Source organism: Panthera pardus, unplaced genomic scaffold (genome assembly GCF_024362965.1).
Source record: "Panthera pardus isolate Hobbes unplaced genomic scaffold, ASM2436296v1 HiC_scaffold_25, whole genome shotgun sequence".
In the NCBI taxonomy this organism is placed as follows: Eukaryota; Metazoa; Chordata; class Mammalia; order Carnivora; family Felidae; genus Panthera; species Panthera pardus.
Window position 1 is genome coordinate 55,353,229 of NW_026526821.1, and position 72,089 is coordinate 55,425,317.

The window sequence follows — 72,089 nt, forward strand, 5'->3', positions numbered from 1 at the left end:
CCTGTGACTCAATCCCCGTGTCGTCACAGGGGACACGTTGAGTGCGGGGTGGGGAGTTGAGTGTTTTGTACCGAGGTCTGAAATAGGGATCTGAAAGCCCCTTAACCACACCGGCCTTCTCAATGTACATTCCTGGGCCGACCTGCCCTACCGGCTTTTCATGCTCCGCTTTGAAGTTTGGGGGCCACGCTTGCTGAATTAACTTCTGCCGGGGAAGGCCTGGGAATCTGCATTTTGACAAGCCTTCCCAGGTGACCCTTGCAGGTTCTCAGAGGTTTGAGGGTCACTGAGCCACACTTCGTGGCGTGGCACAGAGGGGAGCTCGGGACGAAGCCGCCTTCGTGTGTGTGTCCCCTCCGTCCTGCGTCACGAACCGCGAGGGAGAGACGGCCGGTAAAGTCATCGTCATTTTTATCCAGGAGGATTTGAGTAGGGGGATGGGAAGGGAGGTGAGAGGCAAAGGGGACCCAAAGAAGGAGCAAAGGAGAAAAAAGAAAAATCTATGCGACGAGAAAGGCAAATGAAGCAAAGAGATGATATGAATGGGCCATTGAAGGGGCAGGAGAGGAAACGTGACAGGGCCCTCTTCTCAAGAAAAAGGGAGAGAAGATCAAATATTTCCACTCCGTGGGCTCTCCTTTGTTCCCCCCACCAGTTCCCCACTTTCTACCTCCCTGCCTTCAGCAGAGATGGTGAGAGGGTAGAAAACTTCACAGGCCAAAGCGAGAGAGGGTGGCCCAGCGTTGTCCTGCCTGGCAGAGGGCCACGAGGATAAAAAGAGCCTCCTCTCCCTGTCCACCCAGACAGGGATGATGGCAAAACGCCGAATCAACAGGCAACGTTTTCATTCCTTTACAATTCAGCTCACGTTAGAGAATCAGGTTCCCTGGTTGCCTTGGGGAACCTCTTCAGGGTTTTGATGAGTGGCACCCCTTTGATACACACCCCTATTTAATAATCCCTGGGCTACATCATCTCGAGGGCCCTTTTTCTTTTTACTCTGACAATCGATCTTTGCCAAGTATTCTTAGGACAAGTGTCATAGGTGTGCGGGGAGGAATTTCATTCTGCTCTGGGATCGAAAATAGAAAGCCCCCCGCATGTTTCTTATATGTAGGCCAGTGTCGTCCTCCCACGCTGTCTGTGCCGCTGTTTGTTTTAAGCGCGGCCTAATTTCATGTCGGGAGTGGGTCTGGGAAGGCAGTCGTTCTCCCTGAAGACGATGGGATTGGACGTATTGAAATCCGCTCTGGGGATGAGAAGAAACCTTTAAATGCTGTGTTCCCCAGGGGCACCTGGGTGGCTCAGTCCATTAAGCGTCCGACTTCGGCTCAGGTCACGATCTCTCGGTCCATGAGTTCGAGCCCCACGTCGGGCTCTGTGCTAACAGCTCAGAGCCTGGAGCCTGTTTCAGATTCTGTGTCTCCCTCTCTCTGACCCTTCCCTGTTCATGCTCTATCTCTCCCTGTCTCAAAAATAAATAAAACGTTAAAAAAAAATTAAAAGAACTGCTGTGTTCCCCAGAGGCCTTCGGCTCTGGTGAAACCGAGAATTTGCGCTCCGGTGAAAAATAGGTTTCAAAAAGAAAGCGCCGGGTGGGTGGGGGGAGGGGGAAGCATGAGCCATTTAGTTTTTGATCAGTGGGATGAACTGATACACTTTAGGCCGGGGAGATGTCAGTCAGCCCAGCTTGTGCCGAAAGGACCACACCGCAAGCAGCAAGCGGCAGAGGAAAAGTGGACGGCAGGAAGGAAGGGCTCCCAGCAGGTGCCGCTGGAAGCTGCTGGGGGCTTCTAGGGGCCTTGCTATCTCATGCTGTGGGAGTGTGAGGCTGACGGCCACCACGAGGGGTGGGGTGGGGAAGTTCTGCTTTGTTGAAGGCTGCTATGGTCTGAATGTCAGTGTTCCCCTAAAATTCGTATGTTGAGACCTAATCCCCAATGTGGCGGTAGGGCCTTGGGCACGTGATTAGGTCATGAGGGCGGCGCCATCATGAATGGGATTAGCGTCCTTATAAAAGGGACCCCAGAGAGCTAGGGGGAGTCCTCCCATCATGTGAGGACTCAGGGAGAAGAGGGCTGTCGGTGACCTAGGAAGCTGGCTCTCACCAGACACTGAGTCTAACGGCACCATGATCTTGGATGTCCGAGCCTCCAGAAATCTCGGCAATAGGTTGGCAATAAGACCCTCAGTTTTTGATGTTTCTGTTGCAGCAGCTGGAGCAAACTAAGACAGGGACTCTGAGGAACCACTCCTCCTCACCCTTGACCCAATTCTTTCTCTCTCTGAGACCCTGCTTGAAGGCCTTTTTCCCCTGGCCTGATGTGTGTGGACAAAGGAAGTGGTTTTTGGCAAAGGCGGCCTCAAAACGGCCTCTCAGACTTTTTTGTGCCGGCACGAGCTTGGAAGGTGGTGCGTGTGCAAAGGTATATACCCACGTGCAAATACTGCGTGTATGTATCGGGCCAGGCTGCCTGGGCGGGGTGCCCACCGTGTGCCTACTCCCCCTGTAGACCCCCCTCTGTCTTAGTCTGCTCAGTCTGGCATAACAGAGTGCGCACGTTGGGGGGCTTAAACAGCAGGCATTCGCTTCTGGAAGTTCTGGAAGCTTCAAGTGCAGGATCAAGGTGCCAGCTGACTCGGCTCCTGCCTGAGGAGGGCTCTCTTCCCGAGTCGCAGGTGGCTGACTTCTCGGTAGGTCTTCATATGGCCTCCCCTCAATGTGTGAACATGGAGAGAGAGAGAGAGAGGGAGCGGGGAGAAAAGGGGAGAAGGAGAGGAGAGGGGGAAAGGGAGGGAGAGGGGTCCTCTTCTATAAGAAGCCCACTTATAAAGGCCAGTAATCCCATCACGAGGGCTCCGCTTTTATGACCTTATATCTCCCAAAGGCCCCATCTCTAAATACCATCCTGCTGGGGGTTGCAGTTTCCACATATCAATTTTGAGGAGACACAACATTCAGTCCATTATCCTAACCACAACCTGAGAGGCTGACAGGAGTCCGCCAACATACCCCTGAGTCAGTGGGGCTCTGAGGGTGACAGAGCAGAACTGGAATTGGAGCCTACTTGGTCTTTAAAGCCGCACGTTTTCTGCTAACCCATTTCAGTTCTCCAGTGTGGGGCCTCTGAACTGGTTGTTTAGGAAGCGCACAAATGACACAAGTATTTCTTCTCTGTGTTGGTGTCTATCAGAAATAGCTCAAAACTAGGCATTCGGGCTCTGAACCAAGTTGCATCCCATTCACTTCTTGTCTGAGTGTCCCAGGCTTGCTTTCCTTCCTTCCTTCCTTCCTTCCTTCCTTCCTTCCTTCCTTCCTTCCTTTTTTTCCTCCCTCCCTCCCTTCTTTCCTCCCTTCCTCCCTCCATTCTTTCCATCCTCCTTCCCTTCCTCCCTCCCTTCCTTCCTTCCTTCCTTCCTTCCTTCCTTCCTTCCTTCCTTTTTTTCCTCCCTCCCTTCTTTTCTCCCTTCCTCCCTCCATTCTTTCCATCCTCCTTTCCTTCCTTCCTTCCTTCCTTCCTTCCTTCCTTCCTTCCTTTTCTTCCTCCCTCCCTCCCTCCCTCCCTCCCTTCTTTTCTCCCTTCCTCCCTCCATTCTTTCCATCCTCCTTTCCTTCCTTCCTTCCTTCCTTCCTTCCTTCCTTCCTTCCTTCCTTTTCTTCCTCCCTCCCTCCCTTCCTCCCTCCCTTCTTTTCTCCCTTCCTCCCTCCATTCTTTCCATCCTCCTTCCCTTCCTTCCTTCCTTCCTTCCTTCCTTCCTTCCTTCCTTCCATCTCACCCACTCACTGCCTTGTCAGTTGGGTCTCCTTTCCTGATCCTCATCTCCTGACTTGGTGAGGTTATCTGGCACATAGCCTTGTACGTGCCCCGCTTGACTCCTGTCACACTGCCTTCCAGGCACCCAGATGATTCATGTCACTCTTGAACTTTGCTGCATGTTAGGGTCTCTGGGGACCCTTTGAAAGATCCCCATGCCCAGGCCCAACCCGACACAGATTAATTCAGAATCTGTTGATGATGGACTGTAGGAGAGGGAAGGGTTTTCCTCCACCCTCTTAGGGTTCCTGGTTGTGTCTACCACTGGCATTGACAGAAACAGAAGAATGCGAGAAAAGCACACACATTTATTTAGTGTAAGTTTTACATGATGTGAGAGGCTTCCCAAGGAAAGGAAGACACGAAAAACAGTTCAACCTAAGCATTTTTATGGTAGGTTTCATAAAGAGTCAACCGTTGTGGAAAACTGTTCACATGTCGAGGTGCCATATTTTGGGGGTGGTGTTTCCTGGACCCCATCAGGATCCAGGCCTCAGCATTTCTCAGTGCTCCCCAGCTGATTGCGACACGCAATCAACTTTGAAAACCAGGGCAGAATGTGATAGGTGACTGGGGCTTTCCAAATACCTTTTGTTGAGCATCTACTTCATGCCAGGCACTTGGAAGACAAGGATGAACACCCTCACTACCACACACGCTGAAGGTGGAGGAGAGCTATAAAATGCAAATCACAGTGTTTCTCACCTCCTCACCTTGCTGGGGTACCTTGAATTAAAGTGGTTTTAATCTTCGTAAGTGTATGGCCAGGTTTTTGCTCATCCGCGATGATGGGGATGGGGTGCCATAAATAGATGAGCTCCACAGATCATTTGTTTTTCTTATTACACCATTACTTTTGACCTCTTTCCTCATCAAGCCTCCAACAAAAGCTGCCGATGTGCCACAAAATTGACTCATTTGAGCCTCATTTCTATTTTTCTTGCACACCCTTTCGTGGAGGCGCTCATGAGGATTAAGTCACCCCAAAGGTAGGCAGCAGCAGGGGGCATGCAGAGATTTCAAGAGCCTGCACCATCTGCCCGGATATGCTCAAGATATCTCCCAAGTTTTATTTACTTTCAAGGAGTTAATCACAATAATATTCAAGGAGGGGGGTGCTGCTGGTGTGAGTGTTTATGTTATATCATCATAGAGTTTTATTTGATTGCCTTTCACTGTTGCAGTCCAACCACCGAGCTCAAAGTAGGGCACTCATGGTTGATGGCACCTGACCATCCTGTCAAGTTCAGAGTCCCACCAGAGCCCCTGCACACAGATTTGACTGTTGGTGGCCACTCGGCTTCAAGCTTTTGGTAATACTCCAACTCAGGCTTTTCCAGGCCCATACCCGGGGTCTCACCATTTTCTGGGTTGGCGAAACTTGCTCTGACTCACATTAGCTCTGCAAGCCTCTATTTCCCCGTTTCTAAACTGGGAAGGTTTCCCCGGTACTCAGGAAGGTGTGTGGATTGAATGGGATGAAGCACGTAAAGGTGTGGAGCCTAACACCCGCCCTGACACCTGAGCCCACAGCCAGTGCGAAGAGGGATCCCATCTCTTTTCCTTGTGTCATCTCCCTTTTGACTTCTAGAACTGAGAAAACATAGGCTGCCAATTGCTTCCAATGGCAAAAGCTCCACAACTTGTTCCGTTTCTTTATCACTTCTGAGGGCATTTGTAGAAGAAAACAAAAGGCCGACCTGAAATTAATTAGCTTTGTGCAGCTCCTGACACTCAAGAACTTCAACCAGTTCAACCAGTTCAGGGGGCTCAACTCTTCTGTTCAAGACTTTTTCAGCCGAAGGGCTTCAATCATCATTGTTTATTCGATGATGTGAGCACTCCTGGGAGAGAGTCATAAAATGGCACCTGAACAAAAAAGGGAAAAGTCCAGGATAATGGATTTTGCAAATAGAAGCAATATTTGAGCAGGATTTCTAGCCAGAAGGCAAATATCTAGAGGTTCAGGCTTCTGGAGAAGAAACGGGAAGACAAGCCAAGAAAATGGCAGCAGAACTTTTATTAATAAGCTGCAAGACTGGCACAAAACCCAGGTGCAGCTCTCGGTCCCACCTGTCGTGCCCACTGGCTGATGGCTGGGAGAACCCGGCAAGAGCAGGTGGGTGGTGCCCGTGACATTGGTCCTGGCTTTGTACTGGGCCACTAGCTGGGGTGCCCGTGGTCTCAGCAGGACAAATGAGAGAGATCTTTCTGCTAATGTCTCGACCACGAGTCCACTCTACAGAGAAGTGCCTCTTTCCGCTTTCCAGATCTACCTGAGTGCCTGTACATGTCAATAGAATGGCTATTTTTGTTAAACAGAGCTTAACTATTTCTGAAACAGCCATTTATTTGTGAAGACTATTTTATGTTAATTTAATTATAAGAAAATTGAAAAGTGTAATACATAGCTAAGCCCTTAAGGCCGGTTAATCTATTTGGATTGTAACAAATATAATTTTTATTAGCTCAGCCTATTTGGATGGTAACGAGTATAACCTTTCCATAGACATTACAGACTCTGAGTTATGGTCTATTTTTATGTAAAACCAGCCTTGAGTAGAATAAAAAGAAAGTTCTTTTATCTGTCATTGTGTTATGGAATCATTATATTAATGAGAGTAGAATCTGAGCCATTCCTATTATCTTAGAGTGGAGCTCGTGTCTTCTCTAGGTGTGATTGAAAAAAAAAACAAAAAAACCCAGGTAGTTACGAGAAAAACGATCAGCCTTATAGAGAGGTAAGATATTCTGAAACCTCCCTTGGGTAAAATATGCTGATTTTCAAGAGGGTGAATTACTCATTTTTTCCAGCCAATCAGACTATCTCTCCAGAACCTCGACTATCTTGGAACATAGGTGAGTGCTTGAAAAGAAGTAAAAAAAAAAAAAAAAAGGACTCTGAGAGGTCACAATGGTGTCAGATAGAGGGCCACAAAAGCTCTTTTCTTTCTTTTTTTTTTTTTAATTTTTAAATGTTTATTTATTCTTGAGAGAGAGAGAGAGAGAGAGAGAGAGAGAGAATGAGTGGGGGAGGGTCAGAGAGAGAGAATGGAAGACACAGAATCCGAAGCAGGCTCCAGACTCTGAGCTGTCAGCACAGAGCCCCACGCGGGGCTGGAACTCATGAACCGTGAGATCACGGCCTGAGCCGCCCTTGGATGCTTAACCGACTGAGCCACCCAGGCGCCCCAAAAGCTCTTTTATATAGAAAAGTCTCCTATTTTATGTTTCCCCAATCTTGGACACAACAACCGGTACGGTAAGATTTACATGGTGAATGGACTCAGGAGGGTCAAAGCACAGACTCTGGAGGCGGACTGGCTGTGTTCGAAGCCTAGCTTTGCCGCTTACTTCCTGGGTGACCTTCTGTGCCTCAGTTTCCCCACCCATAAAGTGGGGGTGACAGTGGAAGTGCCTTTGTGTGAGGATGTGGAGAAGTCAATACATGTAAAACACCTTAAACAGCTCCTGGCACATAGATGGTCCCATGTGACGATTAATAGCGTGTTATGCCCATAGCAACGGAGGTGGCCATTACCGTTGTTTCCCTTTTCCCAAAGCGCCGTTTTAGTTTTCCGGCTCTGGTGCCCGCACGACACGGCGATGTCGCACAATTTCGAACTTTTCTTTCATATCCTTTTGTCTTCGCTATGCTAAAAATAGCTTTGAGAGGTGTACACATTTAGAAGTTCATGCAAAGTTTGGGAAAATTTTAGTACATTGAACCACGGTGCCTAATGGAGCACTCACTGGGTGTCGAGCTGAGTACTTCCAGTATTAGGTGAGCGAGCAGATAGCATCCCGTGCAAACTCGGTAACTTCTGGGAGCAAAAGTAGGGCTACGGATAATTGTTTCTGGACTCTCCTCAGGCTCACTGGAATATCCTGGAATGTTCTGGACGATCCTCAGGCATCATGCTGAATTGTCACTACAGCTCCAAACGACGGGGAAGTGCCAAGTTCATTTGTAAGTGAGCAAACAAGGGCTTAGGGAAGTCAGATGCTATGCCCAAGGTCCCACGGCCAGAATGTGGCAAAGCCAGAGTTCAATGACAATTTTCTCTACTTCAGGATGCTTGCTTTTTACTACTGGATTATACTGCCTGTCTCAGTCGGCTCAGGCTGCCAAAGAATACCATACAGTGGGTGGTGTAAACAACAGAAACTTATTTCTCACAGTTCTGGAGGCTAAGAAGTCCAAGGTCAAGGTGCCAGACTATTTAGCTGCTAATGGGAGTCCTCCTCTTGGTTGGCAGACAGCCACCTTCTTGCTGTCTCCTCAAATAGGGGAGAGGAGATTATCTCTCTCTATCTCTTCTCTCTCTATCTCTTCTATCTCTCTCTATCTCTTCACTAACGTTGTTAATGGCACTAATTCCATTTTTGAGGGCCCCACTCTGGGGACCTAGTCACCTCCCAAATCCCTGCCTCCTGATACCATTGTATTGGAGATTTGAGCTTCCATAGATGAATTGAGGGGGCGCAAACATTCAGTCCATAGCCCTTCCCTTCCCCTCCAGCTAAGAATCTCTTTGGCTTCTTCATAGCTTTAACTGAGACTAAAATAGCTGCTCACTGATGAAGTATTTCCCTGAAGTGTAAAAATTCACAAAGTTTAAGTTAAGGTGGTTCCATTGTACAAACCATGATTTTTCTGGGTTCATAAAAGTGTTGGCTGAGAATTTCGCTAAATAGAAGTTCAAGAGGACTTTAAGTGATTCTAATAAACTTTGTTTATTTGAATGAGACTTGAATTACTTGAATCAACTAGTCACTTTGTCCAGTCCTCCTTGTTTTAGAAGGAACCGGATGTAAAGTTTCTTTGGTGCACATTCTGGGGCAAATGCTGTGTCAAGTTCCTGGGTTTCCATGGTGTCACCCATGCTCTTGGGTAGTAGGAAGCAGGGGCTACCTCCTCTGAGCTAGAATCATGTAATCACACATTTACATGCTCATATATTCAACAGGTAGTTTTTTTTTAATGATTATTTATTTTTGAGAGAGAGAGAGAGAGAGAGAGAGAGAACACGAGCTGGGTAGAGGCAGGGAGAGAGGGAGACAGAGGATCCAAAGCAGGCTCCGTACTGACAACAGAGAGCCCGACGTGGGGCTTGATCTCTCGAACCTCGAGATCATAACCTGAACAGAAGTAGTACGCTTAACCGACTGAGCCAACCAGGCGCCCTTCACCAGGTAGTTTTTGAGCCCTTATTTGATGCCAAATGCTATGTACTCGGCTCTGAAGATAGAGTGAACAAAAATCAATCAAGGAGATCTTTGCGATGCCTGGGTGGCTCAGTCGGTTGGGCGTCCGACTTCGGCTCAGGTCACGATCTCACAGTCTGTGAATTCGAGCTCCGCATCGGGCTCTGTGCTGACAGCTGGGAACCTGGAGCCTGCTTCAGATTCTGTCTTTCCCCCTCTCTGACCCTCTCTGGCTCACTCTCTCTCTGTCTATCTCTCGCAAAAATAAATACACATTAAAATTTTTTTTTAAAAAATCACGGAGATCTTTTATCATTCCATCACTTGTTCAGCCAGGGACCGGATGTTTTCTGAGATTCCTAAGCAGAGAGAAGACTAGTCCAGTAACCATGGTGACCAACCATCCTGATTTGCCCAGGACAAGGCATTCCCCGGGGAGACTTCCTAGGGCTTTGTGGACCCTCCCAAACGGGGAAAGTCCAGAGCAAATAGAGACTAGTGGTAACTGGTATTGGGCCTGGAGTGGTCCCATTCTCTGAGAGGAAACTAGATTGGAGTTAATTTCCAATTAAAATTTTTTTTTAATTTATTGTTGTTATTATTATTTAAAAAAAATTTTAATGTTTATTATTTATTTCTGAGAAGAGAGACAGAGTGTGAGCAGGGGAGGGGCAGAGAGAGAGGGAGACACAGAACCTGAAGTAGGCTCCAGGCTCCGAGCTGTCAGCACAGAGCCTGACGCGGGGCTCGAACTCACGAACCATCAGATCATGACCTGAGCTGAAGTCAGACGCTTAACCGACTGAGCCACCCAGGTGCCCCTAAATTTATTATATTTGAGAGAGTGAGCAGGGAAGGAGCAGAGAGACAGAGAGAGAGAGAGAGAGAGAGGGATAGAGGATCTGAGCAGACTGTGCTGACAGCACCGAACCGGATGTGCGTGGGACTCAAACTCATGAACCGTGCAATCATGACCCGGGCCGTTCCCAGACACTTAACCGACTGAGCCATGGAGCCACCCAGGCGCCCCTGGTTCATTTCCAATTTCGTGCATACCCATGAGACCCTTCTCCGAAGACTTTGGCATCCTGTGAGTGCCGGCAAGAAAAGTAAGTCCCAGGCTGTTGAGTGGCCTAGTTGTGGTCCTGACAGGCAGAGGGGGGAAGGTGGCCTGGCTTTGTGCTGAGTTCCCTTCGGGCCAGCACACTCACCACCGTCCTGGATTCCAGGGCTTTGCCACCAGCACTGCTGCGTGGCCAATGCTTTCCCAGGCAAAGAAGCGAATGCCAAACTCACTCGGACTCCGTTGGCCATAACTCACTGCGGAGGCTGCGGTAGGGGTAGGATGGGCACTGGAGCATGGCCGCTGGGTTTGACGTCCTTCTCCACCCTCTCTTGGCCACCACCCTGGGCAGGTTAATGAGCTTTCCTACAAAGCTGAAAGAGGAGGATCGTTAACAGTCCAGTAGTCACACCCATTCATAGGGTGGGGCACAGGAGAACATTCCTGCGCTGGAAAAGGCTGCCTTCGAGAGGCAGGGGCGAGGTGGCTTCCGCAGTGCCTCGGTGCTTGGCCAGGTGGCTTGTTTGGGACATTGGCCGATGTGGAGCACGTAGAAACTTGGTGAATGCATGCCCAGAGTCTGCCCTGAAGCAGCTGCAGGACGAAGCCCGGGATGGGGCCACCGTGAGGAGAGGCCTGGCTCTCCCACTGACACAGCCCTTGGCTCCCTGCAGTTGGCCAAGGAGGCCTGCGCCAACTCAGGCGAGCCCGGTAAAACTACCCAGAAAATCGCACGAAACAAGTTAATTTTCTTGGTAGTCAACTGGTTAAGATCAGGGGAAGCACGAACTGTTCCACACAAGTTGATAGGGTGTCTTAAAAAGAAAATCACCGCGGAATGCACATGGGCTGTCTTTATAAGGGTCTGCCACAAAGGCCATGGCAGAGGGTGTGGAACTTGTCCATGAAGATGGGCACCCTTAGTGTGTTGGCTTTGCATTAGCCAGGGGCTGGAAGACCTTTCTGTCAAAAGCCATATGGTAGGTACCTAGGCTTTAAGAGTTACATGACCTCCGTGATAACCACTCAGCTATGTGGTTGTAGGGGAAACCGCCGTAGACAGAACATGAGTGAATGGGCATGGCTGTATTCCAATAAAACTTTATTTACAAAGATGAGCGGCGAGCCAGGTTTGACTTCCGGCCCTAGTTGTGGAACCCTGCTCTTGAGAATTTAACTTGGCAGAGATGCCCTTGACCTTGGAGTTTCTCACCTAGTGTCCTCAGCATTAGGGGGCTTTGCTACTCTTCTCCTCTTGTCCTTTTCCTCACCATCAGTTTCTCTTGTTTTTCTTCTGGCCCTCCCAGCTCCTGCCATGAAAACTCTAGGCATTGCTTTACCCCTGGTGACCCTCCAGGCTAAAGGGTGTGTTGACCCAGCAGCAGCTAAGCTGCTATGTGACTTTGATCAAATCTGTTACCATATGTGCCCGAATATAAGGCAGAATCGCTCTTTCTTCCACATCAACACCAAATTATCACTCTAAGCAACCCCCCCCCCAAAAAAAAACCCAGGCAGTTGCCTTCTATTTCACTCTTTGCTAGACTTTCTTTTGTTTTTTCCACTAGATGTCTGTCAATCACTTTTCTTTTTTCTTTTTTTCCGACCAAGTACCATTTGGGGAAAACTTTACAGCCTGGAACCACTTCAGTTAGTTCCGGCTTTTGATAGTTGGAGAGGTAAGCGAAGAGTTTTCTACTATTACCTTATTAGCTTATGAACTTTCAAATGATAATTCATAAAATCTAAGACAAAGCTACTTCCGTGGGCTAGATAAACAACTGTTCTAATGTTCTGTGGATTGGGATAATGGATCAAAGATTCTGTAGCTCAACCAAATTGGAAGTAAGTAAGAGGTGATGTGCACAGCCATACTAATTTAGATGATTCAAAAGTGGCTTGTCTAACAGCAAAGACTTTAATGGAGTTGGACTCACTGTTTTTTCGTAAAGTGTGAGGTTGGAAAACAGTGGCAGTTCTAATTAATATATTATTTTCTTTAAGAGGTTAGTCATATCAAGAACTCGGATAATGATATCTATTTTATAACATTGCTCTAAGAATTGAATGAGATAATGAATGCTGGGCAGCTGACATCCAGAAGGTGCTCATCAAGTTAACATTCATTTTCCCCCCTTTTAAGAATAAAACGGAATACCTGAGAGAGAAATCTGTTCAGTCCAGTGTTTAATCTAAGGAACTAGTATTCCATAGAACATGGGTTTGGGAATCCCCACGGTTAATTTTAGGTGTTCATATGGCTGGGCCATCACATCCAGATATTTGGCCAAACATTATTCAGGATGTTTCTGCGATGGTATTTTTTTATGGATGAGATTAACATTGAAATCAGTGGACCTTGAGTAAAGCCTGTTTTACTTAGGCATTAGAGTCGGTGGGCCTCATCACATCAGTGGAAGGCCTTAACAGAACAAAGTCTGACTTCCCCTGAGCGAGCAGGAACCCTGCCAGCAAATTTTCTTTGGATTGGGACTCCCCTGGGTCTCCAGGCTGCCAGCCTCCACAATCTCATGAGCCAATTCCTTAAAATCTCTCTTTCTCCCTACGTATGCACTGTAGGTTCTATTTCTCTGAAGACTCATGACTAATACCCTCCAGGTAACATTTTAGGAAACAGACTAGGTCAAAGAGGATGAGGAGGAAAAAAATGAAGGGGATGGGGGGAAAAATCGAACTTTGGATTAAGAAATGATTTCCCTGTGTCAAACAGTCTTTATGATATTTTGACTTCCTTTTAAAAGAATGAAATTGTATTTGGCTACTGCCAACCACACCTGTGTCCTTCCTCTCTGTTGAGATTGTTCATTGTCTTACCTGATAATTAGGCAGATGGGATGAAAAGTCGATGGTCATTCTCTTTGTACTTGAGCTCGGCTCAGGAGTTGTGGATGTGTGTGTGTGTGTGTGTGTGTGTGTGCATGCGCACTCGTGTGTGTGTGTGTGTGTGTGTGTGTGTGTGTGTGAGACAGAGAGAGAGAGAGAGAGAGAGAAAGAGGGAGAGAGGAGAGATATTATTTTAATAAACACAGAAGGGAAGTACAGAAGGGGGAGGGGGAGGAAAATGAAGGAAAGTTTTAAGCTTCATATTTCAACTTGAAAACCATTGTGGGAAGTATCAGTGTCCTTCAAAGGAAAAAGGATACACACTTGAAAGGGGGCAGGATATGAAAAAGAGAGGGTGTAATGGGCTGCTGAGTGGAGAAGGAAGTTCACCATATGCAGTGTCCTGAGGGAAGCGTGCATAAACAAAGTGAGAAGGAGGCCGGCTTCAGGAAGTAATGGGGGACCCAGACCCCAGCGAGGGGAAGGCAGCTGGGGAAGAGGTCCCTCCTGAGGCGCTGGGGGACGCAGGCAACTTCCCACAAATGCCCCGAATGCTTATGAACCACATGTGGAAGGGAAGATAAGCTCGGAAAGCACTTTACAGTCGAATCCACAAAGGTCACAAGTTTTGAGGGCGGCTTGGGGGAGACCCACAAATAACGGCATTCAGGATTTGGATCTGCAGAAAGAGGCATGCGGAGTTGGAACATCAGCTGGAAATACGGAGTGACAGGGAGAGCAATAGTAACCGTGTTAGACAGAGGCTCCAGGGGAACGTTTACAAATAAGACCAACTCTTTAAAAATCCGTTGCATGAAGGCCGTGTCAGGGCATTTTAGCGAGAGGCCCCAGAGAAAATAACACCTAACTCAAAAGGTAAGACACTGACCACAGGGCGTGAGGAGTTTAGAGGCATTTTAAGCTAGCTTGGCATAAGTTGAAAAGTAATTAACCCATGTTATATATTACCTGTTAATGTGTCCACATTAACGGTTAAAATATAAACAATGGAGGCAATTATTAAATGTGGAAGTGGGTGTAACTCCAGGAGAAAACAATGGGTTTTGTGTATATTTCAAAGAATGGTGATTGATGTGTTTCAATGAAATTACACATTACCTTGGGAAAAACTAAGTATAACTATAATAAAAAAATAAGTGGATGACAATCTTTCCGAATTCTTCCCAAATCACTTATCTCTAAATGCACTGTGCCCTTGTGATTTTAAAATCTTGGTATTCCTGTGTACGAGAAAGGCAGAACAATTGGGGAGCAGGCATGAATATCAAAAGGCTAAAACCTGTCACAAGGGTGAGCTAACATTGGAAGAAAAGAATCTTTTCCTGTGCTTACTGATATTTAAAATTTTCAAATCTCAAAGTTGCATTGACATTTTATTTTTGAAGCCACAGAGGTGAATTTAGCTTCACAGTGCTTCGTGTAATACGGCTTCCTCCTCATCTGCGTAAGCATGCCCTTTCCCCTCCAAAAAAAATACAAAGGAGAGAGAAAGAAAAAGAAAGAGAGAGGAGAGAGAAGAAGGAAGGAAGGGGAGGGAAGGAAGGAAGGAAGGAAGGAAGGAAGGAAGGAAGGAGAGAAGGAAGGAAGGAAGGAAGGAAGGGAGGGAGGGAGGAAGGAAGGGAGGGAGGGAGGAAGGAAGAAAGGAAGAAAAGGAGGGAGAAAACCCTCTCCATTGGGTGCGTCTTTTTATGTTAAAGCATCTGAATGAGCATGATATGGGCATAATCTGCTTTGGTAGGTGAGCAGTCACACACACAAGCCATCCCTGGAGACCTTCTTTCCTTCTTAGGGGTGCCCGTAATATATGTTTGCTTCAGGGCTGGTAAGGAGAGCAGCTTCCTGTCTTGTGGAGACATTGCTAGGCTGTTACCCCTGGCATATATTGTGCTGTGATTTTAATTAAAGCATTTGAATGCTGGCAGGTCAGTATTGTTAGCAGGGATGTCTGATTAATTGCTTACTTCTTTGTCACAGCTATAAATGGGATGTTGTGAGGGTTACATGTTAGAATCCAAACAATTCCCCCTAGAGTGGATGAGTAAATGGACTTGGGGGCAATCAGCCCCTTTCATCTGAAGTGTGAGATAGGAGAAAAGCCAAAATTGCACTGGTCACCCAATGATCCCACTTAAAGATGCTGCAGTTAAAAATGCTTCCTGGTGCCCGATGGTGGGCTAGGGCAACTCTTTATGCGTGACACCACCAGCCCCAAGGTACAGGGAGGATTCGGCAGGTAAAGCGCTCTGCTCTCCGCCAGCCAAATTAATAAATGTGCAAATTAAAAAGGATGTCAGAGCACTAAAGAAACATCTGCTAACCAAAGTAAAAAAGTAATGATGATGATGATAAATAGGGAGAGACAAAAGGGATTTGTGCCTCGGGCAAATTTCTATCCAGCTGCACCCTACTGTAAGGAGCAATCAGTTACCCACGAGGGTCTCGCACTGGCTAGACATTTAGAGCATTATCTTTGAGTGTCCAGGTGATAGACTTTTAGACTCTTGACACTTGAGAAATATATTGCCAGGCACTGGCAACTGTCCCGGTTCAGGGGTTGTCAAATTTGGCATTCCTGACTTTTTTGGCCGGATAACTCTTTGTTGTAGGAGCTGGTCTGTGCATGGAAGGATTTACTTGTGCTGGTAACACAACCGGGGTCAATTTAACCCCGGTCAAATGGCGTCTAGTGCGCAATCTGTTCCATATAAGGGTTGCAAATGATGAGCCCTCGTAGGAAACTCAAGCCATTCACATTTTGGAAATTTGGGCTCCTGTGCGCGCTTGTGCACGCATTTGCTGTTTGCAATACTTTCTCTTTGCTCCCTTCTGCAGGAAATTTGGAGGGGTGATGTCTTCCTCAGCGAGGCGTTGAGCAGTTTTGGTTTTCCTGAGGCGATCCCTCAATGACTGTTTTCACAACTCGAAACGATGAAAGGAATCTTGTGGCAAAACACTTACAGCATCCTAAGATCTTCTCCATGAACTTCCTGTTTAGAAACAACATGGCAATTACTAATTGTAATTATGTCCCGAATCTCTGCAACCAGCTGTCTGTGCTTTTTGCTGAATCTCTCGCTTTTGTATAGTTTTCTGTTTCCAGTTTATTCCCATATTCATCATAAAGTGGAATATTGATATGCGAAAACCCATGATGAATAGATACAAAGGGTCCCCCTCCCAGTGAACCTCTACACTCCGGCACATGCACGCACACACGCACACACACAATCATGATTTCCAATAGAAATCACATTTTAGAAGTTTCAGAGGAGACCTTAAAACTAATCAAAACCTCTCTCAAATCAAAGACTTCCTTCTGCAAATACAGTCTAGGCTTCCTCAGTACTAAATGGCTGGAAAAACATATTATATTTCCCCTATGGTAAAATATGATGTTTAGCATATCCACTACGATATGCTTAATTTGAAACCCAATATAACCTGTCTTTGTATCATTCTTTCCTCCTACTTGGCTTTGGGGCGTGTCTCTCAATACTTTCTCACTTAACTGAACCACCTCAAGTTTATTTTATAATCTGATAGAAAAAACAGCAGATGAAAAGACATGTCAACGTCCATAATATTTACAGGCTAACCTCTCGCTTCAGACCAATTCAGCAGTCTGCGGAAATTTGCACAAGATTTGAATAAGCAGCCAAACTTCAGGATACTTGCCCAAATGCAATCTTGCAATCTTTTTTAATTCCTCCAGCCTTAACAAAAACCAGACAGTTTCTGCATCTTGGATTACAGAGTAGTGAAGGATGCCAATGTATTTATTAGTGAGATTCTGAATACCCTTTGTATAGTATGGGGATACTAAAATTATACTCAATTTTTTCCCAACGTACTGTGCGGAGCCACACTGAATATTCATTTGTGCATATAAATGTACATTCAGATACAAGATCACAAAAATTTGGGAGGAATTACGATTCAAAGCAACTGCTGAGGGAATCAAAGAGTCAACGGGACTTAAAAGCACCTTGGAAGATCACCTAGAAAATTTCCCCTCCCATTTCAAAGGAAAGACTGTCTGCTCTTTTTTGGAGAGATTTTCTATAGAGGAAGACCCACTGGTTTCTTGCCTCATCTCTGTGACATTGGAGGATGTGCTGCTGTTGTGATCTAAGAACTTTCCTATGACACCCATCCCCTTGGAAAGAAGCAAGAAATACCGGGTCTTGCACAGCTACCGTTGAATGTCGCTTACTGGAAAATAGCTGCACAGCCAAAGGCATTTGCACTGATTGGCGATGGGCCATGACTGGCCAATGAGAGAGCTAGGCTGTGCAAAGAGCTGAGGAAAAGCTGCACAGATGTGGGTCAGTGACCACAGAACCTTCCACTGGGCCGACTGGCCAAGAAAACCATTTTTGTCTATTGTAATTAAAGGATGATGTGAGGTTGAAAGAAAAGTATACTGTTCAATAAATGGATCCCAAGGTCAGATAAATGCCTTAGAAGAGCGGAGGTACATACCAACCATGAAGTCTAATTTAATCAACTGAACGTTCTCATGAGAAAACACACACACGCACACACACTCAGTATTCTAGGAACAGGAAGCACACAGTTCACAGCTAAACAACAAAAGGGGCAGGGAGAGCGGAAGGTCAGCAGAACTGGGACCAGTAAAGGTACGGGTTGGGAGACTGGGAAATGAAAGTGCCTGTAGGAGAATCATGGGCATTTTAGGGCATATGAAAAATAACTCCTTAGCGGACTTGTGTGTTTACACCTTTGACACGGGTGGCCAGTTTGAGCTCCCATTGGACTTTGGGCAAGTTCGTTTATCCCGCAGCTCTTATCTCTATGCGCTGGAAGATAGGAGCCCACCGGTCCCTTCCTGCCCTTAGCACCTTCCCTCCTTGCCCCGAGTGAGTGTGTGACACTTATGATGAGTACGCAATCATTAAAAATGCGCATGTTCTCTCCGTGGAGATCCAGCTGTAGAATGGGACCCGCATCAAACTATCAGTGCACATCAGGACTGCAAGTGGTGAACACTACCTGATTTTTAAAAATTCATAGGCAGGGATATATTATAACCCCTATCTCCACGCACTGTGCTTGGGTAATGTTGATTTATTAGTACAGTAGAATCCCACTCATTAGCACTAATGACAGGGGGACCCATTGTGGATTACAGAATTTTGCAAATTAGCGAGAACATGAATAAACAAGAAAAATCAGGAGTCCTGCGCTGCAGAATGTCCTTTTCTGCTTATTTTGACAGGAAAGTATTTTATGTTGATTATTTATGATAATTTTTCATCATACATTGCTAGCGTTAGAGTTTCTTAAAAAAGGACATTTGCAAGATTTAATGGGACGATGCTTACACAGTCGTTGGGTCAAACGTAGTGTAAAACGTTAGGGTGATGGGCCCTACATGAAGTTTAGGGATAAAGAAAGGAAACTTTCAAGTTCAAGATGAGAAGGATGGGAGGCAGCTGGCTGTTTTAGGAGGATCATTAGGATTGAGAGCTTGTGCTTGAAAATTAACAATACTTAAATATTAAATGACTGCAAAAATAGCTCTCAGCCTGTGTTTGTCATTGAAGTATTCAGGTCATGAAATGTGTTATGTCAGCTACTGTGAATGATTTGGTTTCTCAGGTGGCATCTTCTAGCAATCATAAATGTACTTAATATGTAATAGAAGATTCACAAATAAATGGTGTAGGAATTTTCTTTGAAAATTTTTTTGATGAGGATTTTTTTTTCTCTTTCTGGGCTTAGATAGTTGGGATTTCATTATGGAAAACATCTAGAGGATTGGGGACAGTGTCCAGAGTTGGGAGGGATTGAGCATGTAATCCTAAGGAATCGTGCTTTCGTGACCGTGATTTAGGTGCTGATATGATACTTGTGGATAAATACTAAAGCTGCAGAAGAGATATTCTGCTAATTCCAGAGATAAAGTTATGCAATTGGGAGTAAAATTCTAGGCTAAATCAGCCCTGAGATAGGTTTTAAAAGTGGATGGGGGGGCACCTGGGTGGCTCAGTTGTTTGAGTGTCCCGCTCTTGATTTTGGCTCAGGTGGTGATCTCGCAGTTCATGGATTGAGCCTCGTGTTGGGCTCTGTGCTGATGGCGAGGAGTCCACTTGGGAGTCTCTCTCTCCTTCTGTCTCTGCCCTTCCCCTGCTCATGTGTGCTCTTTCTTGCTTTCTCTATAAATAAATAAATAAATAAATAAATAAATAAATAAAACATTAAAAAACAGAAGTAGATGGTGCTAGGTTATAAAATTTGCATCTCTCTGAGTAGCCAATAGTTAGGAAGAGTTCTACTCAAGTTGAAGTCTTGCTACACAAGATGGCTCAAATGTAGCTTGACCATGGTGAACTCTTGGTTCATTCCCCAGGCTTGTTCATTGGCATCTTTTAAGTGACAGTAACTTAACTGCCAGTTGATGAAAGATGCGCCATTTCTTCTTTTTTTAAGTTTATTTATTTATTTTGAGAGTGAAAGACAGAGCATGAGTTGGGGAGGGGCAGTGAGAGAGGAGAGAGAGAGAGAGATGGAGAGAGAGAGAGGGAGAGAGGGAGAATCCCAAGCAGGCTCCACACTGTCAGTGCAGAGCCGATGCAGGGCTCAAACCCATGACTGTGAGATCATGACCTGAGCTGAAATCGAGTTAGTCGCTCAACTGACTGAATCCCCCGGCCCTCCCCCCGCAAGCACCAGTTCCTAAAGCATGTAAAACTAAGCCGGCCCAAGCATATATCAGGGACTCTTTGAGCCTTGAGAGTACAATAGAGAACCTTTGCCTCAGCTTCCTGTTAGTCCAAAATCTAGCATTTTCAAATGTATCAGCTAGCAGCCTTGATTTTCCAGAGAAGTCAACAGCAAAAGAATGTCCCATGTCCCATAAATAATCACAGCTGGACATCACTGAAGGGTTGGGAATCAAGGCTGAGACGCAGGACCCAAGGGACAGGAGGATCTGATAAATATTCTTTATCCTGTTTGTTGTTCTTTGAGCCCTGAGAATACATAAAGCTTCCCACAAAACAGGGTGGGTAAGTTAGCATATGCAAATAGGCTCATGAAAGTTTATTTTTAAATTGCCCATTTGTGCCTGAAAGTAGAGGTTAGATATCTGTCAGTTCGATCCAAGTTCCAGTGAAAATACTAAATCCTTTTTTGGTTTTGGGTCTCGTATTTTAGAGCGGTTGTCCTTATGCAGAATTCCAAAAAACAGGCTATGAAGTCCCTTAAGATATTCCACGTTCCAAGATTTCCTGTTGCTTGGCTCGTGTCCATCTCTGATTCAAGAAAAGAAGGGATTGGCTTCACTCCGTGGTCTACTTTGACTCTTAAATGTAAATTTCTTTTGATGATGTGTATAACCCTATGCTAACTCAGTTTTAATGAGGGCGTTAGTTTGCCAAAACTGTTGCTTCTTTGATCTGTAAAAAAAAAATCACTTAAACGTGTCAAGATACTAAACTGAATTAATATGACACAGAAGGTTACTTTCATAGATAAAACCTGGAAATTATATTTGGACTTTCATTTTCTTTCTAAACACATGAACAAAACACACACACACACACACACACACACACACACACACACACACACCAACCATCATACAAATAAACTAAAGAATGTTCCAAAAAATATCATGAAAAAATCTTCTATGTGTTTAAAATGTCTTGTCATAAATCACACTGTGTAGTTAGCAAAAGAATATGACTTAAGCATTATTGGATCCTAAATACTAATTGGTCATGAGAAGAAAATGTAAATATTAGATGTCTTCAGTTATTTTTCCAGCTGCTTTGCCCATAAAGTTTTAAACTATTTTTTTTTTTTGACTATGGGTAGTGATTTACAGGGAAATGTGACCCTGAGCCCCCAATCCATTTATATTGAACTCAACAAAGCATCACCAATGAATTCTACTGGTCGCTCTGTACCTGTGTAACATGCTTTTCCCCTTAGAAATTAGAAAATTAGTAAGAATAAATGGAATTGAAACCCGAAGGGTGTTAGATCCGATGCTATAAGAATGTCAGATAGCGTCAGAAAGAAGCAGAATTAATTTTTCATCCTTAATGTATGTGTTTCTGACGCCAAGTGCGTTTTCCTAACAGGCTGTTGACTCTCAGTGAATTACTTTATAAGCAAGCAATTGCCAAAGAGAAACATTGCCTCAGAATCCGTTGACATCTTCAAATAAAGCATTAAATTTTACTCATGAGTACTAATGCCATATGCCCAGTAAAAGAAATGCCACGTTTTCATCCCTCAGGCGTTTTTGAAGGAGATTACCTCAGGGCCCATGCTTCTGTTTTACCAGCATGACATATTATGCTACCTGTGACTTCGACCGGAACCACAGTTTTTCACACCCCAAAAGGAGTCAAGGTTGCCAAAATGTATCATATCATCTGAAGTGGAAAACATAAAACAACAGGAGAATTCACGTATGTGGTACACACACACACCACAGGCAGCATCACGTGTGGGATGGGCTTGCATGTGTCATGGTGGGCACCTGATGAAGGGCATGCCCGGGCATGTGACACGCTGGGCTTTCCGCCTCTCCTTAGGCGTAGCTCCCTGTCCAGAGACTTCTTCCCTAGCCTTTCATGCTGGATTCCCAAGTTTGAGCAAACTGTATTTCTGAACCTTGTTTGAGCTTTCAAAATAGTTGGGTTCCTTCTTTTCAGGTTTACCGCTCAGTGTTAACACCAAAAAGGAATCATTATTATGCGGAATTCTTGGCATTCTGAAATCTACCGCTGGGAAACTAAGCATTCGCTTCATGGGAGCTGAAACCATTCAATAAAAATGGGTTCTGCTTAGTTCCAACTTCAAGTTTTGGAACGAGGTGACGGACGAAGGTATCATGCAATATCAAGCTTGGGTTTTTGCAGCCAGAGGGGGGAAGGAAGCCAGGGTGGAATTGATTTTTTTTGTCATGCACCGTCATTGATAAGGAAAGACAATGGTCTGGATGTGAAGAAACGGGACTGTTTGCAGGAACTGAGGCTGTTGGTTGATCGTTCACCTCACCATTTCCCTTCACTTGTGGACAAAACCATAGGTGCCTTTCCTCGGGCATCTTCCCTGTTTTAATTATTCTCCAGGTCGCTGCTGGGAGCTTCAGCAGGCTGGCTTTCCATGCCAATAAAAGAGAATGATGGCTTCTCGGTGAGCTATGGAATTTACAATTATTTTAGCTTACGGTTTTCCTTCAACTATTTTCAGAAGAAAAAGAAGTGACTAGAAGGAAGACCATTTAAATCCCTCGGCTTCCTTCCTGGCTGCTTTGAGGAAAAGACGCGGAAAGGAATAGATATTTTATTTGACAGACATTTTATTTTGGAGCTCCCCTTCCTTCCCAGAGTTGACACAGACCTACGATGGTAGGCATCACTGAATCCAGGGTCAAATGTGAATCCTTGATATTTAAATTTGTATTTATGAAAGCCAAGTGTATTCAGATGGTCATTCGCTCTTTATACACAAATAAGCCAAAACGCACAAGAAGGAAGGCCATCGTCCTTTACAGGGTTGGCACAAGTTTGCAAAGATAGCACAGAAGCAGAAGCATTATTTGTAATCTATGCACATGAATAGATGGCTTTGTTTGAAGAACATGTTGTCATGTTTCTGTAAATTGGATCATATTCAAAATGCACTCGAGGGTTTTTAAGGTGATTCTACACTTCGGACTTCTTTTCAGATCAAAATCTCCCTGTTGAGTGAAGATTCACCAGTCTGTCTTTTTCTACACCTGAATTTTCACACATTATGATTTGAAAACAGAGTGCACCTGTCCTGGACCCTCCCAACTTCTCCGGTGCTCAAGCCCCAGGGCAGTCTGTCTAATAAAGCCAGGAGGGTTGTCGAGAAACATCTGGTCTATTTTCCTCCTTCAGACGAGTCTGGGTTAATATTTCTTAACTTTCTTCTTCTACATTTTCGGAGATTCCTTACATAGACACTCAAAGATGTTCATCCGCCTCCAACTGTTTGCAGAGTATTTAAGGTGTTTTATTTTTATTTTATTCATTTAAAAATTTTTCAAATGTGTATTTATTTTTTTGAGAGAGAGAGAGAGAGAGAGCTGGCACAAGTGGGGGAGGGGCAGAGCGAGAGGGAGACACAGAATCCGAAGCAGACTCAGGGCTGGGGGCTGGGAGCTGGGAGCTATCAGCACAGAGCCTGATGAGGTGGGGCTCGAACCCTTGAGAGCCGTGAGATCATGACCTGAGGTAAAGTCAGACGCTTAACCGACTGAGCCACCCCAGGCGCCCCTTTAAGGTGTCTTAGTTACGCTCTGTCTTTCTTGTGCTGGTTAATTGTGATTCTCTGATTAAATCAAAATTTCTTTAATTCTTTAAGGACTAAGATTTTATTTGTTTTATTTATTTTAGTCTTTAAGGACTAAGGCACTCCAAAGAGATGCCACCAGAGTCAGTGGTCAGTAAGTTGTGAAGTTATTATATTATCATTGTGTACCCGTCCCCCCACCATAGCTTTTTGTTTGAGAGAGGACAGTTTGGTGACACCTTATTATCTCATGTTTTCTACTTCATTCTCTTTAAAAATATTTTTCTGCTTCTAAAAATGTAGCTCTTTCATTTATAATCTGCCAGACTTGGAGGCAAAATTTATTCCGACAGAAGAAATAACGTCAGAGGCTCACTCAGACCACTCAGGCTTTTCCTCCCTGCCCCCCTTTTAAGTTTCATGGAACAGGTTTCAAGGCTTTGAACACACCAAGAAGGTTGATCAAATCCAAGAAGAACTGGGCCCAGAGCTGCAAGTCAAAAATCTTAAGGCTCGAGACAGGGTTTCAAACCATAGACAACTGGAAAATGCTCTGTTCTTCTCAGAAAGTTCCTCTCAAGAGAGGTTTTTTTTTTTCCCCCTTGAAATATTTTCCTCCAGTGAAAACTTATCTAGATTTTCCTTCCCCGATGGCATCTTACTAGGGCTGTGGGTTCTAGGACTGGGCCTCTACTGCTGGGAAAGCAAGTGAAACACAAGTTTTCTGGATTTTTCCAGACTTTCTCCCGTGTGACTCTCACACGACATGGCACGTGCTGACAGCTTCCCTGGGCCTGGCCATCTCAGGGCTTCTCTGTGTGTGCTTCTGGGTTTGCCCGTGTCCCAGTCCCAGCCATGGTCTCCCCAGCTCTCTAGAGGCAGCAGGTCTGGGGACCTCCAAAGCACATACAGGCCCATGAATCTGAAACACCTTGCAGTTCTGGGGACCCTTTGCTTTCTGTGGTCCTCACTCTGCAGTGGCCATGAATGACAGGAGGCTAACACAGGGACTAAATTTAGGCACGACAGCTTCCCCAAAGCCCAGTTCAGACAACATAATTAAGTGTGTGTGTGTGTGTGTATATATATATACTATATATATAGTATATGTATATATATAGTATATATATATATATGTGTGTATACACACACATATATATATATAGTATATATATGTGTGTGTATACACACACACATATATATATAGTATATATATATATATGTGTATATATATATATATATATATATATATATATAGTAACTTAAATACAACCTTGATCTCTTCCTCTTGAGTCAACAAATATCAAGACAGGTCTGGGCACCCAAAGGTGGTCAAGATTCATGCCTCATTGCCTCTTCTTTCAGCTTTCACAACTCCTTCTGGATTATGGGCAGGATCCATGGAGACTAGGCTACTGGGAGCGGAGGCCTAAGTATGGCCTCTGTCCAAGAGTAGGCGCTACGGTTACCCTTACGTCAAGTGGGATAAAGAGAAGTGCAGAGCAAGGAGATGGGCTGGCCAAAGACCACGAGCTTTCCAGGACACAGCTGGGCTTTGCATCCCCACTCGCCACCGAGGAGCGACACATGCAGATTCCTCCACGTGTGTCCCCCGCATCAAATGTCGAACCAGGAACCGTGGATGTAACACACGGCCTCTCAGGGCCTGCTGTCTGCAGGGAACTGCCAGCGGATGCAGGGGACAGCACATGAGGGACCATTCTTAACTTCGAGGAACCGCAGTCCGATGAGGGAAAAAGACCCAAATAACGGGAACACAGGGCAGGATCTGGTAAGTGCCTAGAGTGACATGTCCAGGAGCAATGAGTCTCAAGGGTGTGTCCCTGGTACCAAAGTCTGATAAAATGGCCCTTGGCAAAAGCCTTGAATGATGGGTGGGATTTTGAGCGGTGGGCCTGAGCGATGGCATTCCAGGCAGAGGGCAAAGCGTGGGGAAAGGGGAGAAAGATACTCTTTTTCAACAAAACAGCCAGGCTTGACAAGCAGAATTGGTTTGAAGCAGACAAGGAGGCCATGCGGCTGGGAAAGTGGACAGAAGTCTGGTCCAAGGAGCCTTCGGTGCCAAGCTGAGAGTGAAGATCTGAAATAAGAGAGAAGGACAGGATGAGGTTTTGAGGTTGAATCTGCAGCAGTTGGCCATGATTTGGGTGTGGAGAGTGGCAAGGGTGGCCCCTGGGGGACTGCAGTGTCAGCACAGGAGTCAGATTCTGGGCCATCAGCATGGCTGTGCACCTTGCGGCTGTCGACAGGGGCTTAGTTGGTGGCCAGGGCAGCGACAGGTGCATGTGGGTGGTGCTCCCTAAAGATGGGCTGGAACGGAGAGAGAACCGTGTGGGAATCCTGGATTCAGAGATAGTAGTTGAAAGTGTGAGAGTGAGTCTGTATTGAAAGATTCCAGAATAAGCCACTGTGGCATAAAATTTATTTTGAGCTGAAGACATTTGAGAATAGACTTTTCTTCCTTTCTTCTTTCCTCGCTCCATTCCTCCTTTCTTTCCTCCCTCCTCTCCACCCTTCCTTCCCTCCCTCCCTCCCTCCCTTCTTTCCTTCCTTCCTTTCCTTCTTTCTTTCTTTTTCCCTCCTTTCTTTTCTTCTCCTCTTGCATTTGCGTCTACCTCTTCTTCTCCATCTCCATACTCCCCTTCCCCTCCTTTTCCTTCTTCTTTTTTTTTGGAAGGAAGTCCCATATCTGCCTATGAACAGAGCCTCCCAAAAGACGTCAGTTGTCATAAATCCCCTCCCTGGAAGTTCCGAAGCCAAAAAAGATGGACTTATCACCAAGAGGAGAAGTCGGCACCCCACCTAAACAGACATTGTCAAAAAACGATCATATCGCCATCTCTTCTCGTAAGGGCCCATTTATCTTTCCTGAATGTCATCTGTTTTCCCACAACGCCCTTTTTCACTTCTTCCCCTATTCATAAGTCACATGTTTTCCCATCCGTATCCTTCTATCCCTCCCTTCCCCTGTTAAGATGGTATTTACCCCCCCCCCCCAATTCTAACCATCTTATTGAGTCCTATTTTTCTGTAAACTCCCACATATGTATGCACACACAAAAAATCTGTCTTCTCTATTCCTAATCTGTTTTTCTGTCGGTTTAACTAGCGGGCCCCCAGTCACTAAACCTAAGAGAGCAGAGGGGAATTTCCTCGGTGACCATATCATCACCCGGGGAGAGAAAAGAGGGCTGAGGCCAGAACCTTTGAGAGCACCCACAGGTAGTTGATCAGAGGAGAAGAAAGGCAAAAACTTGACAGAGATTGAGACGGAGTGGTCAGAGAAGGAGGGGACTCAGGGGGGTGTGGGAAAGGGAGCGTTTCAAGGTGGAAGGGAAGGGATTAGAAACACATGTTGCAGAGTTTAGAGGGACTAGCACTTTATGGTGTATTTACTCTTTGCTACACTGTATCAAGCTTGTAAAACACCACCTCAGTGTCACTTAATAGGAACCACAAGCTGGTGCCTGAGAGAAGGCCACATCCTTGTTTTACAGGCTTAGGGAAGCTGGGTGACTTTGCCAAGATCATTCATCTGTGAGAGCAGGAGCTGAGGTCAGGTTCTGGGGTACCTGCCTTTTACCCCCCCCCCCCCCCCGCCTTGTTGCTTCTGATGCAGTGGGGCATCTGTTTCTCCAAAATGGGACCAAAATTCTGAAACTTGTGCATTTAGCCCTTGTCCTAAGTCAGAGATCAATAAACTCCAGCCTGTGGGGCAAATCTGGCCTCCTACTGGTTTCTGAAAATAAAGTTTTATTGGCACATGGCCACGACCTCTCGTTTCTGTGCAGTCTGTGGCTACAGCAGCGAAGGTGAGTTGTTGTGAAAGACACGCAAGGCCTGCCATGTTATTATTTGGCCCTTTATGGAAAAAGTTCGCTGACCCCTGCCTTAAGCCGTGAGGTTGCATAAAGAAACATTACCGGCTGGGAATTCTAATTTTGTCCACTGTAAAATTCTCATTTTATAATGAAAATATGCCCACAGAGAGAATCAGATATACTACAACATGGCTTCCATTTACCGGGGAATAATACCAGCTACTCTAAACTGTACTTAATGGGCTGTTATTTTTTTTTTTAGAGGTTTGGAAAAAACAGAAGATGATGAATGATGATCTGGTGACACTAATGAAGCAACATACACCAGCTCAGACAAGAGTCAAATCCGGTAAGGTCTTTGCATCTCTCAGGAACACGGGAAGGGTGGGTGGAAGGTGGGTGGGGAGGTAGAAGAGACGAGGGGCCTCCACATTTAAAAGGCCGCAGTCTGCGAGCACTGTGAATTCAGCACATAATGGGGCACCAGCCAATTTGTCCCCCGTCCATTAGCCAGGACCTCAGGGCCATGAGGACGGACATATGTCTCTCTATTCTTCTGCTGTTTCTGGCGGGACCACGGGCCCCTCAGAGGCGAGGGGCGTCCCCTGGGCTGTCAGCCTCCCTGGTGTCGGTAGCACAGCAGGCTTTCTGAGGTGGGAGTCCTGCTGGGGCACATCTGTCCCTCTCAATATTCACACTGCTAATGTCTTACTCTAGTGACAAATGCAAATTGGGTTGCTTAGTCCAAACATGTCAGCCTCATTAGCAGGTGCACAGCGACTGGCACAAGGCACCGGCCTCTGCATTTCTTCTATTTTTACCTTCACCCATGTAGGGGTCTCTTGTCCTTCAGGACTGCTGACTGGGGGCTCGGGGTATGGGGAGCAGGCAGAGAACTCTCCTCCTGGCCCCCTTGTTTTTTTTTTTTTTGTTTGTTTTTGTTTTTGTTTTAAAAGGTCTATGGTTACTAGAGGTTGTCTCCTATGGCTATTCTCTGACCTCCTCTGGTCAAAAATTAAGCAAAACCAGACGCGAATGTTCCATCGATCTTTGGTGAAAAATTTGATCAACAGTTTGACGATTAAAACCTTGGCTTTTCCTTCCATTTCATTGGCCTTGAACTCTTAGGGAATTCTCTCTCTTAGCTCAGAAATTTCAATGCGTTGGATGATTTTGAGTTTCTTAAACTTTCGATAGTGACATTGTGGTAACATGAGCTTGGAAATTCAGTTAAGGACAGTACTCTTGTCATTAACAAATGTCCCATACTCTCAGCCTCTGGAAGCGTTTGAATCATCTTTCTTGCCACTGAGATCCTTTGAAGGTCTTTTTGATGCCAATAATGTATTTGTTTTATAAATATAGATTAACCATAAGGGTAACAAAAAGGAGTAACCAAAATATTATTTGACAATTATAATGGTTTCCATTTTGCATTTATTGTGCTCTCCATGTACTTTTTGCGATGCCAAAGAAGTCGCTTTAACTGCTAACAGCTCACCATTTTTTTTAATGTTTATTTATTTTTGAGAGAGACAGAGACAGAGACAGAGTGTGAGCAGGGGAGGGGCAGAGAGAGAGGGAGACACAGAATCCGAAGCAGGTTCCAGGCTCTGAGCTGTCAGCACAGAGCCCGACACGGGGCTCGAACTCACCGAGCATGAGATCTTGACCTGAGCCAAAGTCAGAGGCTTAGCCGACTAAGCCACCTAGGCGCCCCTCACGTGACAATTTTAAAGCCTGTTAAGGGTAGTGTCAATTCTCTATTCTGTTTTCTGGAACTTTTGCTGTAGACACAAGAGATGCACCTTTTGAATTCAAGGTCAGTGTTTTAAGTTCCAGCTAAGAAACTTAATTTTTAAGGAAGGACAATCTCCCACTTTTTTCTCCAGCACTTGCTTTCTCAGAAAACAAAAACAACTAAGATTTCCAGAACTTCTACGGTGATACATCCTCGCTCTGTTTAGGTTTATACCGAATAATCAAGGTCAAAAAAAAAAAAAAAAAAAGAATTTATCCATTGGATATGTAACTTCCCTGTAGTTTGTTTTCTGCTTTATGTCCATGATATCAAATACTCAGATAAAAAGCCAGCAATTTGGTCAATTGCTTGGGAACGCCTTTGACATCAGTGGCCACCGTCTGGATTCTCTCACTTCCTTTTGTTTTCCTTGTTCATACTTGGTGTTGTGTAGTTCCGTGAATATACGCTAAAGGTTTCTCTGGAAAGATCGTAAATAGCATGCCTCGCCTTTTAATTGGAGCACACATCCAGCATGGTTATTGTTTAAATATTTTCTTCCTCGGAGGCCATCTCTCCCCTGGAATCAGGTCACTCCTTGTGCTGCCTTCTCTTTGAAGGAACCAAATTGCCCCGTGGGAGGTTTCACAGAGGCCCCATGCCAAGTGCCTGTCGAGGGAGGACAGAGCTGACCGGACAGATGACAGAGCTGAGTGTTGGCAGTTCAGAGCCCAAGCCCTCTTCAGTAGCCCAAAGAGCCACCTGGGTGACCTCAGTCTCTCCTCCGCCTTTCGGGCTCCTCTTACCATGGCCCCCGCGCTCACCTCACCTTATAACAAAAGCGCTCAGTGCTTCAGCTTCCCTTTTCTCTTCTTAAAGCCTTTAGTTCCCTTCCTGCCTGATGAGGACCCCTGCAGACTGCCTCAGCCCCTCTCCCTTTGTGCCCTGGGCTGTCGCCAAGCATCCCAGCTCCTGCCCACCTTGGTTGGTTTCTCTCCTTGACTCTCAAGCTTAGGAAGAAGGCCTCCAGGTCTTTGAAGTGCTAAGTGCCCTCATCTGTATCCCCCTGCTCCCTTGCAGCCACATCCCACACTAGTCAAAACACAAACATGAAGTGCCACCCAGCTGAGAATGTTCTGAGTGTGGCAGACGGGTTCCAGGCGCCCGGATAGGGAAGGCGTCTGCTTCCTGCAGTCACCCCATCCAGCTGGAGGTCAGCCCACACGACGGGACTCCTGGCAGGTGGGGGAGTGCCTGGCTGCGGGGGTTGGCACTGGGGGAAGAGGTGGCCCGGGGCACCCTCAGAGATGGTGCCTGCCCTCTCCTGACCGCTCTCGTCGGTGGACCAAAATCCCTGACATTTCCTGAAGGGAAGAGGAGAACGGGAAAGGAAATGGGCAGATGTGTTGTGAGAATTTACTTCTTTTCTGTCTGTTTACACAGTCACCTCGCATAAAGATTCTGAAAGGTCCTTGTGGAAACCACGGAATACGGCAGATCCAGTCATCTGGCTGAATGCAGCATTATTACCACCTCCAAGAATTTCTTCAACAGCTCCAGAAAGCTCAGACCAATATTCAGTACCAAAGAGTAGTTTCTGAACCAGTTTCATAACTTGAGATCAATACCTACCTTTTTTTAAACCCTTATTTTTATCTTACCCAATTTCTTGGATGCCGGTGAGAAAGAGTTGGGCCAATGCATAGACGCCTTGAAAGGAGTGAAATATTTGGTGCATTAGCATAAGGAATTAAGTCTTTGGAAAGATCATGGGCATTAAGTTATTTCAGGGGCTCCATTCAGAAGAAAGCAAGTATTTTGAGATCTGAAAGCTGCGAATGAATTTTTGGTATGAATATTGGGAAAAAAAAATCTGTCACTTGGAGTTCGTCTGCTGAACCGTGGAATCTATGCAGAGGTGGCCAGCTTCGTGACTTCCGGGAGGACCTGGGGCTGCTGATCCCAGCCCAGAACCCCCTCCATCACCACTGCAAGCTCCAACACTTGGAGCGATGACCACTGAAAATTTTGTGTATGTCCCTTATTCTCGTCTTCTTCCAAACTATAAGCTACCCGACCCTTACTCTCATGTGTAAATGGATATGACATTTTTTACCCGTAAGGTTGATGCAAGGATGAAGTGAGATAATATACAGAGTAAAACCTTGGACGGCCAGTAACTTGTTCTGTGAGTGTTCCGCAAGATGAGCAAACATTTCCAATAAATTTTAACTTGATAAATGAGTGATGTCTTGCAATTCGAGTGGTGCGGGACGCCGAACGTCACGTGATCACAACTGTGCCAAAGGTTCTTGAAATTCGCTTCGGTATATGAGTGCTTTGGATTACAAGCACGTTCCGGAATGAATTATGCTTGCGAACCAAGGTTTCACTGTATTTAAAAAAGCCCTTCGGTAACTGGAACACTGTAGAGAGTAAGCTTTCCTTCTTTCCCTCCTTCTTGCCCTTTCCTTCCTTCTTCCCATTCTTTTTTCCCCTGCTTACTGCTCCCCTCCCCTCTGTTTTCTTATTTGATTTTGTAGCTCTAGAGAGAGTAGCACATGCCTTCTATGCAACAAGTATTCAATCAATTTAGGGCCCAAGGACCAGGGCAAAGAGTGCTGATGGTGAGCTAATGGGACAGACAGCTGTAGAGGCACACATCACACTGGCATTGACCTTGTTCCCTTGGGGATAACAGTGCTCAGTCTGAGCTACCAGCGGTCTTTCTGGCAATGGTCATAGGTTATCCTAAACGCATTTGCAACAAGGCTGGCAGGGTCTTTGGAACAGTTTGCCGATTCTGAGCAAAGCTAATGAAAGCATTTGTGGCCTTAAGACTCAGCCTTGGCCTTGTTAGCACCGTGCTCCATGCTGGTGACTTTTTTTCTCATTTATGATGCTAGGGCTTGGTGTTTGCCACTGGAAGAAAAACAAGCGGAAGACTGTCTGTGGCCTGTCCCTGCAGGAGGTTGGGGGACCTCTCACACTCAGCCCGGCAGGTGTAGGGATGCCAGGCCGCCCGCCTCTTGGAGAGCCCAGAAGCGTGGGATGAGGGTGGCTCCGTGGCACAGCTATAACCATACCGTCCGCAGATGGGGCCAGACCCACCCCCAGATGGCCCATGATGAGCAGCCAACCATACCTGGTGTTTGCTTGTCTGATCCCCAGCCTCTCTGGTTTGTTCTTTACCAGAAGATGGTCTTGGGAACAGTAAGGAGCCGTGGTTGGGCAAGGCCCCGTGTCCTGGAGGAGAAGTCTGTCACTCTGCTTCATTGCCCATTTTCCCTCCTTTCTGAAAAATTCCAGTGACCATTATACGTTTGTGTAAAGACATGAGGAAGATGTTAGGGAACTACTCATGAGTAACAATGGCAAGTGAAAAGATAGTATTTACGTAGTGCTTATTATCTTCCCGTGCTTTACAAACTGAAATCATTCAATTCTCACACTTTCTTTTTTGAGACAGCTACTATGCTTCCATCGTTCTCCCTGATTCTCCGGGGCACCGATGCCCAGAGAGGTTAACTATTGCCTACGGTCACATACCCGGTTAATGGCAGAGTCCGGATTTGAACCTGTGCAATCTGGCTCCAGAGCCCTACCGGTGACGCTGCACTGCCTTCACCAATTGTACCGGAGAAGTCGGAGTGTGATTTGTCGCTAGGTACCGTAAGCCATACATAATGTGTGTATCCTGCAAGTTACAGTTCCCCTTGTCACGAAGACCTTGCATTCATGATGCCACGGCATTCTGCTTCTCCACCTCCCTTTCCCGTGGTTTTGTTTCCTGTTCTTGCCTCAGTATCCTTCTCAATGTAGCACACCCGTAGCCTTTATGAAACAGTTGCAACACTCCCCGAGCTGAAATGTATTTCTACAGTTCTTGGCAGTTACCATTGCCAAGCGCCGGTCTACTTGCTTGAGGGAGGTTTGAAATATTATTCCCGAACTTGCTCACCAGAACAACAATATTTGAACGTGTATGTTGGCAGTGATGCTTTTCATGTGTTTGTGTTTAAATGTATGTGTTTTCTCCTGGAATCTCCATGGGGCTATGCCCTTCGGAAGCTGTTGGACCCCAAAGTCCTGTTAAGGCTAGTGTCCCTCCAGTGGATTTCATCCTTTCCACGTGTACTTGTGGCTCGATAGGCATCAGATAGTGTGCTGGGTTTCTACTGATGACACGGTTCCTCTGTCCTGAGAAGACCACTATTGAGAGCTACTGATATGCTGGTTTCCCAAATAGGAAACTTTGTATTGTATAAGTTTAAGGTGCACAATCAGTTGGTTTGATACATTTATATATGGCGATGTGATTACTATGGTAGTGTTAGCTCATGCCTTTACGGCTTCACGTAATTCTCATCGTTTCTTCCTGTTGAGAACAGTTAAGATTTAGTCTGTTTGCAGTTTTGAAATTCATAATACAGTATTGTGGACCGCAATCACTCTGTTGTGCCTCAGATCTCTAGAATGTATTTATCTACGAGTTATAAATTTGTAGCCTTGAACAACATCTCCCCAGTCCTTGGTACCCAGCATTGTGCTCTCTGTGTTTACAAGTTCAGGTTTATTAGATTCCACCTATAAGGGATTTGTCTTTCTTTGGCTTATCTCACTAAGCATAATGCCCTCAAGGTCCATCCATGTTGATGCAAATGGCAAGATTTCCTTCTTTCTCAATTCTGTGCAATATTCGATGACATATATATTCCACGTCTGTTTTATCCATTCGTCCATTGATGGACACTTAAATTCTGGGTCCCAACATCAAGGCATGTTTTAATCTGGCCTCAGAACCACAGCACCAAATCATCCTTCATACCCCTTTTATTGTTCACGCCTCTCCGCCCAGTTTTTCTCCTCCTTCTCCTCCCCCTCCTTCCCCTTGCTATCATACCACCTCCTTGGCCCAGAAGTACCCTCATAGTTTTTCCTATCTTTTCCTTTCAGCTTCCTCTTTTCCAAATCATTAAAAAGGAAACCATGAGCAGATGAGAAGCAACTTATTTCACTGCTTTTTCATAGCTAAAAGGTGTGTGAATAATGTCATATTTATCTGCATTTGCAAAAATGATGAAGATAGGGCAAGTCTGGGAGAATATTTGGTAGTGGGAAAGAAATAGGTAAACGGGATCTGTAGAAATAGACATTTCTCAAAGTTTAATAAGGGAATATATTTTCTATTCTTCAGTTCAAAGCTAACGAAGGAATAGATGTAGTAACATTTGCCAGATTTTACATTTATTAAAAGCCAGGATAGACAGGGATAATAGCATAACTCAATATTTATGATGCAGTAGCTTCTACATAAATATTAAAATGAGGCAGTTATCATCAGAACTATTTGTTGTTTATATTTGCTTTCAAATTTTAATGAACACAAATGCTACTCATGTGGTAAAGTTCAATACCTTAAAAAATAACTCATTTGTCCATTAATGAATCCAGTCATAGAACTGTCACGGGAAAGAGTCATCTTGAAACTAAATAATAATTTGGGAAGACATCAAAAGACTTCCGCTTCCGGGAAGACAGAATTGATCAACTTTTCCCAGTTCTTCTTGCTAAGTGGAGACAAAGCGGGTGGGCTGAGGACTGTGGCAACTGAGAAATGACACGTGACTGGGTTTCCTGGGCTTTCTTTTGGCTTCATATATCCCAGACTGGATACTGGACAAGCCAGCAACCTGGAAATGCCAATGGATGCAGTCCATAAGAGCCCCGAGGAAAGCCGAAGGACGAGGCTGAGCCCAACAGAGACCTTTTATACAATAAATGCTCTATGCTTGACAAACCCCACACAATATCTGTGGCCTCCATCCCTCCTGTCACTCTTGTGAGGCTGTAGCAAGATGCCTCAACCCTAAGCTGGCTCTAGTTGCTTCGGACAAGGCCAAGGGGAGCCAACGCTTTCTTCCCATTGGGTGGTAATGAACGCTTTCCCCTCACACTCCTTTCCCTGTGTAACGACCTCTACCCCAGGCACTGTCGGTGGAGACTGCTTGTTGCACCTTGACTACACTTTTTTTTTTTAACGTTTATTTATTTTTGAGACAGAGAGAGACAGAGCATGAATGGGGGAGGGTCACAGAGAGAGGGAGACACAGAATCTGAAACAGGCTCCAGGCTCTGAGCTGTCAGCACAGAGCCCGACGAGGGGCTCGAACTCACAGACCGCGAGATCATGACCTGAGCCGAAGTCGGACGCTTAGCCGACCAAGCCACCCAGGCGCCCCGACTACACTTTTTAAGTAGTGCTCGCTGGATTCTCAGTACAATGATGGATGAGATATTCCCGCCTTGTTAGCAATCTTAGGGGGAAAGAGTTCCATCTTTCACCACGAAGTGTCGTATTAGCTGTAGGGCTTAAAAACATGTTTATCAAGACGAAGACATCCTTTATTCCTATATTTTTTTTTCTGAAAAAAAAGTTTTTATGATACACAGTGTCGGAATTGGTCAATAAGTTTTCTGCAACAATTGATTCAATCTTGTGGTTTTTCCTCTTTGGCCTATTCATATGGTAGATTAAACGAATTGACTTTTGACCACTGAACAGCCCTCTCATTCCTGGAATAAATTGCACTGGGTTGTGGTGTATACCTAAAATTCAATATTAGACAAACAAACAAACAATCCACTTATAAAATGGGATAAGGTCATGAAGAGTCATTTCACCAAAGAGGATGAAGGGATGACAAATAAACACATGCCAAAGATGTTCAGTATCGTTAGCCACAGAGGGAAATGTAAATAAATACCCTAATGAGCTATTGCCATACAGTTATTACAATAGCTATAATAAAAAGCGTGAAAATATCAAATGTTCGTGAGGATGCAGAGAAACTGGATCCCTCACACAGTGATGGTGTCAGGTAAAATGGAAAATGATACAGTCGCTCTGGGAAAAATTGGCGGTATAGTTAAAAGTGAAAATACGCTTACCGTATGGCTCGGTAAATGCCGTCCTAGGCGTTTATTCCAGGGGAATCAGAATTTCTGTCCATACAAAGCTGTACGTGATTGTTCATCACAGCTTTATTTGTAATATCCCAGGGCTAAAAACAACCAAAATGTCCCTCAACAACAGAATGTTTAAATAAATACTGTGGTAAATCCGTATCATGGAATATTACTCAACAATAAAAAGGAACAGACTGTTGATACATACAACAACTTGGGGGGGCTTCCAGAGCATTATGCTGAGTGAAAACAAGCCAAGGCCAAAATATCATCTATTGAATGATACCATTATATGTTATTCTTGTCATGACAACATGATACAGATGAAAAGCCAATTAGAAGTTGTTAGGATTTAGGGATATAGGGGGGAGAAGGGGAGATATATATTGATAACAAAGGGGAGGCAGGAGGGTAGTAACGGGGTAGCTTTCTATCCTGATTGTGGTTATACAAATATGGAATGTGTAATGTGGTAAGATGAGATAGAATTGTACATATGTGTTACACCGATGTCAATTTCCCTGTGTGATATTGTGGTATTATAATAAAATAAAGACTGTGATAAGACGTAACCACTGGGGGAAGTTGGATGAAGGGCACACCACACTTCTGTACCATCTCTGAGGTTTTCTGTGAACCTATAGTTATTGCAAAATAAAAATGAAAAAAAAACATAAAAGGCAAAAAGCAAAACACCAACAAAAAATCTGGAATGCCTTTGGAATAAACATATAAATCTTACATATGAACTTGCTTTATCATCACAGATTATAACTGAGAAACAGAAGGGTTGAATAAATGAAGGAAGGAGAGAGGAAGGAAGGAGGGAAAGAAGGAAGGAGAGAGGAAGGAAGGAGGGAAAGAAGGAAGGAGGGAAGGAGGAAGGAAGGAAAAAGGAAGGAGGAAGGAAGGAAGAAGGAAGGAAGGAAGAAGGAAGGGAGGAAGGAAAGAAGAAGGAAGAAAGGAGGAAGGAAGAAGAAGAAGAAGGAAGGAAGGAAGGAAGGAAGGAAGGAAGAAGGAAGGAGGGAGAGAGGGAAGGAAGGAAGGAAGGAAGGAAGGAAGGAAGGAAGGAAGGAAGAAGGAAGGAAGGAAGGAAGGAAGGAAGGAAGGAAGGAAGAAGGAAGGAAGGAAGGAAGGAGGAAGGAAGGAAGGAAGGAAGGAAGGAAGGAAGGAAGAAGGAAGGAAGAAGGAAGGAAGGAAGAAGGAAGGGAGGAAGGAAAGAAGAAGGAAGAAAGGAGGAAGGAAGGAAGAAGAAGAAGGAAGGAAGGAAGGAAGGAAGGAAGGAAGGAAGAAGGAAGGAAGGAAGGAGGAAGGAAGGAGGGAGAGAGGGAAGGAAGGAAGGAAGGAAGGAAGGAAGAAGAAAGGAAGGAAGGAGAGGTGGGAGAATCGCCAACTTCAAAATTTGCTGGTGTTCAAAAAATTTCACATTCTGAACACTTATCTTTCATTTAATGCTTGTTCAGTTTTGATTTCACAGCAACCGTAGCTACCAAAACGTTCCCTGGAGACCTCCTCAAACAGAGGAAGAGGGTCCTGGAAGCCTCTGGTCAGATGCTCCGAGAGAACTCCAAGAAATGAGATGCACAGCAACCAGGTCAACCACATTTGGAACCACACGTACACAATAAGGAATCTGAAACCAGCGGTATCTGCTTCCCGGTCTCTCTATCCACGCAGATTCACCAGAGGGATAGAGATGCTGGTTGCTTCTCAAACACATCCACGTGCAAGTCTCTTCAAAATGCAGCTGTAAGGTGAGCCTTCCTCCTTTATTTCCATTTGTTCACAGACGCTCTTAAGCCTAAAATTTGCCAATCGTTCCTGCCATTTACACCAACTCTGGCGTATCCGAGAACAGCAGCTGCAGCCCAAATTTCCTGGCTTTCGCGAGGTAGTAAATGCTTCCCTGAGCAACACCGTATCCTCTTAAATCATGCCACCCTGGCTCTTGCTACGCAGCCTTCTCTCCCGGTGCCAGCCACCCGGCCTGTCCCGAGGTCCACGCAAACGTGCGCTCAGCTGACAGGCGGTTGACGCTCTGGGCTCGACCCGCCCCGGGCAAATGAAAGAGGCAAGTTGCGGAGGGTCAGCTGTGCACATCCTAGCTCAGACTTCCAGTTCGTCCCACATGGGACTCGGACTCCATTCCCAATTCGTGACGTGCAAAACGCAATAGGTTCTCCTACCCCATCAAATAACATTAGCGCTCCTGGGTGCCGGCGTGTGTAACGGACAAGACGGGAAGGAGCAGCGATGGGAGAGAAAACAATGAGTATTGCTAACCACTGCTGTAATGACTGTTATTGACCAGGTGGAACGACTGAGTGACACTCGCAACTTCCACCGGAGTTAACCCTACCCAGGCTGCGCTGCGTAAACTTCACAAAATTATCGTTGTTATCAAGGACGTGTCGTACTTAGGAATATACCCGTGCCACCGAAAGAGCTATGGCATCTTTAAATTACCGGGTAACGTAGCTAAAGACCTGGAGCTCTGCCAAGGTAAAAGTTGTAAAACTGGATTGATTTTTGCTACAGCTTGCTAAAGGCTCCCCCGAGCCGGGGATGCAGTGTTCAAATATAATAATTGATAGTCTGAAAAAATATTTCTGATAAGTGTGTAGAAGTAAGGCAGAGCCCTGCCTGAGATGAAGTGAGCCTTTGTGCTCTGGCAGACTCTGCAACCGAACGGACCCAGATCCAAGGTGGCGCCTGGGTCTCTGATCAGAGCCACCGGGCTTCCGGCTCGCCCCGTCCCTCGCGTCCCCAGCTCCAGCTCCTCCTGCCTTTACTGCGGCTTCCTCCAGCTGGAGAGCAAATGGTCTTGGCCTTCAAATGGGGCGTTTGTTAAATGCTGTTGTGGAAAAGTAATTATCCAACAATCAGACCTGTACGTGGGGGCAGAAACCGCCTTCGTTAATACCACCTTGGTAATCCCGGGGGGCGGAGGGGTTCGCGTTAATCTGACCCCTTTTCAGTCTTGCCTTGCTGAGCTGACCACCCCAAGCTGTGAGTGTGTGTGTCTAAATTGCTCGGGATTCAATTGAACACATTAAAATTTAAAAAGGATTTAACTGAAATTTTTCAATAGCTCCTGAGAAGGGGGATAATTTATTAGCTTGGAGTAAATTAAAATCTCAAGCAGGGGTAAAGACTTCGAAGATTGCTTTAATACATTTTATATGCTTTCAAAAGAAATGTTCTTTTAAATGGTCCAAAAATCAGCTAATTTTGTCCTATTTAGCAAATTACCTCCTAAGGCCACAACGTTGAAAAACTTAACAATTATTTTTTTTTTTAAGGGGAAAAATAGAGGAGGGATAAAACACGCGTGCGCACGAACGCACACACACACACACACACACACACACACACACGCACACCCACACCATACACCTTCCATAGGAAACAGCCAAACCCTAAATTGCTATGTCTTTTCTATGCTACAGTTAGGATTTTTTTTTCTTTCTTAATTCAAAAGTCCGTGAAACATTTGCGTTACGTTCTGCCAGGCCACACGGGGGATCTTTTTTCCACATGGTGATTGTAGGCAGAGGAGGGTGGAAGGTTAATGGAGGGCACTGGCGGGCTAAGCCCCCATAGCTGTGCTGATAATTTATACCTTTATTTCAGGCCACATGCACCTGTGGAGCAGCCAGGCCACAGAGGTGAGGTGAACTTGTTGCTCTGTTCAACCCAGAGGCTGTCCCTGCCCTGTCGGGAGATTTTTGCGCTCTGAATTATCTCTCTTATAAAAGACTCCTTCCCAGCTCCAGCTGACATTCTGAGACCGCAGGAGAAAGGCTTGTTTTCCCCTCAACTCTTTCTTCCCTTCACTTTTTCCCCTGATGATACACAGCACTTTGTGGTTTGCATTTTGGGGATTTTTCTTTTGTTGTTGTCTGTTTTTTAATTCCTCCCCCCCCCCAGTTTTATTGAGAAATAATGAACACGCATCCCTGTGCAAGTTTCCGGCGGGATGGTTTGATTTTCATACCTTGTGAAGTGATTACCGCAATAGGTTCTGCTAATATCCATCCTCTTATACAGATACAATAAAATTCAGAAAGAGGAAAAGACAAAAAAATTTTATGATGAGAATGTTCAGGATTTACTCTCTAACTTTCTTGTGTATCATAGAGCAGTGTTAGTTATAGACAGAACACATTACATCCCAGGTACTTATTTATCTTATAGCTGGAGGTTCATACTTTGTTGACCACCTTTCTATAATTTCCCTTCCTCCCACCTCTCACCTCTGGTAACCACCAGTCTGATCTCTTTTACTTTTTTTTTTTAATGTTTATTTATTTCGGAAGGAGAGAAAGACAGCACGAATGGGCGGAGGGGCAGAGAGAGAGAGAGAGAGGGAGAGAGACAGAATCCCAAGCAGTCTCCCAGCTGTCAGCACGGAGCCTGACTTGGGGCACTTGAACTCACGAACCATGAGACTATGACCTGAGCCAATATCAAGAGTTGGACGCTTAACCAGTTGAGCCACCTAGGCACCCTTGATCTCTATTTCTGTGAGGTTTGTTTTGTTTTGTTGCAGATTCCACATATAAGTGAGATCTTACAGTATTTGCCTCTGTCTGACTTATTTCACTTAGCATAATGCCTTCAAGGTCCACCCGTGTTGTTGCAAATGGTGAGATTTCCTTGTTTGGTTGGCTGAATAATACCGCACTGTGTATATGCCACATCTTCTGTATCCATTCATCCATTGGTGGACACTTATGTGGTTTCTATGACTTTGGTTATTGTCAATCATGCTGCTATGAATGTGGGGGTGCGGATATCTTTTTGAGTTAGTGTTTTAATTGCCTTTGTATATATTCTTAGAAGTGGAATTGCTGGATCATACAGTTCTATTTCGAATATTTTGAAGATGCTCCGTACCGTCTTCCATAGTGGCTGCACCGATTTACCATCACACCAACCGTGTGCAAGGGTTCCCTTTTCTCCATGTCCACACCGGCATTTGTGACCTCTTATCTTTTCGATGATGGCCATTCTAACAGGTGTGGGGTGATACCTCATTGTGGTTTTGATTGGTGTTTGCCTGATGGTAAGTGATGTCGAGCATCTTTTCATGTGCCTGTTGGCAGTCCATGGATGTTCTTAGGTGAAATATCTATTCAGGTCTTTTGCCTACTTGTTAATAGAGTTATTTGTGGGTTTTTTTTTTTTTTAGTTGCATGTGTTCTTTATATGTTTTGGAAATTAACCCCTTATCAGGGGTTAATTTTTTTGTAAATATTTTTTTGTAAATTTTTTTTGTAAATATTTTTTTCCCATTCCAGAAGTTGTCTCTTCACTTTGTCGGTGGTTTCCTTGTGCAGACGTTTTTAATTTAATGTAGTCCCACTTGTTTATTGATTTTGTTGCTTGTGTGTTAGGTGTCATATCCCCAACATCGTTACGAAAATCCATGTCAAGGAGTTTTGTTCTAGGAGTTTTTGGTTTCAGTTTACATTGAAGTCTTTAATCCATTTTGAGTTAATTTTTATGAGTGGTGTAAGATTTGGTCCAGTTTCATTGTTTTACATGTGAATGCCCAATGTTCCCAGCACCATTTTTTGGAGACTTTTCTTCATTGAGTTTTCTTGGTTCTCTTGTCAAATATTACTTGACTGTATAGGATTGAGTTTATTTCTGGGCTCTTGACTGTGTTCCATTGGTCTATTGTTCTGTTTTTAAGCCAGTATCATACTGTTTTCTATAACCGTAGCTTTACAGATAACTTGAAGTCAGGAAGTGTGACACTTCCTGCTTTGTTTTGCTTTCTCAGGATTTTCTCCACTATTTGGGATCTTTTGTGGTTCCATACAAATTTTAGAATTGCATTTTTCATGCCATTAGAGTCTTGAGATTGCACTGAATCTGTAGATGGCTTTCAGTATATTGACATTTTAACATTATTCATTATTGCAATCCGTGAACATGGAATACCTTTCCATTTATTTGGTCTTCAATTTTTTTCATCAAAATCTTAGTTTTCAGAATAGAGTCCTTTCACCTCCTTAGTTACATTTATTCCTAATTACTATATTGTTTTTGATCTTTTGTAAATGGGATCATTTTTTCAGAAATTTTATTATTATTGTATAAGAAAGCTACTGATTTTTGTGTGTTAATTTTGTATCCTGTAACGTCACAGAATTCACTGATTAGGTCTAACAACTGTTTTGTTGAGTCTTTAGGATTTTCTATATATAAAATCACGTCATCTGCAAATAGAGACCATTTTACTTCTTCCTTTCCAATTCTGATACCTTTATTTTTTTCTTGCCTCATTGCTCTGTCTAGGGCTTCTTGTACTCTGGTGAATAGTGGCAGTAAGAGTGGGCACCCTTATCTTGCTCCTGATGGTAGAGAAAAAGACTTTATCCTTTCACCATTTATTATGAAATTAGCTGTATGCTTGTCATATATAGCTTCGTTGTGTTGAGATATATTCTTTCTGTGCCTATTTTGTTGCATTTTTTATCATGAATGGACGTTGAATTGTGCTGAATGATTTTTCTGTGTCTATTGAGATATTTATTTCTTTATTTTTCATTCTTTTAACTAATATAATTAATTCTATTATTATTATTATATAATTATATAATAATATAATTCTATAATAGAATTATAGAATAATTCTATAATAATAGAATTATAGATATATATATAATATATATTATATATATTTATATTTTATATATTGATATATTGATATATATAATATATAATATATAAATATATATAATTACATATATAAATATATATAATTTATATATAATTTATATATAATATATTTTATATAGAATATACATTCTATATAATAATAGAATTATAGATATAGATATAGAATTATATTCTATAGAAAAGAATATAATAATTCTATTATTATTATTATTATTACTCTATTATTATTTCCTTTCTTCTGTTCACTTTGGTCTTTATTTGTTCTTCTTTTTCTAATTCCTTAAGGCACTGAGTTTATTCGGGATCTTTCTTGCTTCTTAATGTGTTTGCTGCTATGAACTTCCCCCTTGGAACTGCTTTTGCTGCATCCCACAAGCTCCGCCATGTTGTGTTTCCATCTTCATTTGCCTCAAGTAACTTTTTAGTTTCCTCTTTAATTTCTTCTTCGAGTCATTGGTTGATCAGGAGAATGTTGTTGAATTTGCATGTGTTTGTGTGTTTTCCAGTTTTCCTCTTGTTATTGGTTTCTAGTTTCACGCCATTGTGCCAGAGAAGATACCCTGTATGATTTCAGTCTTCTTGAATTTGCTAAGACTTGTTTTGTGCCCTAGCATATGGTTTATCGTAGAAGATGTTGCTCGTGCACTTGAGAAGAATGTGTATTCTGCTGTTGTTGTATAAGACGTTCTATATATGGCTGTTAGGTTCATTTGGTCTATAGTGTTATTTAAATACACTGTTGCTTTGTTGATTCTCTGTCTGGATGATCTATCCAGTGTTGAGAGTGGAGTATGAAAGTCTCTAACTATTATTGTATGTTTATTTCTCCTTTTAGCTCTGTTACTTTTTGCTTTGTATAATTAGGTCCTCCAGTGTTGGGTGCATAGATATTTACAATCATTATATCTTCTTGATATATTGACCCCTTTCTCATTATTTCATAGCCTTCTTTGTCTTTTACCATTTTTAGTTTAAAGTCTATTTTTTCTGACAGCTAAACCCCTTTTTTTCAGTGACCATTGTTTGAAGTGTCTTTTCCCATCCCTTCACTCAGTTTCACTCTACTTTAAGGCTAAAATGTGTCTCTTGGAGCTAGCATGTTGTTGAATCTTGCCATTTAAGCATTTTATGTAATATTTCTTTTCTTTTGTGATTTTTTTCTGAGAGTGTGTGTATATGTGTGTGGGGGGGCCCACATGCCTTCTGGATTGTGTAATGTTCCCTACAGAGATGTTCTTTTTTTTTCTTCTTCTTCAGGTTTCTTGGTATTTGATATTATGCATAAAATTTTCATATAAGTTTCTCAGTGTGGTTTTTCCACAGCACATGGATAATGATATAAATTTGGCCCCCACATATACTCATGGCACAAGCCTGAGGTCTTAATTTCTTGCAGGAGAGTTTTTCTCTCCCATAGCTGGAAGCAGATGGAAAGTGGCATTGCTGTTTCTCTAGGTTAGTGAATGGAGTTTTACTTCTTCATTTTGTGGCTGAGGTGACCCTTCACAACTCCAGGCTTTAACAAAATGGCTGATTCTGGCTCTCTACCTTGTGCAGGTGAAAGGTTTCCTCACCTGTTCCACTTGGGTGTTAAAGTCCCAGTCTCAAACCCGGGGGTCTATATTGGGAAATATACTCCAGCAAGCCGTGATGGGGTCTGTTCTAGCTTTGCATTGAGGGCTCAGTCCCTCATCCTTGGAAAGTTCCTTTTGTTCTTTTGAGTTTGCTTATGTATTAGAACGTAGTATATCTTTTCCAACATATTTATATGTTCATGTCAGAGGGGGACCCGATCACATCACGTCACCTGTCCAAATCAGCAGGGTGCGGTATATTGCCAAAGTCTCCTACAGATATTTAGAGTATTTAGAGTTGCTGTGTGATGGTCATTGAATTTTTTTTAATATTAAAAAGTGTCTGATTTTCCAAAAAGTTGGGAAGGATGTCTTTATTTGATGAGGAACTCTGACATGACTTAAGCAGGGAATGGGTGTTGCTTTTCAATGATTCGGAAATTATGCCCTTGTCCACACGTAGCAAGCAAACCTTTACAGTATGCCAGGCATCGTCCTAAGCACTTTGTGGCATATCTGATTTAGTCTTCACCAATCCTATTATGAGGATACTGTTGTTAACTCCATGTGAGTAAACCTTTTTTGCTGATGGGGAAAGGCAACGAGAGGATATATAAACTTGCCCAAAGTAACTTGATTAGGAAGATTAGGAAGTTTGGCAGTAGTATTTAAACCTAAATAGTCTGCCCACAGAGCCCACGCTATAGGTATAGAAATGATGATGGTGATTAATAATAGTAGTGCTGGTAATAATAATAATAATAATAATAATGATAGCACTTATTACACGCAACTATATTCCAGGAAATTGTTGGAAAGGATTTTTTAAACATCTTATTTGCTTAAGTAATCTCTACACCCAACATGGGGCTCCAGCTCACGACTCCGAGATCAAGAGTCTCATGTTCTACTGACTGAAACAGCCAGACACCCCTGTTGAAAAGCATTTTAGGGCCACCTGGCTGTGGTTCAGTCGGTTAGCCAACTTCAGCTCAGATCATGATCTCATCGTTTGTGGGTTCGAGCCCCGCGTCGGGCTCTGTGCTGACAACTCGGAGCCTGGAGCCCTGCTTTGGATTCTGTGTCTCCCTCTCTCTCTGCCCTTCCCCTGCTCGTGCTCCGTGTCTCTCTCTCTCTCTCTCTCTCTCCAAAATACATAAACATTAAAAAGAAAAGAAAAGCATTTTATAAATTAACTGGTTTGTACCATCACAAAACTTCCATGGACCAGTTTTTATTCTCCTCGATGCGTAAGTAAAAACAGAGAAACAAAGAAAGAAAAAAAGAATCCCCCAAATCTATGGCACAGGTTAAAAGTTACATAATAGTACATGGTAGGTTTGGGTTTTGAACCAAGCAGTTGTACTCTGTAGCTAACTCCAATAATTTGTCCTCAGTGTCGGGGAAAAATGAAAGACTGGTTAGCTGTGTGCTCTAGCCATTTGATGAGGAAAGAACCGGGGTATGAGCTGAAGTGATGGTCATGAGAGTCAGGGAGGGACAGATGTGACAGCTGCAAAGGATCTCAAACAACACCATTTGATTTCATGGAGGTCCAGGGGAAGAAAAGTCTGGGGTCAGGGAGGGCCCGAAGATCTTTTCCTGATCTTTGGCTTGTGTTGGATCTTAGGCCCTTTGCCCAAAGTGAGTAAGACCAGTTTGGACACAAACATATGCTTTGTCCTAGAAAAGAAATATGAGACTGAGAAGTTTGGTTCAATGTAGCTATTATTTCAATAACTGTTCGTTGAGGGTCTGCCAATTAAATAAGTCGAGAACGTCTGTGCTTGCTTTTTGTGCAAGGAATTTTCTGGAAAGTGAATGCTTACCCTTTTATACCTAAGTAAATATTTACATTTAGTTTACTTAAAGTGAAGGGCACCTCACCACCATATTCTCATTCAATTACATATTTTCCAAGGATGTAAGATTCAGTGGTAATTTAACCAGTTGTTCACAAAACCCACAGGCCATGCATGTCTTGGGTATTATGCTTGCTGTCCTTCTTAACTAACGGTGAGTTTCCTCATAAACCACCAGGAACTCATAGAAGGGTGGATTTCCAAGAGTAATGATAGATTCGCAGCAATCTTTCCGGACCCTTTTACGTGGCTCCTCCTTTTGACCGTAGACATACATTTTCAAGACAGGTGGTCTGCGTTGGGAGTAGTCTGGGGACGTGAATGAGACAAAAGCTAAGTGGCCCACATGGGCACTGAACCCCTAACCTTCGCCTCATTAGCACGAAGGTCCAACCATCTGAGCTTACCCGCCACAAACTAATGATGTGTGCATGGCGGCCCAGCCACATCAATCACATTTTCTGAAGCAAAACTCACTACCCTGAAAGGAACCGGAAGAACCATCCATACAGGTCTCATCACTGTGGAAACGCAAAGCTATCCTAATGGATGGCTGAAGTGCTTCTTTTCTGGGAGGCATTCATTCATCATCCTGTGTCCTAACAGGACTTGAAGATTCTAGGAATTCACATTAGCTAATTCATACTTTTACAAATGTACCTCTGCTTCCAGGTTGCTCTGGTCAGAATAGATGGGCTGATGATTCTGATATCTTAAAAAGTAAAGTTTTTGAAAGTCTGGTAGGAATTACTAACCTGTTCTCATAGATAGATGTGTTTAGTGGTTGTGCCTCAGGCCTCAGGGGATCCATAAGCTCCTGGAATGTTGTGTGTGTGTGTGTGTGTGTGTGTGTGTGTGTGTGTGTGTGTGTAAGTGTATATTTTTTCCTTTGTAGAATATTGATAGTTTTCTTTAGACCTCAGAGGTATCTGTGATGCAAAGCCTATGATCTGAGGACTTAAATCAATAAAGAGACGAAAGGGGAAAAATGAATTTACCATAAAGCTAACACTAGGTAAGGAGTCACTTGTCCTATTATTATTATTTTTTTATTTTTTATTTTATTAAATTTTTTTTAATGTTTATTTATTTTTGAGAGACAGAGAGAGACAGCATGAGTGGGAGAGGGCAGAGAGAGGGAGGGAGACCCAGAATATGAAGCAGGCTCCAGGCTCTGAGCTGTCAGCACAGAGCCCGACACGGAGCTCGAAATCAGGAGCTGTGGGATCATGACCTGAGCCGAAGTCGGACGCTCAACTGACGGAGCCACCCAGGCGCCCCTGTCCTATTATTTTTAATGACAGACAGGTTGAGGCCATGGGAACATGGGAAACATACGTGGACGTCCAATGGCCTGACGTTGGAGGTACCGGTGAGTTACAGAAGCAACTATATTGCCTGTAGAATGTATGAGTTTTTGTGCCTCCTACCAGTGAGCAGTGGGGGGAATTTGATGAGAGTTCATTCATACCTTGACGACTAAAACTCTGGAACCCAGGATGAGTTAGGAGGAACGGCTTGCTGGCTGTGTTATGGTTTATGGAAAACGATTGCTTGGTTGCTCACTTTAGCAAAAAAAAAAAAAAAAAAAAAAAGGCTTACTTTGAAAAGGAGGAAGAGGGGAACTAATCCGTGGTCTCCCACTTTCCTCTGATACATAGTCTGAAAAATTCCCAGGGGGTTGAAGAGGTGGAATATGCAAAGAACGCGGGCGAGAGGCCTTGCTAGAGGAAAATAAGAATAAGAATGGAAATGGGAATAGTTTTGCTTCCAGCAAATCTGTACCTGGAGGGTACTGAGCCCCTTGTGTATATCATCTCTTCCGATCCTGGCAGCAGCCGTGTAAGACAGCCGGGTTACTACTGTGCTTTTTACCAATGGCAGCAAGTAGCATTAGGAAAAAATTTAAGCGAGGACCCAGGGTTGTACGTTCAACGTCAAGATTTGAACCTAGACCGGCTGGCCTACTCCGCAGTCTATGCTCTAAGCCAGGGGTCAGCAAACTGTGGCCCATGGGCCAATTCCAACTTGCTCCTTTCTAAATAAAGTTTTATTGGAACACGGCAACTTCCATTTGTGTCCCCGCGATCTACTGGAGCTGTGTGTGTGCTCCAGTGGCAGTGGTAAGTGGTCGTGACAGAGGCCGCCTGACCCACACGGCACCGAGGCCCAGAGCGAAATGAAACTGCAAAGACTTGGGGCGCCTGGGTGGCTCAGGCGGTTGGGCGTCCGACTTTGGCTCAGGTCATGATCTCACAGCTCGTGAGTTCGAGCCCCGCGTCGGGCTCTGTGCTGACAGCTCGGAGCCTGGAGCCTGCTTCGGGTTCTGCGTCTCCCTCTCTCTCTGCCCCTAACCCACTCGCGTTCTGTCTCTGTCTCTCTCAAAAATAAATAAACATTAAAAAAAAGAAAATGCGAAGACTTATGTTTATAAATTATTAAGAATTTAAGAATTCTTAATTATTATGGTGACAAGAGGGCATTCAACCAAGCACAAGGCCCCTCTAAGTGTAGGGCCTTTGCACTTGCCCACGAAGCCAGCTCTGGGCCTTCAAAGTCTACACCATTACTACACAATTGAAAGTTACAGCCAAGTAATGCCTGGGCAGCTCAGTCGCTCAAGCGTCCAACTCGATTTCGGCCCAGGTCATGATCTCATGGTTCGTGGGTTTGAGCCCTGCATTGGGCTCCACGCTGACAGCGCGAAGCCTGCTTGGGATTCTCTCTCTCACTCTCTTTCCCTCTCTTCCTGCCCTTCCCTCTCTCTTTCTCTCTGTCTCTCTCAAACTAAATAAATAAACTTATAAAATTAAAAAAAAAAACATAAGTTACAGCCAATTGTTGCCGAGCTCCAGCACTTTCCTGTTCCTGGCCCATGATAAAGTTTCACTGGTCCACAAGCAAAAGAGGATCTAGATGATCTAAATGTATTCAACATAAAAGCTATTCTTTAGCTTGAGAGTCTATCCTTTAGAATTTTTTTGATGTTGCAATGCCTTTTTTTTTTTTTTTGATGAAATGATAAGAAGAGTAGCTGGTAGGCATTTGTTTGTCCTATATCCTTAATTGACAAAATAAAAAGTTTATTACCTATGTCAAGAATCTAATTAAAAAAAGAATTACAGGTATAGTAGTCACTTGAGGTACATAATGTTAAATGGAGAGACTGGAAAAAAAACATCGTGTCGAGTAAAACACAGAATGAGATCTAAAGCACAATATCACACACACGTCAGTGAAGACACTGTATTTCAAAGATTTATGCATATCGGGGATATATACCGAGTGTGGGGTGGGGGTGGGGAGGAGAAGAAGGTTGAGAATAGGGTTAAAGGGAAAAGGATAAAGCAAGAGAAGGATCTTGTACGAACTGATGTTCGCAATGTGTCTTAACAGAAGTCAATTGACTGAACTTACGTTGCCTGAGACCCAAAATATAGACCATGCCCCTACCAACACTAGATCCCCCCCAAACCACCATTCTAATACCGCCTTATGGTTTGCAATGTAGTTTCTTTCTTCGGATCCTTGCAACTCCCCAGTGTTCTCGATATCTTTATCCGCATTTTACAGACAAGAAACCTGAAATCCAGAAAGTTTAATCAAGCGACAAAACATGGCAGAATGTAAGTGTGCAGCCACATCTTCTGACTTCCATAATTATTGCTTTTTTCAGTTTCCTCCCAAAGGCCGTTTTCTTCCTAGAATGAGACTCACTGTATGTTAGGGGCGACAGCAAAATTCTGAAACATTTGCCGTTACGAAAAATCTATCGGTGGCATCTTTCAATGCACTTATAAGCGAAGAAGGCATTCTTCCCTCTGGAGGGCTACCTCTGTCTCCTTCCTTATTGTTCTTTCTCTCATCCTGATATCCGAATTATAGGGCCAAAGTGACTCTTGCAGACAATTCTAATTTTGCTCCCGTGTGGGACAAAAGTCAAATAATTATAGAAGAGATTCATGTTTTAAATGATCTAATTCTGATTTTCTAAGAGTCCTTAGTATACATGTCATGTCTACAGCCTTGCAGATGGGCAGTTTTGCTCATGGCCACCTTGAATCTCCCCTGGTGCCCTGTAATTCTCATCCTGTCCTCGGAAAAACAGCTGCTCGTATCTCAATGCATACCTGAAGAGTGTTATAAAGTTCCCTTTTAGTTGCCCTTCTTTAGGCTAATTAAACCAAGATTCTTTTGCATTTTCTCATAGAGACTATTCCCAGGGCTTTAACAATTTCTGGTTTTCATTCCTGTGCACTTTATACTCTCCCATCCCCCCTTTCTTTTAGACATTGCCTGGCATTGTTAGATACCAACTGTGATAGTTTAGATCAGTGATTCTCAAAGTGTAGGCTGTGGACAAGCAGCATCAGCATCACCAGAGAACTCGTTAGAAATGCAAATTATCAGGTGCCACACCAGACCTACCAAATCAGAAACTCCATTGATGGGGCCCGGCGATCCAGTTTAACAAACCCTCCAGGGAATTCTGATGTATGTTAACGTGTGACAATTATTTTTCAGCATTCTTTTTCCTCCCCTACTGGGGGCATGAGCCCTTCCTAGCCCCATTCATGTTGGATGTGGCCACGTGACTTGCATTGGCCAATGGAATGTTAGTCAATGTGATATAAGCCTTAGATGTATTTGTGTGGCTTTGGGTTGGCTCTGGTGCTCCAGGGATTGGTCACAAGAAGAACATGTCCTGGGTCCAAGAGAGTATAAGGTTAGATGGAACAGAACAGTTCAGTGTGTTTCAAAAAGAACTGGAAACAGAAATAAACTCTTTGGATGTCTATCTTTCTCTTAGTCTCGACTTCACCATGGACAATATATGACACACTAGGAAGCAAATAGTCCAGTGAATGAACAGTCTATTACTATGTTGCTAAAAATAAACAGATAAATAATAAATAAATGGAGAGAACTGATTAGTTGAAGTACAGTACACATTTTAGACTAACTTTGTTTAGATGACCTTTTGGATTCTTTAGGAGTAAAATAACATTCTCATCACAGCAGATTGAATAAATGAAGCAGACGAAGTAACTTTATTCTTTCATGTTATATGATGTCTGGAGAGAGATGGACCCCGTCACTGTTCCGTGGGTTGATAATATCAGGATCAGCATGTCTGTGGAGAAGCGGCAGGCACTAACTGAGCTGGTCTCATCGCAGGTATTTCAAACAGAGGGTGTTTAATAAAGGAAGTTGTTAACATAAGTGATGGGAGAGCAGAGACCCAACTGGGGCTTGAAACCCTTCCAATGTTAGCAACAGCATTAAGGACCAGAGAGGTAAAAAGGGATAAATCCGAGGCTACATAGGCTGCCAGAGATCTTCAGCTATCGGAGTTCAGATGCCTCTAGCATTCTCCTGCGCATCAGGGTGCTTTGTATTACCTTCCGTCACTTCCCACAATCCTCCCAGTTCTTCCTCGATTACTCATAGGTAGATCACTTGCATCCACATCCTTATCTAAGGGTGCTGAAGATTACCCATCATGCTTTCAGAAAACACTTTTGTTAAATAGACAGGTTCCTTGGGGCGCCTGGGTGGCCCAGTCAGCTAAGCATCCGACTCTGGATTTCAGCTCAGGTCATGATCTCATGGGTTGTGGAGGTTAGGCTCCGTGTCGGGTTCTAACCTGCTTTGGTTGGGTTGGAACCTGCTTTGGATTCCCTCTCTCCCTCTCTCTCTGCCCTTCCCCTGCTCGCACCCTCTTTCTCTCTCAAAATAAATCAAAGAACTTAAAAATAAACTTTAAAAATACTTTATAAAAAATAAACCAGTTCCTCTTTTAGAACAGGTGATTTTTTAACAAAATGGACCTGAAACAGAGAGGCAAGGAGCCTCAGTGTTTTCTCCCAGAAGCAGAAGCCGAGACAAGGTTATGCTTTACAAATCTTGCCCAAGAAAATGTAAAAGCAATTGAACAAGTCTTTACAAATATTTTTTAAGTTATGAGGGGGTTACCCGTAACATACAATATTCTGTCCTATTGTTCAGCGCACAGTTCCCTGGTATTGAGCACATTTACATTGCTGTGAAACCATCATCACTGTCCATCTCTTGAACTCTTTCGTCTTGCACAACTGAAACTCTGGCCCCATTAAACACTAACTCCCTGTTGCCCTCTCCCCTAGCCTCTGGCACTCACCATTCTCCTTTCTGTCTCCATGAGCTTGACTACTTTTAGGAACCTCCTGTAAGTGAAATTATGCAGTCTTTGCCCTTTTGTGACTAGCTTATTTCACTTAGCATAATGTCCTCATGCTTCATCCATATCGTAGACGTTGGAGTTTCCTTCCTTTTTAAGACTCAAGAAAATTCCATTGTATGTATATACGTACCACATTTTGTTGGTCCATTCATCGATGGGCACTTGGGTCACTTCCAGTTTTCGGCTGTTGTGAATAATGTTGCTACACACTTGAGTATACAAGAAATCGAACAATTCTTACTCAGAGCCGTGTTCCTTGAGAAGTCGATAAAGAAGAGAAGCTAACACAGAACGCAGGTCAGTGTGGATATGCTAAATTTGAATTAATTAATTGTGTCTAGTTAGCTTCTGGAAACATAAACAGAGATGCCAAACTAGATGCCTTGGCAGGGGCCAAACATGCAAAGAGAAGTCTGAAAATTATGAACAAAGAGGAAATTTATAAAACATTTAAGTGATTTTCATTAGGGTGTGAGTGGACTGGATTATATTGCTGAGGTGAGGGGGTGTGTTGGATTTTCTAGACTCTTCCTTAAGACGAATGGCAGAAACCCAAGCTCTACACAATATAGAGATGTTGGATGGAGAAAGCACATAGAGGGGAAGACAAGATTGAGAACCAGTGTTTTGTAAAGATAATCTATAGGAGCTGAATTGGCAGCATAGAGAGGGCCATTTGCTGACAGGACAGCATGCAGTTTCTAGTGGAGATCTTGAAATATTGGGAGGGAAATACAGTCCTTTTGAAACTTGAGGTCAGAGGAAATCCTTAGAAGGAAGGACTGAGAAGTCATTAAGAACTATTTATTTACTTGTTTCACAAACAATGCTTGGGCAGCACTCTCTGTGGTAGATTATACTATCCAAGTATAGCCATTACCCAATGCTCTTCTAGAACTGTGCCACACTCCCAATAGGAAGTAGTGTCTTATTCCCCTCTCCCAGAATCTGGATATGCTTGGGATTCACTTGTAAATAAGAGAATGCCGTGGAAATGGTGCTGTGTGACTCCGGTGTCTCGGTTGGAAAAGTCTTCATAGCTTCTGCCTTTCTGTTGGAATGCTGAGTCTTGAAGCTTTCAGTTCTCATGAGTCATCTTCTTGTCCCAAGGCAGCCATGCTGTGAGGAAGCTCAACTAGCCAGATAAAGAGATGCCACACTGAGAGGCCCTGAGACCTCTCCATGTAAGAGGTAAAGATGCCCAGAAAGTCCATCCCTGGTGGTTAGGCCTCCTGCACCTGCATGGGAGACGTTGAGGCAGAACCATTGAAACTGTAGGTCAGGAATTAAAGCTCCCGGACTCCTGACCCACAGAGCCAGTGAGAGATCATAAGATAATTGTTGTTGTTTTCAACAACAACTACATTTTGGAGAGATTTGACATGGCTGTGGATAACCAGAGCACTGCTTTGGGACCAGGCATTGTTTTAGGTACTGACGTATGGTGGTTTGAAAATCCAAGTGTCCTTGTCTGTATTTACAGACCAGGTAGAAACAGAGTCACTGAGGATAACTAGCAAGAACACTTCTCAAAGTGATCGGACGGAACGACTAAGAATAGTGAAAGAGGACAACGACCAATGACCAGGTGTGTTCGGAAGTTTCTCGGCATTTTGGGGTGAACGAGAGGAAAATGCCTTAAACGTAAGATAAGCAGTGTCCCTTCCCTACTTCCTCGCTGCTGGATAGGATAGGATCGAGGAGGGCAAAGCACCTAAAAGGGCAACTTAAGAGGGAAAAACACAACCTTTAATGTCTCACTGGGACAAAGTGTAACTTGAGTGATGCAGAGGTGTTGAGTCAGTTCCTAGAGATGGGTTAAATGTTGTTACAATCATCCCCCTTTTGGGGGCACTCAGGGGTCATGCTTCCTTTCAGGTGCTTCTTGTGAAGCCGTGGGCAGAACCATGCCTAGCCGTGGGTGCTTTGTGGCCAGAACAAAGGGCAAAATAAATGTATATCCCACCCCACCACCCCACATACATAATTTATAGCATTTTAATCTTCCTACTTGTCTCTGCTTATGAATTTCTTATAGAATTATTTAATGATGTGAGTTCAATGGGCAATTTCAAAATCTACTTAATTTACCATTTCCTTTCTCAGCGATGCAGCGAGGCACTGAGAACCATACTGCAGAGGTAGCAGCCTGAATGCGCTTGAGAGAAAAAAATCATCCAATGTCAGACAATTAATACGTAGGCAGGCTCCTGCCCTCTGTCCCTGGGTCCCAATAACCCTGACAGGATGCTAAGGAGTTTCACAGATCAGAGAGAGACAGAGTTGTGTTAAAGAAACAGCATCAGACGTACCTCATGCCCAGTCTTGGAATGCCCCTGGTGTCTCTAGGTGTCCTATGAGGCGAAGGGAATGAGTTTTACAGGGCAAATGCAATAAAAGCAAAGGAGAAAAGGATGTAATCTTAAACTGAGTCAGTAGTCTGGACGAGGAGACACGGAGAATCTGCCCAGTAGCATGGGAGAAACTTGTTACAGTAATAAGCTCAGGAAGCACACGTCCCGATCTCTGACGTCGGTGAATATGCATTCGTAAGTCACGAGGCATGTGAACATTCAAGATTCTTCTGAATGGACCGACCACGCTGAGACAAAGGATGGAGCATGGAAGGAGAGACCACACAAAAGCAGGTGTTAAGAGTCCTCACCTGGCAGACACATCCGATTCACTCCCAACGGCCCTTCTCCCACGACATCTCCCCCCCAAAGCACTGGCAAAGCTGTTGGATGGCCAGATGGGTCTCACCTGCAGGACACATGCCTGTCCTCCCGGACAACTTAGAGCGGCCCATGATGTCTTATGGCAAGTCCGTTTCAGAGCACTCGTCTGTTGCGTGGGGCAAAGCGGTAGGTCACGGTTTCAAATCCGGGGTGGTCACAACCGAAGGGCATTAGCTCACCGGGGAAGGACTTCAGATGACCTTTACCCAGCCTCATATGAAACGAGGCTCTCGGTCTCCGCTCAGCTTTTCACGGTCGAGGCGTCTGCACCGCTCAACGGATGCTAACTGTCCACAGTAGGGAGAGGGGGACACACACCAGGGCTTTCCGTCTCCTTGATAGACTCGGTGGGGATGTGTCCGGTCTTACGGACGGAAAGCCGCAGACATCAACACCGTCAACTGAGCCACAGGCATCAGCATAAAACTCAAACCCGAGAGAGGCTCAAATTAGTATCCAAACATGCCTCTGTTTCCTTAATGCTCATTCAGACAGAGGTTCAATGGCTGGAAATTATTGAAATGAGGCAGATGTCAAGGGGATGCTGCACAGGCAGCTCCTCTTCAGTGGCAGTCATTGTGTGCCTCCAGCTTCAGGATCCTTGTTAAATCTCCACATCGTGCCCGGCCCTAAAGTACCTGCCGGTGCAGCTTTCCCGTTCGCCGCAAGAGTTGCACAAATGTACGAACGGAGCTGAAGGCTCTGGGATCGGCCTGGAGCTGCGTCATTTTCCCGATCGTTAGACTGAGAGCCCCCGTGCCCCGCTGCTACCGTGCGCATCATTTCGGAGCACCATTCCCTTCCTCCCCTGTGGTCCTTGGCTTCGCTCGGCGCCTCCCACCGACCGACACCACTGGGCCTCCGTGTACCTTGCACGGGAAGAGAAAACGGTCTTGAAATAATAGACTTCCTCTTGGTTTCTCAATCGGGTACAACCAGGGTTGTTTTTCATTTTTCAAGCCAACCGGTGTAAAGCGTCTAAGAGGTGAAGGAATAAATACACGACTTTATGCCGGGGTGGGGGTTGTTAACTGTTTTTGCAAAGGTGGCCCAAGCCAAGGCATTCCTGTTCCCCAGCGGGACTGGAGGTGGAGGGAGGCTTAAATATAGGTCTTTTTTTTCCCCCTCTAAATCTGTAACCTGCAACAATGTCTTGCAACATTTCGCCTATTCTGAGAACTGCAGCCTATGTTGCTAAAGAAGCTCAGTGATATTTCCTACTTCAGGAGGGGGGTGAGGGGAACCCTCCAGAGGTGGCCAACAGATGTAATGAAAGTCCTAGTTTTCTTCGGTGGAAAAAATGTCTTTATATGCAGGCAGGATATATGACAGTGCACATATTTTTTGTGCTAAGTATTCAACCTAAGTTAAATACTGAAAATACAAGAGGAAAAATATTGCCCGATTCAGTATCTGACCTCACCTTACTTTAGAGCAAGGTTGTAAAATCCAGCAGAATGGCTTTCTTTCTTTCTTTTACAGATTTTAATTTTTTAAATGTTAATTTATTTTTGAGAGAGAGAGAGAGAGAACGTGAGTGAGGGAGGGGCGGAGAGAAAAGGAGACAGAGGATCCAAAGCAGATTCTATGCTGGGAGAGCAGCGTCCGCACGATGTGGGGCTCAAACCCCAAACTATGAGACCATGACCTGAGCCAAAGTCAGATGCTAACTGACTGAACCACCCAGCCGCCCCCCAAATGGCTTTCTTAAACTTCCTTATACGAACCTAAACTCAGCAGAGAATCTTACTTAGAATATGTAGCTTTTGTTCTCTTCTCTTCTGACCACACCATCAAAAAAAGGAAGAAAAATAATCTGTCATGTGTATATATATTCTTTGAGAGTTCAAGTATTTTTAAATGTAAAAACTTTTAAGTGCAACATAAAAAAAAAGTAGCTGAGAGCTATAAATATGTTTTTGACTTCACAAAAGAAATATTTCATAATTTACACTCTCCATTCTTGAGGGAAGAGCAACTTTACCACTCATGAATTATTGGTTTCTTCTTCCTGGTTAAATATTCACTGTCTGTCCATCTGTCTTGTTCATATTTTTCTCCTGTTGATTTTTAGCACTCTTAGAAATAAGGAATACATTTCAAACTCGATGCACAGGGGATTTCATTATAAATTGTGGCAAACTGGGAAAACGCAGACTTGATGTGTTAACCTCTACAAACTGGTGTGGGAAGCTGGGTTGGTAAATTCGTGGTGATGGCTGTGGATGCTCTTTGGATTATATACTAGAATCACATCGCTTAAAAATAATTATGTCCATTTAACTTTCCTTAGAAAAATTTGAGAACTTTTTAATGCTATAATCTGTTAAGACTTAGGTATGTGAGTTGTTTTTAATCACCACGAAGCTAAAGTACCTGTACGTTCCAAATTGTATTCAGTTGCAAACAAACCCTAAACGATAGTTGGGAAGGCAACACACACTGTCTCTGGAGGCTTGTCTGGACATTACATAAAAATGCCCAGACTGGAAACTTCATAGGTAACCTACACACTGTTTATCACGATTGCACGTGCATACACTTTCTCTGTCCTCCTGCGGTGCGTTTGTATCAATGTCACATATATAAAAACCAAAAATAGGTAGAAAGAGTCTCAGTTTTAGAAAAAGCTTGGTTTTGGAACAGATTGGAATTTGGGTTTTAGTCATCCAAGATGTGATAAACCACACTGGGCATTAATGTAGAAAACAGATTGAGCTTTTTAATGGGACATCAAATAAGACTTTATTAGCATCTATTAGGTTCAACCCCAAGCTCAGGAAATAGCATTAATGAGCATCATATATCAGCGTGTCTGTTATTAGATAACAGTATCCCTTAAAACCAGCAAGCCATATAGTACTTTATACTTTTTTACCTTTATCTTCAGAATTAGCTGACATTCTATCCTGTTACACTGGCCTTACTATTAGTAATAGTGAACCAATTTATAAACCCATTAGTGACACTTTTTCCAGAAGATAAAAACAGTCAAAATTATCTGGCAGCAATTAATCTTAATGGCTGTATGCAGTAAACAGCAATGGGCTAATTCCAGCTCTGTCAGCCCCATCAAACAATCCTGCATTAGGCAGCTTTTCAGTGATCCATTAAAGCATATTCAGAACAACAACAAATTCAATGCTGAAGGCATATGCACTAAACATTACAACAGTGATCTTCTGAAGCCATCATTATCTCTTAAATAGTACTTCCCCCATGTATTATCATTATGCTGTACATTAGAAATACTTTGATTAAACTCCCTTAATTCATAACAGACAGCTGCAGACCATTTATGCAGTTAATCTCAACACAACAGCTATTGAGGAAATATAACAAAATGAAGGCTGTAAACTGGAAGTCATTACTATGAAAGATACTGGTTTTCTAGCCCTCTTAGAGCAGAGTGCATCGTAAGGATGGGCTTTGCGCCTATAATAATGGGGATGAAACTGTTAATGACCTTCCACTTTCCCTGTAACATCTGTCCTGAGGCTGGTTGTATTGCAGACTGGGCGCGTGACCAGTTTAGACAGGGCTGTGTTCTCTGTGCGTTGGCCAATCCAAGGGTTCCACCGAGGAGGACCAAAGCTGTGGCTAGCTCCTGTTTCCCAGCTGCGGTGTTGAGAAGTCAAGGTTTTGGTTACACGAATAGTCTCACCCATGTCACGGAATCGTTAGTGTATAAAGCACTGAAAACCTATTCTGCGCGTATGTCATCGTTAGCGACAGCTTCTGATTTCCTTTCCAACAAGTGCTGTCTTTTAAAGTTTAATTGACAGTACTTGAGTTGACATACTTAAAAAAAAAAATGATGCCTACGAAATTTTCTCTGCAAACTTTCTCTCCCGTGTACGTGCTATTTTCTTTTAACAATCCAGAGAAAATCTGCATGCAAAAAAAAAAAAAAAAACCATCCACCCCTCCTCCCAGATTTAAGTAGCCACACCCCAAGTTCACGTTCCGCTGAGTAAAATATGCACGGGTTGAATTTGATGAACAAGAAACCTGTGTAAATTTCTCCCATAATGCACCTTCACAAACTCTTTCCTTTTCACAGGTAGAGAAACCATAAACATGTTCATGAATGGGCTCTATGTGCCTGGCATTTTTTTTTTCCTCATATAGGGTTTATTTCAGAGTTCTAAACCACAGACACCGTGTCTACCTTTTGATGAAATGGCCAACTAATTAAAACATAAATTTAGAGTCCCCTTGCCATCTCTGACAGTACTTTCAGCTTTCAGGGTTAGCATCCGTGAATTAAATATTGATCCCAGATGTAAAGTGCCGCCATTGTGGAGTGATAAGGGCTTAGCTTTCAGAAGGAAGGACCAATCCCTGTGGCAGTTTGCACTGAATGTTTATGGGGATTTCCACCATGGTGGCTAAATTGAGCCATCCCTCCAAGATGTCCGGGAACACATGAATATTAATGTTTGCCAGCGTGGGGAGAGTAGATTAGCTGGGTGGACGTCACCCGTCCCTTGGGCCCCTCAGGTTACCTGTGATGCAGCAGAGATCCCTGCCTGCCCTCCCCCACGTTCCCAGCCACCCCTCCCGGAATACCACGCTTTTAAAAAAAAAGTGGCAGCTCTGGGAAGTTTTCTTCATTTTTCTCTCCTTTCCGTTGCATTTGTTGGAATGTCGAATGTCGTCGAATGTCCTTTATTTCTCACATTTGCGTTTGTGACAAAGCTGCCCCAAATCTCTCTTGGGTACCTGGATATCCTGAGGCCAGTTGCAGGCCTGAAGTGCAGTTGGAACCACCTGGGATTTTCACCCATTTTGAAAAGTCTTCTCATCCTGGGCCTTAGTTCCCTGCCATCTGAGTTACAAAGCTCTACTCCCAATTGCTGACTCACAAGTACGTTTGAGAAATAGTGCCTTTCCTTGGAAGTTCACAGCACATGTCAGCGTAGTAAAGCCTCTGACAAGGTCTAGAGCAAAGAAGCCTGTTTAACAGTGATTAACTCAGCATTCCCAAACCTTCCCAACTGATTTTTTTTTTTTTTTAAATAGAGTAACAGTCAACATCTTATGGGGTACTAATCTTTCATAGAATCTATTTTGGGATATGCTTTTCTAAATTCCTGCTTGTAATATTTATGTCTCAAGATTAGTCTGTGGTAGGAAAGGACAAGTTTGCGATTTGATTGATTATGCTTTCTTCTGATTTGTGTTCGTACGTTTCGGTATAGCTTAAAGATACTCCACGGTTGACAAGTGGCCATTAGCAAATAAAATTATGTTTGGGAAAAAAAAAATTGTTTGCAAAGCACAAGCTTGCTTGACTTTGATAGATCTTGCCATTCATTCCAGGAATCTAAGTTTATCAAACAATGTTCATGTAGAAATTTTTTTCTGATTGAGACATAAGGTTTTCTTCAACTAATGATTAGAGTTTTCCAACTGATGTTAAACATATGGATAATTCACGAATGTGCTCATTTACCCTGCTGTGGAACATTATCTTTAGCTACAACACAATTATATTGTACATGAAAAGTTCTATCTAGACATATTTACATATATCTATATCTGCCTCTATTCCGGAAGCTTCAAGTTATGAGCAGGTAACTTCTCCTGCTTGCAGTCTCAGCACACATTCCCCGCCCCCCCCCCTCCCCCCCCACCAAATACGACAAATAGTGACTGTGTTCTAGATGCACCTTATAAAAGTGTTTAATCCACTGGAACTGTGTGACTAAAAAGCTACAAACCGTAAGTTTACAGGCCAATGTCAGTAGAGTTGCCATGCCAGCAAATTAAACCAAATCGAAAAATGGTAAGGTGATAAAGTTAACTAAGAAATCCTCTAACACGTTTGATCTAGGATACTAACACTTGAAGAAATGTAGGTTTGGTTTTAAAAGATGAGGTGTAGATTGAGGTGTGTGTGTGCGTGTGTGTGTGGTGGGTCTTCTGAAGCAAACTTCTAACTGCAATATTTCTTTTTGTAAATTAATTAATTTATTTTTGAGGAGAGGGAGAGAGAGAGAGAGAGCGCCCATGCAGGAGCCAGAGAGGGGTAGAGAGAGAGAGGGAGAGAATCCCGAGCAGGCTCTGCGCTGATGCGGGGCTTGATCTCATGAGCCCTGACACCACGACCTGAGCGAACATTAAGAGCCAGATGCTTAATTGACTGAGCCACCCACGCTCCCCCTAACTTCAATATTTCTAAATACTGTCCCAAACTTAATGTGCTGTCCCACCCCGGCCTTCCACTCAGACAGATCACGACAGGTCTTTTTCCAAGAAAAAAAGAAGAAAGGAAGGAAGGAGGGGGAGGAAGGGTGGGAAAGAGAGTGAGAAGAAATAGAGTTCCTCTGATGGATTAGGTAAGATGTGAGAAGTGAAATACAGAAAACCTGGGGGGAACAGCATTTGTGCAGTACTTTTCCCGAAGGTGGCCATTTTGAGAAGGGAGTCAGGAAGGGGCAGACCAGTCTTACTATCATATGCCCGGGGTGCAGTTTGTCTCCAATTGTGCCTCAAACACCTGCATAACCATCAAGCCTCAGCTTTTTTCTCGCTCCTGTCGTAGAGTTCAGTCCATGTGACTAAGTTTCAATTCCATTTCCTCGCTTGGCTGTATGGTTCTTCACCGAGCCTGGTGCTTGGGCACCGCAACCTCTGCCAGTCCTTTCTCCCAGAAGGCTGGTCCGTATATTCCACCCACTGCCTTGTCACCTGACGCTGACCCCCGTCTCGCCCACCCCCTCCGCTCCATCTGCCTCCTTTTCCTCGGGATCCAAGCGTGCTCCCCTTGGTCCTGGGTACTCTTCAGGGGCATCTTACCACCTGGGCTCAGGTAAACCCTTCACCGCTGTCCATGCTTCCAGTATCCCCAGTCCATGCCTTATACTGGACTCGGAGTCATGTTAGGAAATGCCAGTCTGGGCTTTTTAGAATCCTCCTGAGTCCCGCACCTGGCAAGGTCCGTATTCTTTAGCATGATCCGTTTCCTACGTCTCCTACTTTGTTTTCTGCCTGCTCTGCCCCAGTTCATCTGATCTCCTGGCTATTCCTCAGATGCACAGTGTTTACTCTCAGATCCGTGTCTTTGCACATCAGGTTCCCTCCCCCTAACTTCTTTTCCTATTAACTGCCTCCTACTCATCAATACTGAATTCATTTATCATGTCTTTTGAAAATCTCAGTCTCTGGCTAAGCAAGATGCACCTACTCACTGAATTATAATTCACTGAACTGTAATTACTTTCTTGTCTCGCTTTGACCTGCTTGAGGACAAGGACAATGTCTTTCATTTTGTATCGCAAGCTTGTAAGACTATTTCTTGGAACATAGTAGGTACTTACAAAGTATTCATTGAATGAATGGACCAAAGATTGTACAGCAACATCACGTACTGGATCATTCCCTTCTCTGGGATACCGCAGAACTGCAGAATTCTTTAATGGTCAACAGTTAGATTTTTGTTAATAGACATTAGCTACATTATATAGAGAAAAAGATACTTGTAGCATCCATGTAAATAGATTAACAAGCGCTGATTTGCATGTGGTAGGATTGCAAGTGGATTCATCCAACCTTTCTGTGCGCGGGTGTGTTGTCTAAATAAAAAAAAAAGTTGGTTCCTTTTATGATAATAAAAAAGAGATAACTTAAAAAAGAAACGTCGCGGGGTGCCTGGGTGGCCCAGCCGGTTAAGCATCCGACTCTCGATTTCCACTCAGGTTGCGATCTCACGGTTCGTGAGATCGAGCCCCACGTCGGGCTCTGCGCTGAGCATGAAATCTGCTTGGGATTCTCTTTCTCCCTCCCTCTCTCTCTCTATTTCTCTGTGAGCCCCCCCCCCCCATCTTAAAATAAATAAATAAGCATTAAAAACAACAACAAAAAGAAATGTCTTCTTAGCATGGCTCACCGCTTTACAAAGGAACAGGACACACGGGGCCCCCTGCTGTTACATGGGTCACTCTTGCTCTGTTCCGCTCTTCCTGTTCCCTCTGCTTCCCTCATCTTCTCGTTATCCGCCCCCCCCCCCCCAGGCTGTTGGCGATGGGAGGTTTGGCCCGGACTTGGTGACATTTGGTTCATGTTTGCATGTGATATTTGGTTCATGTTTGCATGTTTGCTTTAGTACCTCTCTGCTAAATGAGTCTCTTACCACTATCGACCAGCTACCCTCATTGCCAACACATCCCCACGTCGTGGCGGGAGGGGTCTAGGCAGGGCCGAAGGACTTGCTTCTCCTGGCCTTCCCAGGGAAGCATGGGTCCTCAAAGGGGAGACTCAGGGTCAGTCATTTATTTGCCTCAGGACGCTGTACCAATTTCTCCTAAGGAGGCAGAATGGGTGGTTTACCAAACTAAAATCAAGGAACCCAGCCAAACTCCCCACACAACTTCCCTTCAACAGCAGAGTATGTCCTGGGCATTTCTCCGGGTCATTAAGACGGCAGCTCTGACCACCGTGGGGCTGAGCACAGAGCCCACTCCGTAAATGTTGTTTACGGGCTGGTCCTTCCGAGTTCCACTGAATGGGGCTTTCATTCTACGGAACGCTAGCAAACTCTCTTAAATGGCAATGCAATCTTGAATGTTTTTTTTCCTAACTACGTCTACAGACACATTGAAGAAACTTGGTGCACCGGTCTGATGCTCTTAAAGATGCGGAAGAAAAAAATGTAATGATGCTTGAAACAGGCTAGCCTTCTCCGTTCCCCCATGACAGCATCAGGTGACCAAAGTCTTGGTTTTAGTGGCCAGGTTGATTGATATGCTAAATTGATTATGTTCAACAGACATTTAGAGGGTGCCTAATGCACTCAAGGTTACCAGGCTAGGAGCTTCAGGGGATAAGAGAGGAATGAAACCTGGTCCCTGCCCTCCAGGATTTACAGTATGGTGCTTATATATGAAGTGCGATAGAAATTCTCTTCTCTTTGATTGTGACTCAGGAGAATAAATGTTTGGATTTCCCTTCATTAAATGGTTTTCTTTCGGTTGAGGTTTATTCTGAGCCCCACCTCGAACATTTCAGCAACTTCCCAACTGTGCTACCCGTAACTTTTGGGCAAGGTTCTGTTTGTGCACTGATTTATTTATTTGCGTTCTCACTCAACAAATATTTACTTAATGCTCCTATGTGCCAGGAACTGTTTTAGGAGCGTAGAGATGTAGTGCCGAACAAAACTTCAACACACGCACTAGGAATTAGCGAGGGCTATGAAGAGAAAGCAAGCAGAATGAGGGGGTCGCGAGGGTGAGGAGCTCTTCTGAGGAGGGGTGTGTCAGGAAGCCTTTCTGAGAAGTTGACATTTGAATGAAGCCTTGCAAAAGTCTGGAGGATGCGCGTTAAGGGCAGACGTCCCGGCAAGTACAAAGGCCTGAAGCAGAATGACGTGGGAGTGTCTGCAGAACAGTAAAAAGAGCAAAGTGGCTGAATCCAGGGTGTTAGGTAGGAAGCGAGGGCCGCGCCAGGGTCAGGCTCCGGAAAGGAGGGGACTTGTAGGCCAGGACAAGGCCTGTGGGCTACATTCCAAGTAAAGGAGTTTGAGCATAGCCTATGACTGATCTGATCTTTGTTTAAAAAAAGATCACTCTGACTCTTCGGTGGAGAAGAGCCCGTAGAATAGTTTTTTTTCAAAAAAGGAATAAATATCTACTCCATTATTTCAGTCCTTGGTCCAAATGGATTTGCACAAACGCGCTATTCTTTCCTAGTTTTGCTACCCGGCCAATAACTTGTCAATACGATGGCTATTATTAAAGAGCAATTTCTACCTGGAAGATTTGGCTCAACGTTGGGAAAAACCGTGTAACAACTAAAGCTCCCCAACAATGAGCTCCTGTTCTTAGAAGTGTCCAAATAGAAGCTAGGTGACCTGCTGTCCGGGGCGTGGTAGGAGTGATTCCTATCGTGCGCGGACATGAACTTGATGCATCTGAGAAATGCTAATTCTTTGGACTCATTTGCTTCCCGTTAAATGACATAGAACGGGATTCTAGATTTAAGATACGGAGACTCTCATGGACATTATCCTGTGCTGCCCACATCCGTCATTCTGCCAGCTGGGCAGAACGGTGCTCAACTGTCAGCCTCTCCTGAAGTCTCCTTGGCTGGAGAGTGCTGCTTTGTCCCAGGTCACGCCTCTTCCTGGGACATCCCTTATCATCGGTCAGCTGATGTAGAGGATAAAAAGCCTGGCTGCCTTGCTCCATTTGGGGACAACTTTGAAGGGCTACTCTAGCTCCAGAGCTCCTGAGGTCAGCTGGGACTTTGTAGACACTTCAAGGCAGCCCATCCTCTCCGTCCGCCTAGTCTGGCTTTATTCCCTTCCTTCCCACCTGTTGGTCCCTTTAAACCACTCCCCCCTCCTCCCCCCGCCCCCCGCCCAACACACACACACCATAAACTCTACCTCTGTGTCTGCTTCTGGGAACCCAGGTAGAGAGCATCATTGTGTAGGAAAGTAAAGTGGCTTAGATGTAATTCAGGGCTCCTGCTTGCATTTTCAGCAGGTGCATTGTCACATAAGCCTTAAGGGAGCCTCAGGCCAGTGAGGGTCTCTCTCTCGCTCCGTATTCAGAGAGGGGACTGCTCTGAAATCTCCATCCATGCTCCAGGGAGAGACAAGGAGTGCACAGTGCTGGGTACATAGTGGTAGCTCAGCAAATATGCTTTAAAATGTATATATTACAACCCCCAGCCATATGTGAACAGAGGGACACTGTGCTCTTATTGGGAAGGTTCTATACACGACCCTAAAGGGCAGAGGGCATACAGGAGCTAGTGACCAGCCAGCTCCTGAAGGCAAGCGGTGACCTCCGTGGTGTCTCAGTCTGAGGGGCTTCGTGGGAAAGAGGTAGAAGACCGTGGTTTCTGTTTGGTGGAAAAGGAAATAGAACATCATCACATGCTCTGGAAACTGCAAAGGATGCTGGGCCAGCCCCCAACGTTGATTGAGAAAACTGAGTAGCACTGTACGAGAAATTCAGAAATCACTCAAGGATGGAAAAGTTTACTATCTCAAATGTTTTGAGCGAATACTATCATGTATAACTTCACCCCAAATCATTTTATACCTTCCTCTGATATTTCATTATTACTTGTAAGTCTCTTCCTGAAGCTTCAAGAATAATTTTTTTCTTTTTGCAAGCCTCTTTCATATGAATTGGCTTATTGGCATCAAAATGCTAGATGATAAATTTATCTACAATTCAGAAGCACATTAAATGTGATACGTGCAAGCGTAGATTTCGCTGGAACCGTGTCTGTATTTTACTGTATGCCTATCTGAGGGTAGGAGGCAAATTTTGTGGGCACCAACTCGAATTCTGTACATGCATCATGAGAAAAGGAAAGCGTCCAGATAGGTTGTATTGAAAGGAATAAATACTTCCCCCATTCGTCACAGGGTTTTTAGTCAATGTTTATAACTTCCACCCTGCCCACGGTCTGGGATGGTTCACTCCGACCAGCCTTAATTGCTTTTGCTGGAGGGCAGTGCAATTCAGTGATCCAGGCTCGGGACAGCCATCCTGGGTCCGCAACTGGCCCTCCGCTCTCCAGCTACGTGACCTCACCCTGGTCACTCATCCTGGTGGCTCACTGCCTCATCTGTAAAATGGGAACGAATCTGGTAATGCCTAACTCGCAAGGTGGCTTTGAGATGTTAATGTACGTCAAACACTTGGAAGAGTGTGTGGCTCGAGGAATCATTTAGTTCATGCGTTTTCTCTCTCTTGTTTGTAAAATGGACACAAAATACTTAACTGTTTAGAGTGCAGGGGGAAATACTTGCCTAGTAATTAGAGTCCTCGGTGCCCAGTAGTATGAGCGGCTCTCTAAGCAGCTTATGTATAGCTCCCATAAGCTTGTAGAGCCGCTCATACTTGTTTTGGAAAAGGATATTGGAGATGAGGGGTGGCCTCTGTGACCCCTCCTTCACCAGCTCCTTCTCCAGCTGCCTGCAGCGCTTGGTTGAGGCTTTATTATTGCATCTGGATTTCAATGTTGACTGGTCTCTCCCACCCGTTGGATCATATCCATGCTGTAAACAAGTCTTTCTTTGGAGTCAGTCAGACCTGGGTGGACCCAGGCTCCGAGAAAGCGGGGGGAGGTGGGGTCTGATACTCTATCTCACAGAGCAGGAAGGAAGCATCAGCTAAGGCAGTGCCCTCTACAGGACCCAGTAAAGGTGGCCTTCTCCCCTTGCTCCAGGGCGGTGATCTTATATCTGCAAAGAGAGATGCTTGGCGGCCCACGGGTGTTTCTTTCATGATTATGGAATCTGATTTTGTGCTAGTTATTTCCAGAGTCGGATCCGGTGTCTTTCAACATGATCAGGGGTTTCCAGTCTCCATTTCAATCATCTGTTCTGATCCAAATGTCTCCCTTCCTTGAATAGCACAAACAACAAACAGACAAAGACAAAATATTAGAGGTAAGAGATTTGCTCATTTCAACAACCACAAGATATTTAACCTATAGTGAGGTTCAGATTTCCTGACCTTAAGGACCTTATTTCTTCGTGCTGTGAAATGGGTACGTTGCTAATCAAATAGGATTTCGTGCAAAGTACTTTCTCCACGTTTGGGTTGTTTATTGCATTTTGTACATTTCGTTTGAATCATATCCTTTGAAAGCCGATGTATTAATTTTAACATCGGGAAAGAAATGATCTTGTAAAGATTCGATGTGGAGTCTACGAGGAGATACTATGATGGACTATATGGGAACCGGTCATTATAATAGCATCCAAGAGCAGGCAAGAAAATTATAGCCATGGGCTAATTATCCTGTTCATGTTTTTATTTTTTTCTCTCTTTCTTAAGTGTACATCACTGTGAAAATTCTGCCTCTGAGGCTAGATAGCATCTCATGTGAATCCTAAGTCAGAGATCGGATATATTTATTATGCTGGCCCTTCTTTTGTATCTCTAGACCAAGTGGAGTGGATACAGATGCTCAGAATACTATATATTCCAAAGAAACAAAATCTAATATACAGCAATATTATGTCCTGCTTCTATATTCTATAGGAGAGAAATGCCTAAATATGAAATCACACTTCATGCAATTTCTAAAACTGCATTCACATCCCTCCCCCCTCCACACACACACACTTTTGGGGACTATCGTGCTGGTTTTCCAAGTAAATGGGGCCTTTACTCTACAAAGACCGAAAGCTCTGGAAGGTTGTGTTCTGGACTTGCCGTCTCCTCTGTCAGGTCCAGTCCATTTCTTTCTTCCTTTTTCCAAGCTACAAAGCTACAACAATGTTTATATTCATATGAAGTATTTCAGCAATTCATAGCCAATTTATCAATGACCACGCAGCTGCAGGCACCACAGTCTAAAAAAATATACCAGCTCACTTGGTGTTTACATAGGCTCTGAAAGCCCCGAGTCGTGGCAAGGGGACCGAAGCCCCAGGAGTCATTAGAAAGGAACACTGGAGCCCTGGCCAGAGATGGCGGAGGGGTGTTTGCATTATAGCACAACACATCATTAAGGACACAATTGTTATTTAATGTGACACAATCATCTTTCTGCTCTTCATGAAATCCACTTAAGTAATTACCTTCTTAGCTCATTGGCTCTGTGAGCTGCCTGGCTAGAAAGGGTTATATATTTAAGGAAATATTAAAAATGGGCTCGTACAATTGCCCCCTTTAAATTGACTTTTACTTATTAACATATTCAGAACGAAGGTTCCCCCTCCCCGCCCCCCTCCCCATTCTGCCCTCCCCCACCAACCCTGAAAGAGTGCGAGAACTCCAAGGTAAATAAATGCTCTGGAGCATTAGCAGGATTTCAAGAGAATAAGAACACATTAGCCAAAGTGTCTTTTACTGTCAGCCATTCTTAAGAAAACAGCTGATACCTGCATATAATGCCTGGCTCTTTGTATTTTCACTTTGACATCTGTTTTAGCCAATCAATTTGTCATTGAAGCCAAAATGCTGCTTGAAAATTTGCCTTGGCTTTCTCCTTTTAAGACAAGAACACATTTCTGAAGAAAATATTCCTTTCCAAAGCTCAGTGCAGGCTCCCCAAGCTGTGTGGGTCTTAATAAGTGGCGTAGTTTTGAGGACTCGCTTTGAATAGTCTAGATATTAAGACGGATGATTTAAAGAATCCACAGAACTTATTTTCAGAGCACATTTACATGCCTTTCAAACAGATTTTTTTATTATGACGTGTCCAAGATGAGCCTGCAGAGGTTTCGCATTATTTAAGAAGAGCCGTGCCGAAGTACAGAATTGAAATTACTTGAAAACACACATCTGCATTTGAAACTTTAAGCTCGCTTTCAAAATACACTGTACAATCCGTGTTTACTATAAATACAGCGAGGTAAGTCTGAAATACCTTTATCTTATTTGGTAGCTCTGTGTTTGAGCCTCTTTGTTTGAACGGAAGTGTCAGCTGTATTTTACTTTATTATATAAAAAAGTTTCAGAATTTAATTAAGGGTCAAGTACCAGCAGCAGATAAATGCAACAGCTAAAGCATATTTCTGATCACTCTGAAGTCTGCAATCATGAAAATTATTATCATTGAGTAAAACTGGTCTCAATGATGGTGACTGGGAGACAGATTCTGTGTTACTCAGCCGTCATTTACATAATAATGGGTTCCAGTTTTCATCAGCACCTTTTGTTTGTACAGTGCTTACTGCTACAGTAAATTGTCAAAATGTCATTCCTCTCCAATCAGCCAGAAAATATCAACAGTAAACAAGGCACAGGAAGAAATTCTCTGATTAGAAGTGTGGCAGAGGAAGAGGAGAGAGCTCAAGTCTCCCTGAGCGCTGGAAACGTGTTATTCTGGTGTCCCCAAGAATACAGTCGCAAGGCTTAGGAGAATGACTTCTCCCTCCCGCCCCCTCCGCCGGCCCCTTTAATGAAGAAATACCTCTCTGCTGCTGAGGTCGCTCTGAGACCTGGGGACTGTCCCTGGGGATTAATAGATTTACATATGTATTTGTCGTTGCCACTCTGGTGCCTCTTACTGGGCATCAGCCTCTCGTTTTTTTCTGGCAGACTAGCTCGGATTAAATGGGGCAGGGATCTCCTAGTGTTCTTGTCCCCTGCTCATTCTCTGACTGTTGGCCAGTAGAGTTCCAGAGGATAAAGGAGCTGTGGGGAAGGATTTGGCCCATGACCACACTGCCATCACATGGGGCGCTTGCAGAGAGGCTCCCATCAGCTGACTAACCAGTCCTCCTCTCCGTTCAGACTGCCAGAGGCTGAGAGATGGCTCCCGAGGGAGGTGCCCAGGGACTCAAGAGCCGGGGAAGAGCCCCAGGCAGCAGATGGGACTTCCCCTCCCCTCTCGACTGCTCGCCTCGCTTTTCTATCTGGCCGTCCCTTGAACTCGGGGACCGGACACGTGCAAGGATGATATGCCAACGCCAGTGGCAACGTTTAGGGCGCTGAGCCCTGAGTGCCCGGCTCTGAATTCTTTCTCCGGGCTCCGCACCCCACCCCAGGCTTCCCGCAGTATTTTAAAGTATGTAAGGTACATGAAATCAACGGATCTTTCTGTTCTCCAGTGAAATCTGCCCAGGCCCAGAAAAAGATGAGGGTGGATTAATACAGTATATGCCTTATAACCATTATAGTTACAAAGTGTATTAAAATTAAAGACTTCACATTGTGTTTGAAATAAAAATGAATATAGTGGCATTCTGCCAAGAGCCCCAGAAACCACTCTTGTGTGGAATTGAAACATTTGGCTCATATAATACTTAATTTATTTTTATGAAATGACAAGTTATATAAATGTGTGTTTAAAACAGAGGGGCACAACATTTTTTTTTTTTTTTTTGGTAAGTTTCTTTGTATTCTGGCTTATATAGCTCCACACAGTTGAGACATATCTAAATAGAACAAAAAGCAATAAACTTTCCCGAAGTGTTTTTTTTTTCAAGCTACACGTTCCCCCAAATATTTCAAAATGTGATCGTACGGTTAGGTCGCCCAAGGAAAGGCTCACAGCACCTTCTTTGGGAGACTGAATGGGAGTTTTAAAATGCATTGAGACGAAGTGTCGACATCAGGAAATATTTTGTAGAGCATTCAGGTTTCTTACCAGGCACTTTATTTTGCTTGGCTACTTTTAATTTTTTCCCCTACTTCTTCTCTTTGAAAATCCGACATTGTCCAAACCCTTTCGATTAAGAAGCTTGGCTGAATGAAAGCGCCGCGATGCTGTAGCGGTGCATCAATAAACAGGGGGCCCGCGAGGCTGGGCAGCACGCGGGGAAACAGGGTTGATCAGCAGTAATTACCCTGACACCTCATGCAATACAAGGAATTAACTCCTAGGACTTTGGGCCGAACGAAGAAGAAGTTGATGGTTCGCGTTGTGAATGCATCGGTGCCTCAACCCATTACCAGTTTGAACGAAGATGGGAATTTACCATACTTTTTGGGGGCGGTGGGGGCGAGGCTGGGAATGAGCGCTGTGCAGAAAATGAGAAAGTAACGCAGGATGCCGAAGCCACAGCAATTTGGATTTTTATTAAGGCCTTTACCTTTGGATTCTATACCGTGTCTATAATACGTACATAAAAGAGGAGATCCATGGCAACCGTTGTCTTGAAAGGAGGGAGCCTGCCGTTTTAAAGAAGAGGTTAGCGTGTCACGAAATTAGGTGAAGGTATTCCAGGACAGACCTCAAGGAACGGAAGTGCTCGAAAACACAGAGCCAGGAGGGGAAGCACAGCTCAAAAGGCAACTAGTTAGCAGCTGGCACTATGACCTTTAACTGCATCCATGGTAACTGGGCTAAAGACGGAGTTTCCATTTTATCATCCTCACACCCACAATGTTAAGCCTGTGAATCCCACTGCAATTTAATGGCTGAAATCAGAAGGCAGATCTGTGTTCATTGGACCAGTGCCGATACCCTCTTAGCTAATGAGCGCAATAAACATTTTCGTGCCAGGAAACCAGTGCAAGTGGAAATATTATGCCATACAGAAATATATACCCAAACACAAAGAAATGGTCAGCAAAGCCAGTCTTTTCTGTGTACTTGCATATCCTAGCGCTCGAAGCCCATCATCTTTTAAGAAAAGAATTTTAAAAAGCTGCTAGGCTATTAAAAACAGTGGCACACCAGAAAGCTTATTGTGCACGAGAAATCTGAAGTTATGAATTCTAGACTTAATGACTATTACTGCCTCTTCTATTATTTTCCTTAATGAATC

At 44.1% G+C, this 72,089-nt stretch overlaps 1 protein-coding gene across 1 annotated transcript; it reads right to left on the reverse strand.

Annotated features, from left to right (window-relative positions):
- Positions 1-24,568: 24,568 nt before the first annotated feature.
- Positions 24,569-55,940, reverse strand: LOC109254551 (uncharacterized). The gene is made up of 2 exons (XM_019428499.2): positions 54,918-55,940; positions 24,569-25,351 (listed from the first exon to the last, which is right to left on the reverse strand). The coding sequence occupies exons 1-2, from the start codon at positions 54,961-54,963 to the stop codon at positions 24,663-24,665; spliced, it is 735 nt and encodes a 244-aa protein (XP_019284044.2). The 5' UTR covers positions 54,964-55,940; the 3' UTR covers positions 24,569-24,662.
- Positions 55,941-72,089: the final 16,149 nt, after the last annotated feature.

What these genes read in the sequence shown, in the direction of transcription:
- LOC109254551 (XM_019428499.2), bottom strand. Translation starts at nt 54,963, where the DNA reads ATGGGCCGCTCTAAGTTGTCCGGGAGGACAGGCATGTGTCCTGCAG. An exon ending in GACAGGCATGTGTCCTGCAG is followed by an intron (nt 25,352 to 54,917) that starts GTGAGACCCATC and finishes CTCTTATTTCAG; the next exon opens with ATCTTCACTCTCAGCTTGGC.